The following is a 72,089-nucleotide window of genomic DNA, read 5'->3' as shown; positions in this document are numbered from 1 at the left end:
CTTCTTCTTCTTCTTCTTCTTTATCTAATTATAATTGGGGTACCATAGTCTTCAATCCTACATTTATTGGTGAATATCAATTTTTTGATATTTCATTCATGAAAATGACTGAACAATATAAAGTTGGAATAGTTACTTTGACTCCTCTTTCAAGAGAATGAATAATAACTTTTTTATTTTATTTGTCTAACTAAACTATTAAAACTATCAAAGACAATTGTTATGGAATAGTGACCTATCAAGCTCCTTTAACTCTCTTTAATTTGGATGACTTTTATGGTCCTGGATATTTTTGGCTTACTAAGCATGAATTCAATGGTCAAGGATGTCAAAAATTTGAATAGAACACCAGTGCCCATAAAAAATGATGGTTGCAAACATACTTAGGTTTTTCGATTCAATCCTTACAAAAGAATTCTTTTTCTTTTCTAATTTGAATCATATTTGAAGTGGTTCTTTATATTTATTGAACCCACATCTTATCACATTTCTCTAATCATAACCTATAGTTTTTCCACCTTATCCTAAGTATTCTATTTAATTTAAAGAACTTGTCCCTTTTTAATTAAATGAAGTCCCCAAAATCTCACTTATCCTAAGTGTGCACATAAAAATAATTTATTCCTATTTTAAAAGTACAAGAAAAGGAATTTTTGTCTCACATGAGGTGTACACTTTTGAAAGTAGGTAGGATCTTTATTCTCTACCACACATATTTTTCCTCTTAAACACCACCATTGATCTTTCTTAGGTGAGATTTTTTTGCACATGGATCACTCAAAGCTCATTCTCCACTCTTGATTTTTCTTATTAATCTCTATTGTTCATTTCTCTTTAAAAGGAGCCTATCTCATCACTCTCTCATTTCTTGTTCACTATGCTAATTTTATGTTGAATTTTTTCTTAGTAACTTGGGAGTATTTGGAGCACTCATCTTGCATTTAGTTTCCAACCACTTTGAATTCACTTGGTTTACTTGCATTGTAGCTTCATGGAATTCTCATCTTAGTATTTCTTTTATGCTCTAGCTTAGATCACATAACCTAACTAGGAAGCATTTTAATACTTTCATTCTTGTTAATTTTAGCTTCTATTTACATCTCTTAGCTTAGTTGTTGCATCTCTCATTTAATGTACATTTTCATTGCACTCATTGATTCTTGGATATTATCACTTTTCCTCTACTCTTTTAATCATCCATTCTATGGTGCACCTTGCAAGGGCTCCTTTAGCTAGGTTCATTTGAGAGACACCATCACATCACTTTTGTATGTCATACATAGGAAGTTATAGGATGCCTCTTTAGATGCTCTTCATAATGGCTATTCTCAACATATATTTTTGGTTCTCACTGTGGGGCTTGTCATCATTATTAAGCTATATTTTTCTCCTTTTTGTCATATTTTGCATTTGTAGCTTCAGATTTTTATTTTGTGGCTAGAAATTTTGTGTGATACTTTCTCTATAATCATATGATACATTCTATGAATGGATATGATAAAGGTCATGTTTCATTATCGTATTGGTATGCTATATTGTGTCGTGTTGATGTTGAGGAAAGCATCACACTTTTTCATATAGAGTATTGTAATGGGCTTAACTGGCCAAACATTCTAGGAACTATCATATGATACAAGATCAACCAGTAGTATTGTTCTTCTTGTTTTAGTTTCTCAATTCAAGTTTCAAATTATATTTTTCATTTCCAAGCTTTCATATTTTTGTTTTTTGATTTTCTAATGGATCTTATTAGTGGGTTTGCAAGGTTATTTTAGATTTTATTTACTATTTGATTCCTTAACCCTTGTTTTTTTTGTAGAGGCCTATATTTCTTGCTTGCATTACTAAAGGAAAAAAAATTTTAAAATGGGCCACTAACATTATTGTAGGGCTTTCCAAGTATAAGAGAAAATATTTGTGTGTCTTCATTTCTTTTCAAGTGTAGAATATAACATTTTTTTGATTTTTATAAGCATGTAAAACCCTTTAGTAATAATTTATTTTTGATATGAGAGTATGCTCTTCACTTTCTTGGTGAATCATAAATCTTGACTCATCTTTGGTTCAAGAGAGTAGGTTCTATATTGCACTCTTTAGTGGTATTTATAATTAACTAGCTTAGTGTGTTTGGGGGATGCATTGGGGAATAGGAGATTATGCTCTTTACAATTGTTATGGAATAGTGACCTGTGGAGCTCCTTTAACTCTCTTTGATTTGGATGACTGTTATGGTCCTGGATATTTTTGGCTTGCTAAGCATGGAATCAATGCTCAAGGATGTCAAAAATTTGAATAGAACACCAATGCCCATAAAAAATGACAGTTGTGAACATACTTAGATTTTTGGATTCAATCCTTACAAAAAAAATCTCTTTCTTTTTTAATGTGAATCATATTTGTAGTGTTTCTTTAAATTTATTGAACCCACATCTTATCACATTTTATTAGAAACCATTTTTAGATATCTTCTCCTCTAGTGATGGTTTAGCTAATTTCCTAGTGGCATGTGAGGATTTGGCTTCTTTTCATCATAATAAGAGAAAACCCTATTGTTTGGATAAAAATGGATATTATAGAGAGGAAAATAGATATTAGCCATATCTCAATCCTCTCCCTCCTAAACAAGAACTATGGAAGAGTAATCTCTTCATCACTAAAATAATAGATGTTGAAGTTCGTCCTAATGATCAAGAAAGGGTTACTAAGATTGAGAAATTTTTAGATGAGGATGAGAAAAATCAACTCACTAAACATATTATAAAATTCTCAAAATTCTTTTCCTAGATGTAGTTAGACATTTTTGGCATTTATCCCAAGATTATTACTCACAACATAATTTGTGCACCAAATAATAAACTAGTGAAGCTAAAGATTTGTAAAATAAATCTTATAGTGGTAAATTTGGACCTATTTTTTGATGAGGGTTGGTCAATTTTTGCATAGACAATGGTTGAAACATTTTATCACATTATAATTTTGTCAAAACTTTGATGAAAGCTAGGATTATCTATTTATCGATAGACAACCCAATTGAAAATGAGCCCAATTTCTATCAGGAGGTGGTGTCAAACCATAACCAGAAGAAAATGATTAGGAGTGGTTATCGATGAACTTTCCATGTCATTAGTGTTAGGCCTTGTCAAAACTTTGTCAAAATCCTATAAGATTTCAATGACATTGTCATGTCATCGATAAAAACTATCATCAATGGATCGACAAATAGTTGTTGAAACTTTGATGATATCATTATTTTGTTAAAAAAATAAAAAATCATAAGAACCCTCCACATCATGAGATCATGTTCTCATCCCCAACTATAAAGGTATGATCCCAAGTCAACCTTCCTCATATGCTCATCTTACACATTGAACTGGTTGGCAATTGCAGAACACTACCAAGAAACACATTAAATATTATTATTATTTCTTACTTGATGGCCAATTTTTTAAAAAAAATTCACCGATGCTAAGACCAAACTGAGAATGTAAAAAATTTGGTCCTTATTGTGACAAAACATAAAATATTTTTTACAGCTTAATTGCATCATAAGAATCATGTTGGAGTTCATAAAAAATCCTCAAAATTTGTAAAATAAACCATACTCCTAACTATTATCTCCAACTTCCTACATTTGATAGAAGATTGACTAGTTTTATAAGATTGTGGATTTTTTTCGATTTTAGAAAGATAGGACAAATAATTGATAACAATGTCAATCAAAGACAAATGTAAGGTGTCTAATCCAAGGTGAGTGAATATAAATAATATTTGAGAAATCAAGATTATCAAGTGTGATCACTAAGGGTCCATTTGGTTCATGGAAGATGAATTGGCATCTCCATAATCCAGATTTGAATTTTTTTGCATTTGTTTCAAAATTGACAAAATGGAATTAGAATAGTTGACTTCTAGTTTTTCCTCAAAGCTAGGTTATCATACTCCCCTCTCTAGACCAAGAATTAAAATATAAAACCCGATTACACTTTTTAGTAAGTTGAAAAAATGAAAATGGACTTCTATCTACATCCGTGCACGTAATTACAGAGGATGTATGACTCTTTTTTGGCATCTGTGTATGTAATTGAAGTATTGAGGAATTGCAAGAATCAAAGAAAGATTAAAGTGTCCAAATGTTGCTACATCCTTGATCAAGAATTGATTCATGATGAAAATAATTCAATAGTTGTTGCATCATACTATAATCTCCTCAAAGAAATATTTATTGGTGTTGTTATAGATTATTGAAATCTAATAAGCTTTAGTCTAAATCAAATGAGGGTCTCACCATTAGTTTGTTAAGAAAATCTCTCTGCATTAGATTTTGTTGATACTAGATAGATGACAAAGGGAATTTTTGAAACAATAATGGAAGTGGAGCATAATGCTAGTTCTGCTAAGTATTGTTGCCTTCTAGATTTCATACAATAATGATAAGCTAAATATACTTCCTCCTACTTTGAAAATCCAATATATCTTAGTTTTTTCAAATTCCAATTCTAATTTGAAGAACCAAATGGATAAAAATATATCTACCTACTTATCTTCCTAGTGAAACAAATGGTTCAAGTAAAATCTTAAAATAGGAATCAAGATTTACAAAACCTTGATTTGGCTAAATCGAGAATTATATAAATCTCAATTTCTTTAATTCCACAAACCAAATGGACTCTAAAGAAATGACTTATGAAAAATCTTCTTGCTAATTCAAAAAATAACCCTCCCTAGGATATGCAATCTATATTTTTTTATTTTTCTAGGCTAAAATGATGACTATCATAAGAAAATAAAAATTACCTCTATATGCTAACCACTAGAGAGGTATAGGTTCTAAAAGAGAATGGTTGCAATATGTTTTAGAAATATAGAAATTATTTTAAAAAATACAATTTAATGAGCAAGAGAGGTATAGGTACATAAAATCCCTCATTGAGCACCAAACATGTAACAAAACAACATTATGCAGGAACCTTAAAACACATTCTTATCAATAATTTCCTTCTAGATTCAAACCATAAATAGATTTAGTCCTTACCTAGAATTACCCTCAAATGATGGACAGATGCTTTCTTTACCCTACAACATCAATTTCTTATTCAATTTTGCTACTCAGTACCCTACAACCAAATACAATGAAATCATGATCAATTAGAGTTATGAAAGATGTTGAAAAGTTTTAAGATATGTTCCAATTTTAGTGCATTGGTGAGTGTGCTATATGTATATTATGACCTATAGTGTTATAACAACTTTAGAAGACTAAGATCAACATGTTACCAATATGATTGCAATTAGCACAAATCAATTTTAGTGAATAAGGCATGACACATTTCAACAAAGGAAACAAAATATTAGTTTTAATAACATCAAAATATAGAACTTACCAATAGTTAAAATAAGGAATTCGGTGATAGAACTACAATGTAAATAGTGAAGAATAATTGTCTATAGCCACTAAACCATCCATGTATCTTTGGTTTCTCTCCCTCACATCCAAAATAAGATTTAATCACTCTGAATTGAGAATGCACATGATGTTGTGCTCCATGTACATGGATAGTAAGTGGAGCTAAAAGAATACACCATGTTTACATTATTTTAATAGGTCTATAAGATTTATCTAATTTATAGACCATCGTGAATGTTAGAAATCTAGCTACTATGCCCAAGAGAATGTCCTTAGTAAGGGATAAAATAAAAAGTCTTCATTTTCTTGCATGCTAAGGACATTACCCTCAACTGTAAGAGTCAAAATTACAATGTTCGCGATGGTTTATAACTTGAAATACCTAATTAATGACCTGTAACAAAAATGCAAACATGTTGCATTTTTCAGCTCCACCTAATGTCCTAGGCATATCAATTGAGAATGCATATTGAACTAGGGCATCCTTCTGCATTGCTTGAAACTAAGAGATTGACACCATTAACATCTAATACTATCTCCATTAATTTTTTCCACTCAAGTATAATATTTTAATTTTTCTTTGAAACATAAATAGTAAAGGATATCCAAAATATTAATTGCCAATTTCTCTTGAATATGTTCACTAACAGGATCAACTCATAGATAGAAAACAAAGTGTTTGATGTAGATGCAATGAAGAGCTTAAGTTTTTATTCAGTTACTTTAGATACCTATAAAATAGAAATACAAGACAAACAAATTATTAGTATACATAGAATATTTTGAGAGTATTACCAAGTGTGTAACATGTTCATATGTTCTCATTTCATTCCTAAAATATATACAATGGATATTCTCCTCCTAAATGTAGAGGAATATCACACTATGAAGTGGTTTATTTGTATTTAGTCTTTCACACTTCCATTAGACACACTATTAAGATTTTCAAAATTGATAACTCTGTTTACGAATAGATAATATTTATCATAGAAGAGATGACTACGATTCATTATGGAAATGTAACAACAAGAACTAATAGTATAGACATGCAATGAAATTGTAGTGGTAATTTAAATGGAGTCTATAGAAATGAACATCAACATTGAAAAAATGACAGTCATTGGTGACTATGGTGAAGTTCTCGAGCCACTCAATGATGGGACCATATATTCATATTTAGCTTTGATAGGTTTGGTTTGAGCTTCACTTCATTTCAAGAATCCTTTAATATTCTCTACTTAAGAAGGCCAACCATATGAAGGTGGAAGCTCATGTGGCCTCTCTCCCCTATAATCACTCTAAATTACCCATTAACATCTAAATAAATATTTCATTCATTTAAGAACTATAACATTGAATCATTATAATCTTAATATGTATAAACATTCACCAATAATTTGTAAACATATCAATCATTATAATCACATAACATTCATTAACATGACATACAATTCATTAATATGTATAAATATTCATCAATAATTCATGAACACATAAATCATTATAATCACATAACATTCATTAACATGACATACAATTAATTAATATGTATAAACATTCATCAATAATTCATGAACATATCAATCATTATAATAACAAAAAAACATTCAATAACATGACATAAAATTCATTAATAAGAAACATTCATAAAAAAAATATCAGCACATTCATCATCAAACAAGGTTTTTAACATTCATTTCTTCTTATTTTTTCTCTTTCATGTGTCTCAAGGGTAAATGCTAATAGGAACATCATGACTATCTTTAACATTCTCCTCTCAGTCTTGTGGTTCTTGTTGAGCTATCATTTTGCACAATACTTAACAACATGAATCCTTTCAAACTCCTATCTTGAAAAGCTAATATGGGATCAACTCCAAGGTTCTAGGTGATCTTGTGACCTATTGGAATCTTCTCAGTTGAAGATAAATGTATTTTTTCATAGGGATGCCTTTGTTGGTTCTGACTAATTTTAGATAAGATTTGAATCTAATTGCTATCTCAAAAGAAAAATCATAAAAAGAAATATATTTTTGTATTTTCTATTTTTTAGTGAATGTAGTCTAAAAATGCAACTATATGAATTCCTAATTTAACCAAGGGTTAGCAAAGAAAATAATGAAGATAGGGTAACAAGAACTTTAAGTAAATGACTTGAAAAGTAAATTCCTAATAGACATAAGCCATATAAACAACTTGTCTATGAATTAACCCTTTGAAAAGATTGGTAGGTAACCAATGAAAATAGGAGAAACACTTCCTTAATTCCACTAATGCAATCATTTATGAGAATTTAGTATCTGTGAGATGTTCCACTTTTCATCATATCAAAAGGCCATGGAAAGTGCACTCATGCAAAACAAAAAGCTATGTAGGAACTAGAATTAAAAGATCACACAATCAAAATAACACAACAAAATTGTTGGCTCCATTACATTCCATGAACATATATTCACAAAATATAACACACTCAGGAAAGAATAACTACACTCTGAATGAGAGCACCAATAGCATATATTATTGCATCAAAATAATGACTCAAAATACATATTACATTCCTAAATTTATAAGAGATCTTCCCCTCAATTTGTATTGAGAGTGAGAGATCTCTTTATGAAAACATATGCTTCTAAACTAATAAAAAAAATCTACTTATATACAAATTGACTCTCTAACTGGTGCTACGCAGGACTCCATTCATATTTATATTATTAAATGGATGCATGAGCCTTTGTACATGTCTTAAAACAAAGAAAGGATGAGAAAATAAGAAGAAGAAAGCCATTAAATGATGTGGGGGTCTTTGGAGGTTCCTAAAATAGAATCTCAACCTTCTTTGGATGTTTGCAGGAGATAAACTATCGTCAAAATGCATTTTTGATGCATGGAAAGCTCTAAATTTGGAACCAACAATTAATTGTCAGTGCACCTCTAAATTTCTCAAAAACTTTTAGTGTACCTTGGAAGAAGTGTAGCTTAGAAGTAGCACACCTAGTGCACTTGCACACCTCATAAGCTAGCACACCTAGGAAGTAGGTCCAAAAAATGCAAAATTTTACCAAGTGTCAAAACTGAAATTCTAGCTTCTAGGTTTTGTTCCCCTTTATGTCAAACCTATGTCTAGGTATTTCCCCTTGAATTTCTCTATAACATTAGTGACTTGGTTTGCATCCAAAAAATCTAAAGCTTCATATTTTTCCTTCACTTTTTTCCTATAGTTTCCCACCTTGATACGAGTCTTTTAAAAATCTCTCAATTTTACATCCAAATATAATAATGCATTTTCAATCCTAAATGCCTATCTAATATCATCATTAGTGGAAGCTTCTTCAAAATTCTTCCAAAAATATTCAACAACTACTTTTGTAGTCATCAATTTATCCCTTCAACCATTTTCAAAAGTGTCTAAACACACATCATTGTAATGTTTTTCTGCCTCCAAAATTCGCTCTTGAGTTTGATCCTTGAGCTTATGAATATCCGCATGTAATGTTTCCATTACTTTATTTCCATTCATAATCTTCTCTATCTAATCATCTATTTTGGATCTAACTTATCCACTATGTATATACATCCATTAACATCTGATACCTCTAACCCTTGATGGATTGTAATGCATGCATGTCCTTACCCTATGTACTTCATCCATTAACCCAAAATCCTAGTTCAAGATAGCAACCAGCTTATCTACATTATTCTGCATATGGTGTAGCAGTTTAAGATTTCCTTGTATGATCTACACACCTTTCTCTTCAAATTTTTCTCGTCATTGCTGACAAGCCTTCAAAAATTAGTCTAACTACATGTTCTCCTTATCCCTATTCTAAAGTGTTGCATTTAGAGTCTCTTGGTTATTTTCTAGATCCAACAAAGCAACTACTTCATTCAAATATCCCTTTAGGATCTCATTCTATTTCCAAAGAGTTATTAAATCAGTCTCATCCTACTCTAAGTGCCTAAATACTTCTTTGATTCCTATTGTAACCATCAATTTGGCACTATCCACAGTGGGGTTTCCAAGAACAACCTTCCTGATTTGATAATGTTTTAGAGTCAAATCCTCAATGTTTGAATGTGGAGGAGGGATAGCAACATGGGCAAACAAGTCTTGATTCTGATCACTCATGATAAAGGCCAATCTTCATGCATCATCTGTAGGTGACTTAGGTTTCTTGAGAGGTTCAATTAATTCTCTCACTCCTTCTTTCTTAGTAGAATATTGTTGCCTTTTATTTCTAATCATCACTTCTTTCCTTAACCATCTTGGAGTATATTCCATCAGTGATTTACCTTTTGAAGAAGAAGGATTTTTTTTTTCTAGGCCTTTTCCCTTATCGCTTCTCTCCGAAGTCTTCTCCTTTTGTGAGGGATCCACATAGGGAGTCTCTATATCAATCGAGTCCATAGTTCTCACCTCTATGTCTTGGGAAATTTGTTGAGGCTACTCACATATTTGTCCTTCCTTAGAAAATTCATCTGTGGGTATTTGTTGTGGTTGCTCTTCCTATTTAGGTTGCACCTATTCTTCATTACCTAGAGGGAGAGGAGTAGCTGAACTTTTATCCATGCAAGATAAATCTTGAGTTGATGATGGACGAACACCAGATAACCCTAGTGACTAAGGTGGCAATTGACTCCAATCTTCTTGTGGAGGTTGATTTTTTGGAGTTTCCCTTATTTTATCACCCACCAACTCAGTGCCTACTAATATGAAATCAAAATTTGACATCTAAAAGTCATCAGCCCCTTCATCCTCTTGTTCATCAACCCATTGTTGCAGCTCATCCTAGGAAGTTGTAGACTGAATAGGTTGTGTAGGAACGAATGGTGGTGTAATAGTGGAGGTTCTTCTTTGTTCTAACTCTATCACCCTAGCAAGACAAGTCCTCAAACTCAAGGGAAGATTATATCCTTTTTCTTCATCATCATCATCTTCTTCTTCTAGAATAACTTCTGAAACTTATGGAAAAGGGATAACCTTTCTAATGACCCTTTTTCTCCACTTGACTAGAGTTTTAATCTTTCTTCTCTTAGGAGCCGATGTCGATGCTTGTACCTCTTGTTTAAGGGGAGACACTTCAGGTACTTTTGTTTGAATTCCTTGCCCTATTTCTAGTGGTGGCATTTGAGGATTATCTTTAACTTTCATGACTTCTACATCCTCTAACCCTTTTATATTCTATGCCCCTTGTTATGGTGGTGCTTGAATTGTTCCTTCTTCTAGCTTGACTTGTTGAGGTGAAGTTATTTTCCTCTTGCCTTTACCCTTCTGAGCCCTATAGTATCCAACTTCTCTGTCAAGTTGGTGCATTGTTTATGGCCTTACTAGGGACTAAGCTATAAATGTGGGCACTATCACCTTTGCTCCTTTACCTTTTTTTTGGGTGGGCTATAGCTTGGAAAACTATAGTTTAAGAAAATGGATCTAGCTTGAAGGGTCTTTTGATCCAATCTTTGGTTAATTGGATGGTGTGCCTCAACCTATGATTAATATCTAAATTTTTCTCTTTATCAATCTCCACATTCATGATAGGTCAATCAGATATCTTATCTCTTTTGTACAAGGAATCTAGGACATCTTCAGTGTCTTGTTGCACTATCTCTAAAGGGACCTTTATCTTCAATGCATTGTCTGCTAGATAGAGAGTCATCCTAAAATAATCCCTTATTTGGATTTCATAGTCATCCATTACATTCATCCAATGGTCATTAATGGCATCTTCATGCTAGAATTATTTCTTTAGCAAGTGTTGTACTCTGCCAATGTTATTAAAAAAAGGACAAGGAGAGTTATATTCATCCAAGGGATACTAATCCCACTTAAACTCAAAAGTCAAAATATCCTATTTCTAGACCATACTAAATGCTCCTATAGTAATGGGCCATACCTAGGTTTTCTTGTGTTGCCCTTTTACTCTCTCATATACCGACAAGAGTTGTCATGCAATGTAATATCCCCATCGATAAAATCTATGATATCCCCATCAATAAGATCAATATAATTAAATAGATAATAATAGTATGATATTAATAATGGTATAGTTTATTACTATGGAAATTAAATATCATATAAGTGATAAAATATAATATTCAGATTAATAATGTAAATACATAAAGTAGATACATTATATATTAATGTATTAGTATTAATATTAATGTAAGAAATATAATTTATCTTATATTAATATAAGAAATATGATTTATTTTATTATTAATATAATATATATTATCTTATTAATATAATATGCATATTTAATATAATTTATTTATTAATATATTGATATTTACGGAAAGACATGACTCTTAGATTAAAAAATTAGAGAGAGAGAGAGAGAGAGAGAGAGAGAGAGAGAGAGAGAGAGTTTTAACATTGAGGGGATAGATGGAAATAGGAAGAAATAAAGATCTTCGGACCGTAAGGAAAAATCTACAATAAATTATTTAATGTCTAGCATGGGAAATTACAAATGGTATCAGAGCATGATCTTTCCATCCTGTTGGGAAAGTTTCAAGTCAAAAATAAATAAATTAGAAAAAAAAGAAGAAGAAGAAGAAGACTTCAAAGTAGATAATTGAATTTTAGTGGTTTGTAATGATTTTAATTAAACATCCAAATCAAAAGAAGAAGAAGAAGAAGAAGAAAATACAATCATCATAGTTTAAATATTAAACAAAGTGATATCATTATTAAAGTTTGGAAGCAATGCTATGAAGAAAATAAGGAATACATAAAAATATAAGCATCCAATTCAAACAGAGCACACATATAAATCAAATATATGCCAATAAATTTATGCAGAAAGAATATGGTAGAAGATATGATAAACCCTAAATGTGATACTATGGGGCAACAAATAAACAAACAATTTTTATGACAAAAACCATGGTTATCATTATCTTTGGAGTGCAATAGTGATCTAGTATATTATGGAAGGTGCAAGTACATAATATAAGTATATAAGAATAATTAAGAAAGAAGTGAATATGATCCTTGTAGAGACAGTAGAGATAGAGACTTAATCTTAGTTTCATAATCATCTTATATCTATTTTATCATTAACAACTAGATGCAACCAACAAGTCATAGTGACAACATCATTAATAGGGGAAATGCAAATGGCACATAATGGATTCAAGCATTAGGTGCTTAATTTAAATTCTATCACTAACCAATCGACACATGGAAAAATAAGGTCATCTTTGTTAGATGATATGATTGGAACTGCATAAAAATTAACTTTTAGAAATTTGAAGCCTATGAAGGCATGTTGCACAAGTATGATCGATATGACACATAGGCAAGGATATGCCAATAAATTGCCCCAATTCGATATGCAATCAAATTTTCAACTAAATCAAGTAGATTTATTTTGATGTGTCTTGATTTGTAAAATATGCACAGAAGGAATTTATTAAGGTCATTTAGAAGAAAAATTAACAATCAGAAAAGCTAGTAAGGAAAGCATAAAAAATTAAAAAGAGAGTGAAAACCCATCAATCCTATTAAAGGGATATATGCAATCACACCAAAGCACACTATATTGTATTTCTCAAGCTTTGTAAAGTGGCATTCAACCTACTTGGAATGATATCAGAGATTGGGCAACTGATTACATCTATTAGTGAATGAGATTGTGCTGAAGTTCATTTCTCTCATCCTACACACAATCCATGATAGTATAAATTAATAATAATAAAGTACATATATAATATTTGTTTTGGAAATGTGATCTGCATGTGGGTCTATTACCCACAAATCATAACTAGTCAAGTATTTGCCACCCAATAGAATAAGGGAACATGCGATTTATTCATACAACATAAGGGGTGGGGTGAATCAATTTATTTCCACTAAATGGAAGGGATCATCACAATTTTTTAATATCTAATCAGGAGAATCAACCATCCATCAAAAATAAAATAGTAGGGGACATAAGGAAAGGCAATCAATCAGATTGCAAATCAGAAAAATGATCAATGAGAATAATATAACATCATGTGGATTAGAGAACCAAAGACCATAATGAAGGAAATCAAACTATAAACTTATAAGTACGAAGTGAATTGGAAACCTTACATGTACCACCACCAAGGGAAGACACTAGTTATGCAGTGGTGGCCATTTGTACAAATTATGAGTAAAAAATAGAAAAAACCATCCAGCTCTAGAAAGATATCATGGATCATTCGCATTAACATGGAATAACCAAATTGAACATATTTAGATATTCTTAAGGAAATTTGGCTTTCATCATAAGGAAACTCAATAATATGTATGGATTTAGGCACTCAGACCACATACCCATGTGGATGTACAACCAAACTAGGGATAGATAATCACATCTAAGACGTTGACCGTGTGTAGTAGTAGGGACGGGAGGATAGTCGATCACATCATTAAACCCATGAGTAGAGGCAACATTGTACTAGGACACCATGTCAACCCCCACATACTTAGAGTAGTAACATCAAAAATCCGTGGTGGTACTTGAAGGTGGTCAACCCCAATCAAGTCACATGCATTAGAATGCTCATAGACCAAGATAAGGTAAGTATGAAATGATATTCTCATGAAAATATAGTAAGGTTATTCATTCTAAAATGATTATTTATTTATTATTCACCAAGTGGCATACTGGATTTAAAATAAGGTAAATAGAATGTAATGTTTAATGAATTAAGGAATTAAAATGATTATTAAGGAAAATGATAGGAATATAATAATTTCATTACTCAAGGTGGCCTAGTAAGAAAATAATAATAATTAAAGGGAAGACCCCAACTCTATGGAATAATTCTATTACAATGGAATAAATTGGAATGTCAGTATTAGAGATGGATACAATGATCCATTTAGTTGACATCATATGCAAGTATAAATGTTGGTATTAGAGATGGTATTATACCTATTTGGCCAACTATTAGGGAATGGTTTATGTATTGGTATTAGAGATAGGTATTATACCTATTTGACCAATTATTAAGGAAGGATTTATGCATTGGTATTAGAGATAGGTAGTATACCTATTTGGCCAACTATTAAGGAATGCTTTATGTATTGGTATCAGAGATAGGTATTATACCTATTTGATCAATTATTAAGGAAGGATTTATGCATTGGTATTAGAGATAGGTAGTATACCTATTTGGCCAACTATTGAGGAATGCTTTATGTATTGGTATCAAAGATAGGTATTATACCTATTTGACCAATTATTAAGGAAAGATTTATATGTTGGTATCAGAGATAGGTATCACACCTATTTGGCTAACTTTTAAGGAAAGATATGTGTATTGATTTCGAGAGAGGGGAAAGGAGCATGACATTCACGATCAAAGTGGTAAAACATTTCGTTACCTTTTCTTGTTTCAAATTGCAAGCAAGATTCTAACATTTATACTATGTGTCTACATTGTGTCTTCCTGCATTCGTCTGTCTACCTTGTCTTTGCATTAATGTGTCTACTTTGTGTCTTCATTCATAGACCATTATATATACTAACATGTGTACTTTGCAAGTATTTTAACACATCTGCAGGGAAAATAATGAATTTTAGTTATAAATTTCTTAAGGATAAGCAAATTTGAGAGTGGAGGATTGTGATATCCCCATTGATAAGGTCTACAATATCCTAATTAATAAGATCCATATAATTAAATAAATAATAATAAGATATTAATAATGGTATAGTATATTAATATGGTAATTAAATATAATAATAAGTGATAAAATATAATAGTAAGATTAATAATGTAAATACATAAAGTAGATAGATTATGAACTATGTGTATTTGTGTATTAGTATTAATATTAATGTAAGAAATATAATTTATCTTATTAATTTATTTATTAATATATTAATATTTATGAAAATACATGACTCTTATATATATATATATATATATATATATATATATATATACACACACACACACAAAGAGAGAGAGAGAGAGAGAGAGAGAGAGAGAGAGAGAGAGAGAGAGAGAGAGAGAGAGAGAGTTTCAACATTGAGGGGACATATGGAAATAGGAAGAAATAAAGATCTGATGCAGGAGCATCCAGAGGTATAAGGGCAATCCTATGTCACCCAAAAAAAAAATGTACTTAGACTTAGTTTCTATTTTATGTCTTTGCATTTTTGGATACCCATTTGGCTCAAATAAAGGTTCCAACTCTCATAGTTCAACTATCAATGCATTTAAAAATCCCGAAAAAATAGGAGCATGCAATTTGACCATCATTTTGGTGACCTAGAAGGTGTGACTTGGCCAGATGAATGTAATCGACATTTAGAGCATTCCAGAAAAAGAATCAGGTCAAAAGGCCCCACGGTTTGAAAGTTATTGCAGTTTTTCAGGTTTTGGAGACCCCTTAAGAATGCTTCAAAGTCAGGTTTGGGGCATTAAATGACCTCGAAAAGGGTCGAAAAATGGGGGAGGAGCAAAGCTGTCCATAGGGCTATAGAGCGCTTTGAGAGCTTTTCAAAAATGTAAACGGTTCGTCAATCGGAGTTACGGTTCAAAAGTTATGCCTCCCGAAAGTTCGACTACCGTTTCTGGATGCTTCTAGAATTGCACCGACTTTTAACGCAGCTTCCGGAACCTTCTATTTTGTCGGTGGATGCCTACTAGCACTTTCTAGAATGTACTCCTAGTCCTTAACCCTCCGGGGTCTATTTAAGGAGATTTCTGGCATTGTAAAAGGCAGTTCGGATTGGAGCTTGAGAGGAGGTGCTAAAAGGAGAAATATTCTCCAGATTTATGCTATTGTAAGCCCGCAGGGCATGTTTTGAGTTTATTTTCTCTGCACTATTTGTACCAGCTTATTTTCTTAGTAATATAATTTCCCCTTTCTACTGTGTCTATTCTGGTTGTTGGGTCGTGTCCCCATCAAGTGGTATCAGAGCGGGTTTTCCTGAGTGTGTAGACAGAGCGCCGACTGTGAGGCAGTTTGCACCAGGACTGTGTGGTTGTGGGTTCGAGTTAGAAGATGCCTCCACAAAGAGAGTGTGGTGGAAGGGCCAGAGCTGTTGATCCTGAGGAGGTTAGAGCCCTCCAGAGACAGGTACAAGCATTGCAAGAGGAGCTTCGTAGAGGAGAAAATATTGCCGCAGATGACAATAGTGAGGATGACAATGAAGAGGAAGTAATGGAAGTTGATGGGGAAGTTCTGAATCCTGTAGAGGAAAGGCTTTTTAGGGCCATTTCTAGGTTTGGGAAAAGACCTACAATTGAAGTGGGTATATTTTTGGGAAATTTGAAACCAGATGAGTTGATCGATTGGATCAATGAACTGGACGAATACTTTGAGTATGAGGATATAAGGGACCCAGATAGGGTTAAGTTTGCAAAGGCCAAACTAAAAGGCCATGCCAAAATCTGGTGGCAAGAGGTTCAACTGGAAAGACTTAGAAGAGGAAAGGAGAAGATCACAAGATGGGATCGCATGGTGGACAAATTGAAGAAGCAGTTCATTCCTGTGGACTACGAACTTGATCTGTTTAAGAAGATGCATGGATTAAAGCAAGCAGGAAGATCAGTCCAAGAATATACAGAGGAGTTTTACCGACTCCTGATTAGAGCGGGGCATGCAGAAGCAAATAAGGAGAAGGTTGCTCGTTATATCAGTGGGTTACGACCTAGCATCCAGGAGGAACTAAGTCTGGTAAGAATGACCAGTGTTGAAGAAGCATACCAGTTTGCCCTACGAGTTGAAGAGAAGCTGAGTAAAAGGTTTGAAGGAAGACAAAGAGGGCGCGGTCAAGGAGGACGGGGAAGCAGTAGATCATCTGGAGGCCGCAATGAAACTCAAAAGAAAAATGAAGATGAGGGTACTAGCAGGAACCAGAGGAATGAGGGTTTCAACCGCTCCCGTGATCAAGACTTTGGAAATCAAAGAGGAAGAGGTAGAGGACGTGGACAAGGAAGAGGAGGCTTCCGTGGTACCTATTTCCATTGCAATGAAGAAGGTCATCGTGCCTTTGAATGCCCTCAATGACAAGGAAGGATAGATAGGAGAGCTGAGGGCCAAGCTAGGGTTGCTCATGTGGATGAGGATGCACAATCATCACATTCAGAGGATGCAGAAAGAGGAGAGACCTTGGTAAATGAAAGAGTCCTACTAAGTGGTGAAAATGAACCAGGACAACGAAGGAGTTTGTTCCGTACCAGATGCAAGTGTGAGGATAAATGTTGTGATGTGATCATTGATGGTGGTAGCACTGATAACTTGGTATCCGAAGAGATGGTCTCTAAGCTGAAGCTCAAGAGGGAGAAACATCCCTAGCCCTATCGAATTTCTTGGGTAAAAGACGATCATAAGGTCCTAGTAAGTGAACAATGTTTAGTAAAATTCAAAATTGGGAGTTACCATGATGAAGTTCTCTGTGATGTTATTTCGATGGATGTTTGCCATCTATTGTTGGGTAGACCATGGCAGTTTGATAGACATGCAATACATGATGGACATGCAAACACATACTCTTTGACAAAGGATGGAGTTCGCCACAAATTGAAGCCCATGAAAAAGGAAGGTGAAAAGGTATGTAGCAGTGCTAGGATTTGTCTTGTTGATGGAAGGAAGTTTTTAGATGGCATGAAACATCAGCGTATGTGCTATGCTTTGATTCCTAGGAAAGATAAAGAAGGTAGTAGTGAAATACCATTTGAAGTTTCAGATTTACTAGGGGAATTTGGAGATATTATCTCTGATAATGTTCCAGATGGATTGCCACCAGTAAGGCAAATCAGTCATCAGATAGATCTGATTCCAGGAGCTAGTTTGCCTAACAAGGCTGCTCACAGGATGACTCCTACTGAAACAGAGGAGCTAAATAGACAGGTTCAGGAACTGTTGAGGAAGGGCTTGATTCGAGAGAGCCTGAGTCCATGTGCAGTACCTGCAGTACTCGCACCAAAGAAGGATGGAGAGTGGAGGATGTGTACAGATTCTCGAGCTATAAATAGGATAACCATCAAGTACCGGTTTCCTTTACCAAGGATGGATGATCTTATGGACTGCTTGAGTGGAGCGCAGTACTTCACAAAGATAGATCTGAAGAGTGGCTATCATCAAATACGGATTCGAGAAGGAGATGAGTGGAAAACAGCCTTCAAGACCAAGGAGGGTCTTTATGAGTGGTTAGTCATGCCCTTTGGATTGACAAACGCCCCAAGCACCTTCATGCGGCTCATGAATGAGGTACTTAAGAAGTTCTTGGGAAAATTTGTTATTGTCTATTTGGATGATATTTTAAGTTTCAGCAAGACTTTGGAAGAACATTTACTGCATATTCGTAGTGTCTTTGAAAGGCTAAGGGAAGAGAAATTGTTAATTAATCTAAAGAAGTGTGTCTTTGCAAAAAGGGAGTTAGTCTATTTGGGATTTGTTATATCACCTGAAGGTCTAAAAATGGATCCAAAGAAGGTTAAAGCTATCTTGGAATGGCCTACTCCAAGGTCTGCTACTGAGGTAAGATCATTTCATGGTCTGGTTAGTTTTTACAGGAAGTTTATTAAGAATTTCAGTGGCATATGTGCACCCCTAACTGATACAATAAGAGGGGATAGAAAAGAGTTCAAATGGACTACAACAGCTGCGAGAAGTTTTGAATTGCTGAAGAAGAAGGTGACTGAACAGCCTGTGTTGGCACTTCCAGATTTCAGAAAAGTATTCCAGGTGGACTGTGATGCTAGTGGTAGCGCTATTGGGGCTGTATTAAGCCAAGAAGGTAAGCCTATTGCATATTTTAGTGAAAAATTGAATGATGCAAAGAAGAAGTATTCTGTTTATGATCAAGAGTTCTATGCAATAGTTCAAGCCTTAAAGAAATGGAGGCATTATTTATTGCCAAAGGAATTTGTTTTGTATACTGATCATCAGGCATTACAGTACCTAAATAGCCAAGGTAAATTGAATCAGAGGCATATGAAGTGGGTAGAATTCTTGCAGAGTTATACATTTGTGTTGAAGCATAGAAGTGGAAAATCTAACAGGGTTGCAGATGCATTAAGTAGGAGACAGTTGTTGCTTACAACAATGCAGGTTGAAGTAGTTGGGTTTGATGAACTCAAGAATTTGTACCCCGAGGATCCTGATTTTGCTGAAGCATGGAAAGCTTGTAAAGAACCTGTTGCTGTAGATAGAACCAAGTGGTTAGACTATTTGATTCAGGATGGCATGTTGTTCAAAGGTAGTCAATTGTGCATTCCAAGGAGTTCCATGAGGGAAAATCTGATTAAGGAGAAACATAGTGGAGGGATGGCAGGACATTTTGGTCGGGATAAGACCATTGCCATTCTTAGAGAACATTATTTTTGGCCTCAAATTACACAGGATGTGAAGAAGTTTGTACGGAGTTGCCAGGTTTGTCAAGTTGCCAAGGGGTTTAGTCAAAATACTGGCCTATATCAGCCATTGCCTGTTCCATCAAGGCCATGGGAGGACATAAGTATGGATTTTGTTCTTGGATTGCCAAGGACACAAAGGGGTAATGACTCAGTATTCATAGTGGTTGATAGGTTCTCCAAAATGGCACATTTCATTCCATGCCACAAAACTCATGATGCTGTCCATATTGCAGACTTGTTTTTCAAAGAGGTGGTAAGACTACATGGTCTTCCAAGGAGTATAGTTTCTGACCGAGATACTAAATTTGTGGGGTATTTCTGGAGGACATTGTGGAAGAAGTTGAGAACAGACTTGAAATTTAGTTCCACGCATCACCCACAGACTGATGGCCAAACAGAGGTGGTAAATAGAAGTTTGGGCAATTTGCTGAGATGTTTAGTTGGGGATAAGCCCAAGGGATGGGATTTGATTCTACCACAGGCAGAGTTTGCTTATAATAACTCTGTAAATAGGAGTACTGGAAAATCACCATTTCAAATTGTATATGGGAATAGCCCAAGGACTGCACCAGAATTGAGGAAGATAGAACAAGGGGAGAGAACAAGTGCTGAAGCTGAGGAATTTGCTGAACACATCAAGCGTCTACATGAGGAGGTTCAAACACACATTATCAAGATGAATCAAGAGTATAAAGCTAGGGCTGATGCAAGGAGAAGACATAAGGAATTCCAAGAAGGGGATCTAGTCATGGTGCACTTACGAAAAGAAAGATTTCCAGTTGGTACTTACAACAAGCTGAAAATGAAGAAATTTGGTCCCTGCAAAATTTTGAAGAAACATAACTTAGGAAATGCATATGAGGTTGAGCTGCCAGACGGTATTCACATTTCTCCCATTTTCAACATTGTAGATTTGACAAAGTATCATGATGATGGTGCAGATGAGGAGCTGGTTTTAGAGCCATGCCCAATTCCTGCTTCTAAGAAGGAGGAGATAGAAGACATTCTAGATCATTGTGTGGGTAGGAGTACCAGAAACAGGCAGTATGAAGAGTATTTGGTCAAATGGAAAGGACGACCGATCGAAGACTCAACTTGGATTTCAGCAGCTGAGGTTTCCCATTTGGGATTTCCTCTACCATCCATAAAGTGATAGGGTCACTTTTCAATCTACCCTGGGTGTCTGATGCAGGAGCATCCAGAGGTATAAGGGCAATCCTGTGTCACCCAAAAAAAAAATGTACTTAGACTTAGTTTCTATTTTATGTCTTTGCATTTTTGGATACCCATTTGGCTCAAATAAAGGTTCCAACTCTCATAGTTCAACTATCAGTGCATTTAAAAATCCCGAAAAAATAGGAGCATGCAATTTGACCATCATTTTGGTGACCTAGAAGGTGTGACTTGGCCAGATGAATGTAATCGACATTTAGAGCATTCCAGAAAAAGATTCAGGTCAAAAGGCCCCACGGTTTGAAAGTTATTGCAGTTTTTCGGGTTTTGGAGACCCCTTAAGAATGCTTCAAAGTCAGGTTTGGGGCATTAAATGACCTCGAAAAGGGTCAAAAAATGGGGGATGAGCGAAGCTGTCCATAGGACTATAGAGCGCTTCGAGAGCTTTTCGAAAATGTAAACGGTTCGTCAATCGGAGTTACGGTTCAAAAGTTATGCCTCCCGGAAGTTCGGCTACCGTTTCTGGATGCTTCTAGAATTGCACCGACTTTTAACGCAGCTTCCGGAACCTTCTATTTTGTCGGTGGATGCCTACTAGCACTTTCTAGAATGTACTCCTAGTCCTTAACCCTCCGGGGTCTATTTAAGGAGATTTCTGGCATTGTAAAAGGCAGTTCGGATTGGAGCTTGAGAGGAGGTGCTAAAAGGAGAAATATTCTCCAGATTTATGCTATTGTAAGCCCGCAGGGCATGTTTTGAGTTTATTTTCTCTGCACTGTTTGTACCAGCTTATTTTCTTAGTAATATAATTTCCCCTTTCTACTGTGTCTATTCTGGTTGTTGGGTCGTGTCCCCATCAAGATCTTTGGACTGTAAGGAAAAATCTACAATAAATTATTTAATGTCTGGCATGGGACATTGCATGCAATCTTCAGCAATATGAGCTTGTGACATGGATACCTGGGGAGCTTCTTGGGATTGATTTTCGTACCTGCTACCCTCAAATAAGTGAATGTCTTATATTGGATATAGTAGGCACTAATTTATGTAATCTTTTTCATAGCCTCATCAAACATGCTTTTCACATAATCTCCTTTAATGAATCAGATAATTGCAAAAATAAAAGAATCATTCACTATTCTATATTCTTTTTTGTGCTCTAAAATCTTTTTCTTTACGAACTAGTGGTATACTATATAAGGCCATGCTTTTGCATCTTGCATGTTGCCCCTTTTGAACAATCCTAGATAGTTTACTGCTCTTGTAGCTAATAGGTTCACCAAATAGGATTTCATGTAGAACTTATGGTTGTTCTTGATTGCCACTAGTTGCTCATCTAAATTCTCACTAAGAATCAAAGCCCAATCAATTAGCATCTTCGTTGTTCTGATGGTCTTAATGAAATGCACCATCCATATGTTTAGGTATCCTGATGTTGGTAATCCCATGAATCTACTCAAAAGTACTATAGAATATTTGATATCATCTTTCATAAAGCCCCTTGTCCACTTTGCCTGCTTTGCATCCAAGAGGACTCTTCTTAATGAGATATGAGGATTGAATGATTTTGGATGCTTCCTTTCCATATTCTCTATACAACCTTTCCACCTGATGATATGTCAATCTGACATACTGATATACTCTCGGAAGATGAAATACCTTTTCTATGTTCTTAGGTCTCAAATCTAGCATGATCCCTCTAGTTATGCTCTTCAAGATCCAATCTTTTGAGACATAGTTCTCTACTAGTGCCATGATTAATTATAAATACTGGGTGTGATGCTATGTTGACTAGCCCTAATTTGATAAGAGCATATCTCATTGGGGACTTCTCAGTAGATTTGTTTCATATAACTAGGAATGTGTTATAGTTAATATGGCAAAGCTCAGTGTCTTGGATCTCTAAATATTCATCTTGAAAGCATGACTTTGTCAAAACACCTTGAAACTTGAAAACCACTAGTTTCAAGACCATCTTTGTAGCGAGGGAGGATGATGAAGAAGCCATTGAATCTGCACAAAATTAAGATTCATTAGTTTGAAGGTGGAAAAAAATAACTAAAGTAAACCCTAATGATAACAAAAACACAACAAAAAAACCCTAATCCTCAAACTAACTAAAAGCATCAAAAACCCTATTTTTAAACCCTGAAAAGCAAAGAAGAAAAGAGCACACCTTGTGGACCTCAAAGGTGTGCTAGATGCACTTTATTCTATGCAATACTTCAAAGAATAAAGGTGTGAACCTAGCACACTTTATGGGTTGCACTAGGTGCGCACCCTAATGAAATGCAAGGGGAAGACAGTGCTGGAAGGGGTGTGCACTTATCACACCTTGTGGGTGTGCTAAGTGTGCACCCCCCTTTTTTCACTGAGAGGAAAGCTTGGCCTTAATAAAGGTGTGCAGCTACACACCTTTCACTAGGTGAAGGGTGTTCCTTTGGGTTTTAAGTTTTTTGACATTTCATTAATGGAAAAAGGTGTGCATCTTATGCACCTCAGGAGGTGCACAAGGTGCACACCTTTACCTTAGGTGTTTGTTGATTAATGTTGTTTTTGTTATGTTTGTGTAGGTGAAAAAGTGGCACAATAGAAAACCTCGATAGGTGCAATGATGTGGGACACCAAAACCTGAAGTAGAAAGTAAAATGAAGGAGTAGGTTCCCAGACTTTATTGTCCTGGGATCTAGTGCACTTCTTGTAGGTGCATAGCTATGTAGATGTGCACTTTCAAGAGTGAAGTGCTTTCCCTTTATTATTTGGCACACTAGTGCACCTAAGGAGGTGTGCTAGGTGGACTAATGTGCATTTTAATATGGAAAAATGACTTTCTTCTTCAAAAACCTAATTTTCATGATCAAAGTTTTTAGCAAAGGCCCAAATTAACCAAAGACACTAGGAAAAACCCTAAAAAAGACTTGGACCCTGGACTAGGGATCTAGAAAGCTAAAAAATAAAGTAGGGGTTCTCATTTCTAGGTGAAATGGGGTGAAATAGCCCTGACAAAAAGGAAGAAATGACAAAGGCATTTCTTCATCAACAAACATTCCTCTAATATGTGTCAAACACCAATTGCATCTTGAATACTCCAAGTATATTTCGAGTCACTTTACAGTCAAAACCTTAGAATCTTGAATCTTCAAATTCAGTGTGTGTCCACTGTATCCATTTCCTTTGCATCTTAGAATGTAATCTATCAAAAGTTTCCAACAACTTGGAAATAATCTTCCACTCCTTTCAGTCTATTCATCAGGATGCTTCATGAAAGTTGTTTATCAATCCCTTGTCTAACCAGATGAGAGAATCAGTTCTGAGGGCTCTTAATGGGTTATCACTTTTCATTTGAAGTCCTAGGTAATCTTTTGAATATATTTTTCATGTAGCTTTCATGTCACCATTTTATTCTTTGATGAAGCAATTTTTTTGATATTGAATAGCTTATTTGGAATGCATATCCCTATAATCAAATTACCTTTCACAAACTTTGTAGAATCCTTCATTCTTAACACCTTTTTCCCTTTTTATTTTCTTTCTGTACCTTGACCGTGCTTAGACTATGTGGCCAAGATATTGGTTACATTTCTTAGATTCAATATTTAGTGAACATCCTTTGTTTTCCTCTTCTAAGAACCTTTTAGAAACTCTCATGCCAAATAATGATCTTAGCATTTCCTTCAAGAAGACCCTCCTATTTGAACCAGTAGGGTTGGACTATCCTTTTCTTCCTTCGACCTTGATTCGAGAACACCTAAAATAGTTGATCTTTAAATTTGCAAAGTATTGTAAACTTGTCAATCTGCAATTCTAAATTCAAGAATGAAATTCCTCTATTATTGCAAGTAACATCTATTCCTCGGTGTAAGAAACAAAATCATTCAAATGTTTTGACAAAGAAATACCTCTTCCCAAAAGTCAAAACCAAAAATTGTTTTAATAAAATAATTCAAGATAAAATCTTGAGTGCACATAACCCTTGGACTAACACAACTTTTAAAATAAACACAACCGAAAGAAAACACGTAACTAAAAACAAACACACGTGCAAAAATAAACACATTTGTAGAAATAAACACACTTGTAGAAAAGGTACTTTTTTATTTATTTTTATTTTTTGGTATCTTTTAGGCCTCAAAGTAATGCTTTAGGAATTTCTCATTGATTGGAAAAAGAACCAATTCCCCCTATAAGGAACTCAACCTAAAAGTATCTTCTCCCAAAATTTCCATAATTTGATAAGGACCAATCCACAAGCATTGAATCTTAGTGTGGCTACCCAGATTTTATTTTTCCTTGTTCCAGAGTAGAACAACATCAAATATTCTAAAATATTTTATCATGGCCCTCTGATCAAACCAACTCATGATGACAACCTGATGTTGTGCCATATGCTCCAAAGTAGGTTTTTTTTTTTCATCCATCTCCAAAATATTCATTAACCTAATCTATACCCTGTTAGCATCTTTAGCATACCAACTCATGAATTTCAAAATACAAACCCCTAAGGTTAAGTGGGAATATTGGTTCTTGTCCATAGACAAGTAGATATGGAGATGTCCCCAAAGCATTCTTGACTCTAACTTGATCTGTCCATAACTCATATTTGAGTTGAGTATACCAATCTTTGGGATTTTCCTTCAACAAACATCTTATTACCATGATCAGGTTCTTATTTGTAGATTTGGCCATGCCATTTCCTTGTAGATAATAATTTGAAGTGAACTTGATAATAACCTAATTTTTTAGTGCCCATTGAGTAAGGAATATCGATGCAAAAGCCAACCCATTATCACATACTAAAAGGAAGGGAATTCTAAATTTGGTAACAATGTGTTTTCCAAATAATATATAACCACCTTAGCCATGCAATTTCTAAAATTTTTTGCTTCTATCTAGTGCATCCAATAATCAATAGCTATGAGAATAAAAGCATGTCTAGTTGATGATGGTGGGTTGATTGGACCAATGAAATCCAACCCCCAGTTTACAAAGGGGCATACCTCAAACACTGGTTGTAATGGCATTGTAGGATGTCTTTCTTTGTTGGCACTAGTCTGAAAAACATGGCAACCATGCATATGTTCAAAAGCATCTTTGAAGATCATAGGATAGAAATATCCTAATCTTAGAACCATATGGGTGTAGCCTCTATTGAATCATGTCCTATACCATATTTATCATGAAACTATTCCAAAACTTCTTTAACTTCTTCATGTCTTCATAGTTCCTTTTGTATAATTTTCTATCATGTAGCATATAGGATTCACACTTCATTTTGAGTCCCCCATGATGTGAACTATTCATCAAATTAGGATACTAATTTTTTAAAATATAGTAAACAATGTCATGGTACCAGACATCTATTATTGTACCTCACTCAATATCAACTTGAGATCCTACAATCTTCTTCTAGTCTTCCACATCTATTTCACCTTCAAATTGGAATTTCTTTTCATCCCTGATCTAGTTATTTGCTATCATTTTTAGTAATCCTTGGCCTCTTACCAACTTTGTGGGTTGAATCTCTAAATCAAATTCTTGAAGGAGTGTCATCCATTTTCCTTTCCTTTCACCTAGTTCATTTTGCATCAGTAATGTCTTAATTGCACAATCAAGCCCAATCAAATATATATTTTTCCTCAATATATAATGGAAGATCTTCTTTACTACTTTGATTAAAGAAAAATATTGCTTATCAAGGTTGGAATAATTGAATTCAAAATTTTTCAAAGGGAAACTCATAACAATGGGCCTTTCATCTTCTTTTTCCTTCTTCTGCATTAGGATCCTAGCACATGAATGTTCTGAAGCAAAAGATTATATTTTGAAAGGTAGTCCATAATCTGGACTCATTAGTATTGGGGCCATGGAAATGGCCACTTTTATATCCTCAAATGATTTCTTAATCTCTAGAATCCATTCTATTTTAGCTCCCTTTTTGAGTAAATCATTAAGGGGATGAACTATCTCTACAAATCTACTTATGAATTTTCGCACAAAAGTTATCTTTCAAAGAAAGACTTAAGTTCTTAACTGTGAGGAGGTGATAACTTCAGAATGGCTTCAATTCTATTGGGATCAATGGAGATTCTAGCTTCAAAGATGATATGACCTGGGATCTTTCCTTTAGTAACCCCAAATGAACATTTCTTGGGATTGAGTGATATGCCACATTTACGACATCTATTGAATACATGTCTTAAATCAGCAATGTGAGTGCTTTGATCCTTTGAAAAGATGGTTAATTCATCCATTTAGATGACTATACACTTATTTATTAACCCCTTAAAAGCTTTGTCCATGGCTTTTTGAAATGTAGCCCCTGCATTAATCAGTCCAAAAGGCATTCTTTTGTATGCAAAAGTTCCCCATTTAGTTGTAAAGGTCATCTTTAGCCTATCCTCTTCCTCAACCATTACCAAGTTATATCCCAAATATCCATCTAAGGAAGACATCATCTTGGAACCATTGACAATTTGCAAAACCTCATCTAGCGAAGGTAAAGGGTAGTTTTCCTTTTCAGATGCAAGGTTCAAATTATGAAAATCCACACAAAGATGAACCTCTCCATTCTTTTTTTGCACAAGAACCAAGTTAGCCACCCATGTAGAATGGAAAATGGGAAAGATGATCTTGGCATCAAGAAAAATTTTAACTTCATAATTAGTGGTTTAATAATAGGATTAATAGGTCTTTGCCTTTGATGGAAGGGTTTGACATTTTCTTTCAAAGGTATGTCATGGATAATGGTTTTTAGATCATATGTTTTGAGATCTTCATATTTCCAAGAAATTACATCCTTGGACATGGTAACCAATTTGAGCATATCTTCCCTTTCCTATGTATTGCATGCCTTTCTGAGCATTAACATTTTGGGATCTCCATCAGTACCCAAATTATATGAATCACATTCCTCGATATCCTTTTCCTTGATCATTCTTTTGTTAAGTGTTGATTCAAAATGATCAAAAATACATTCCAACTCAACTATTCCCTTAGGAATAGTGTTGGTTTTTAAGTTTAGAATCTCATCTTCATCTTCAAGTTCATCATCCTTAGGTTTACTGTTTAGAGTGTCATCAATCTCTTTCCCTTTAAAGTGGCCATTGCACATGATAAATTCAATTATATGTTGATCATCCTGAAAGAACTGGAAGTTCATAGTATTGTCAGGGATAGTTTGGGCAACCACCAATTATATTGAAAATCTCTTCAATTGTGTTCTTTAAACTAGTTACAATGCACTAGGTGAAATAGTGAGGGCATTTGATACCATGTTTTTCCTCCTTGGAATGGACTTTATGTTCAAAGCTTCAAAATCATCCATTAAATCCCATACTCTCTTCTTGTAAGCAAGCAACCTCCTATCATTGCAAGAATATATCAATTTCACTTATCTTATAGCCAACTGAGAATCTCCCTAGATTATGAGAGTTGTGACTCCTTTCTCCAATGAAAAAAGAAGTCCTCGAATCAATGCTTTGTACTCTACAACATATTAGTACTCCTAAACTGTAATCAATATGCTACATAGAAAGACTTACCTTTTGGGTTGATTAACTCAATACCTACACTAACTCCTAATTTACATTTGGAACCATCAAAGTGGAGTGTTTAGATTGGATCTTCTTTGTGCTTTCTAACCTTATGCTTATTCATCCTTATCTTTTTGTTTACTTGGTCCTAAAAGGATTGTTTCTTGGGAATCCATTGTAGTCTTTCATGAGGTGGACTTCATGATTTCCCATTATTACTCCTTGATACCAAAAGTGTATGTTTTTCTTTTTCTTTTTTTAAATTTCTCCAATTAATTCTATAATTTCATCCACTCTGGGTTTAGAATGGATGATTACTAAAGTTCATCCTTGACCTTTTATATAAAGTCTCCTTCTTTGGACTTTGATCATCCCTGTTGGAGGAGAAAATAAACCTCCACCATCTAAAGAGATATCATTGTATGATGTATTTAGATATTTAACATCCTCTTTAGCCTTTTTTGTAGATTCAAATATGTCTATAAAATCTTGAATTTCTATGGGATATTATTTTGGGACATTACCACCCTTTATTTCTATCATCTATGTTAATACCTTAGCAACTGCCTCTTGGTAGTGTGAACATTCAAATTCCCATTGACTAACTTGATGCAATCTGCAAAATCATAGGAAAAGTAGGATATTCGGGTCAGCTTCTTCTCCTAAACATTGTAAATTAGCCACCATGTTGTCTATGAACTATGTTATGATCTCCTAATTTGGGATTTGGACCACGAATCTTCCATCTTGATCATATGATATTTTGGTTGAAGTTGTGTTAAAGGAAACACTTTTTAAGAGCCTAAATTTGATTGTAAAAAAGTAAACTCATTTGGTGCATTGTATACTATAATCATTACTTTTAACTTTTGCTCTACATGTATCTTGATTTGATTATTCAACGCTTTTCATGGTAACCATAATTGGGTAAAATCCATAGGAAACCATCCTCTTAGGTATTTTGTCCATTCTCTTCTTAGTAGTAGTTTGTATGTTTCAAGAATATCAACCACATGTATATCAATGATGTCTTGAATTTGGGGATCAACTGTCAATTTATACAAACATTTTTCAACACACCAATGACTTTTACCTCTATTTTGTCCAAATATATCACTATTCGATTGGAGGGTTGAGGAGTGACTCCCAATCTTTGTGCTATCAACAATGGCATAACATTATAGGAGGCTCTTGAGTCAATTAGGAAATTATGAAGATTTTTCCCATATATTATGATGCTAAGAAAAAATTGTGGGACCTCAACTTTGTCTTTAAACATAGTTGGCATTGCCTTTGAAGCATTAACTTGTTGAGATATTGTCTTTTAAGGAATTTTATTCATATTATGGTGTGTCTTTGTATGATCAAGAGTTTGATCAGTGCTTCTCATTGATGAGGATAGTTCTACAACATGTCAAAGATGGACATTTTGGCCTTTGTTCATTTTAAATCTTCCACCACACTATACTATTCAGAAGACTAGGCAGGATTTTTCAAGATTGTTGGCACATTTCCTTGATTCTAATTTTTTTGTCCCCCATATAGGGTCCTGATTGGTAGCAAATTATTGCTCAATCTTGGTTCGAGAGGAGTTGGTTGTAATGCTGAAGGAATCCCATTTGTAATAGGTTCTTTTTGACTTTGCAAATTATAATTATTCTGATTGTTATTTTGAAAAGAAAGCATTTCTTTAGATTGAATGTCTGGTTCTTGATTGAATGGAAAGGATAATTCTTCATTGGCCAATTGTTCCATTTGTGTGTTCTATTTAGAATCATAGGATTTTAGTAACATGACATTAAACTACATAGGAGGCACATTATCATTTGTTTTTGAACTCTAATTCATTTCTTAATTTCCATTGTAATATGAACCATCATTGTTGGATGCACTTTGACCATTGCCATATTGATTTATGTCCACATAATGAACATTATTGTTATTGTTATCTATAGGAATGCTTCCATTGTTTGGATGAGTGTTCCATTGGTGATTTTATCTTTGGAAGCCATTGTTGCGATTGGGAGGGTTGAAATTATTTCCTCCATTAGTGTTCCCTAAATTGCTATTCCCAACATTGTTGTTCCCACTGAGATTCCTATTGTAGTTTTGATCGTAATTTTTGTTGTTTTAAGGACCAAAATTATTTCTCTAGAAGTTTTTATTATGTCCTTGTGACAACATCAAGCAATTTAGCTCATTATTCATTTTTGACATGGTCTTCTTCATTTAACCAAGCTCGGAGGCAAAACTATTATCTGCCTCAACAAAAGTTGCTAGCTTTTGCTCAAAGAAAGTATCCATTGGAGGTTCATATCCTCGATATGTTATAGTTAGGGCTTGTGGAGTGGGTGCCTGCTATAATGGAATTGGATTCATTGGTATGAATTGGCTAGGCATCATAGGTGCTCTAACAATATATGTTGGCATTGCTTAAATAGCTTGATTGCTTCTAAGAAGACTTTGTCTAATGTATCAATATTTTCTATAGGAAGTCTTCTTAGAAAAATAGTAGTAAGATGGTCCATAGCATTCAGATAAGTTTAAATTGTAGCTTCAACTAGTATAGTGTATGGTGTTTCCAGCTTGTAGTATGCCATATTAAATTAATGGTTGAAGTGTAAAACCATCTCGGCTAGATCCCTTTTGATTGATATGAATTGTTGATGTATCATAGCTAGGTTAATGAATGTTTTGAATTGTTGCAAGAATAATTTTTTGAAAGTATCCCAGTCTCCAATACATCCAGGTGGTAACTTAACATACCAATTAAATGCAACTTCTCCCAAAGTGTAGGGGAATAAATTAAGAACCACATTCTCATTAGCAATCTACTTTTAGTTGTAGATTTATTTAAATACATTGGTGTGATCTTCAATAGTTCTCATTTCTCCATAGATGAACCTTGGGAAAAACTTCTCAAGATTCTTAGGAATATCATTGAGTACACCTGTCAAGTTGATTGGTGAAGCTATAGCATTTACAAAAAAGGCCATCGATGGGTTTGGTGGAATAATATGTGGTTGTTGTGGAGGACGAACTAAGGAAGATGATGTAATGTTGAATGGAAGTGGTATAATTTGAGGCTTAAAAAAATGGCTAACTATGAGGAATTGATGTGCACTAGATGAAGATCTTAAAGCTCATTGAAGTGGAGATGATGGATCAAGATCTTCCAGTTTGCATCAATTCTAGAAAAAGTGCACCTCAGAAGAAGCACACTTTCTCAAAAATATGGCATACCTTGAAACCTTGTGCACCTTGGAAGCTAGCACACCTTGGAAGATAGTGCACCTTGGAAAATTGGAAGCTCAGAAAATTTTCTGAACTTGTAAAAAAATGCAAAATTTTGAAATTACAAGTTGTTTTATTCTATTCAGAATGGTTTGGGCCCTCCATCTAGTGTCACTTTTGTTGAGCTATCATTTTGCATGATTCTTAATAGTAGGAATCCTTTTGAACTCCTCTCTTGAAAAGATAATTCAAGATCAACTCCAAGGTTTTGGGTGATCTTGTGACCTACTAGAATCCATTCAGTTGAAGATAAATGTATTTTTTCACAAGGAGGCCTCAGTTGGTTCTAACTAATTTTAGATAAGATTTTAATTTTCTTGCTATCTCAAAAGAAAAATCACAAAAAGAAATATATTCTTGTATTTTTTGTTTTTTAATGAATGCAATCTAACAATGCAACTATATGAATTCCTAATTTAACAAAGGGTTAGCAAAGAAAATAATGAAGATAGGGTAACAAGATGTTTAAGAAAATGACTTGAAAAGTAAATTCCTTATGAACATAATCATAGAAGCAACACATCTACAAATTAGGCCTTTGAAAAGATCGATAGGTAACCAATAAAAATAGGAGCAGCACTTCCTCAATTCCACTGATGCAATTGTCGATGGGAATTCAGTAACCATAATATGTTTCACTTTTTATCAAATCACAAGGCCACATAAAGTGCACTTATGCAAGATAAAAGGCTATGCAAAAATAATAGGGCGATCTCTTCTCACCCTTATTATGTCAACAAAATTTGTAAACATGTGGAAAATACCAGAATTAAAAGATTGCACAATCAAAATAACATAATAAAACTATTGGCTCCATTACATTCCATGAACATACATTCACAAAATATAACACACTCAGGCAAGGATAACTACACTTTGAATGAGAGCAGCCATAGAATATATTATTGCATCAAATTAATGGCCTTGAATACATATTACATTCCTAAATTGATAAGAAATATTCTCCTCAATTTTTGTTGAGAGTGAGAGATCTCTTTATGCAGACATATGCTTCTAAACTAATAAAATAAATCTATTTATATACAAACTGGCTCTCTAACTGGTGCGAAGTAGGACTCCATCCATATTTATATTATTAAATGGATGAAATAGCCTTTACATGTATTAACACAAAGAAAGCATGAGAAAATAAGAAGAAGAAATCCATTAGATGATGTGGGAGTCTCTAGAGGTGCCTAAAATAGAAGCTCAACCTTCACTGGATGTTTGTAGGAGTTAAACTTCAATTAGAGTTTGTTTTTGATGCATGGAAATATCTAAATTTGGAACTAATAGTTAACTATAGGTGCACCTCTAAATTTCTCAAAAACTCCTAGCATGCCTCGGAAGAAACACACCTTGAAAGCTAGTGCACCTAGGAAGTAGGTCAAAAAATGCAAGATTTTACCAAGTGTCAAAACTAAAATTTTTGCTTCTGGGTTTTTTTCCCTTTATGCTAGAGCTATGTCTGGGTATTTGCTCTTGAATTATCTATAATTTCAATGACTTGGTTTGCATCCAAAAAATCTAAAGCTTCATATTTTTGCTTCACTTTTTTCCTATAGTTGCCCACCTCGATGCGAGTCTCTACAAAATATCCCAATTTTACATCCAAATCTAATAATGCCTCTTCAATCATAAATTCCTATCTAATATCATCATTAGTAGAATCTTCTGCAAAAGCATTCTTAAACCATTCAATAACTACTCCTATAGTCATCAATTTATCCTTGGAATCATCTTCAAAAATGTCTAAACATGCATCACTGTAATGTTTTTTTGCCTCCAAATTTTGCTCCCAGGTTTGATCCTTGAGCTTATGAATATCCACATGTAATGTTTCCATTACTTTATTTCCATCTATGATCTTCTCTATCCAGTAATCTATTTTATCTAACTCATCCACTATATATACATCCATTAACATTTGATACATCTGACTCTTGATGGATTGTAATGCATGTAGGTCCTTACCCCAAGTATGTACTTCATCCATTAACCCAAAATCTTGGTTCAAGATAGCAACTAGCTTATCTACATTATTTTGCATGTGGTGTAGTAGCTTAAGATTTTCTTGTATGATCTACACACCTTTCTCTTCAAAAATTTCTTGCCATTGCTAACAAGCCTTCAAAAATGGATCTAACTACACATTCTCCTTATCCCTCTTCTCAAGTGTTGCATTTAGAATCTCTTCAAGATTTTTTGGATCCAATGAACCAACTATTTCATTTAGACATCCCTTTAGGATCTCATTCTATTTTTGAAGAGTTATTAGTTTAGTCTTATCCTACTCTAATTGCCTAAATACTTCTTTGATTCCCATTGTAACCATCAATTTTGCAGTATCCATAGTGGGCTTTCCAAGCACAACCTTCCTTATTTGATAATATTTTGGTGTCAAATCCTCAATGTCTACATGCAAAGGAGGTATAACAACATGGGAAAATAAGTCTTGATTCTGATCACTCATGATAAAGACCAATATTCATGTAACATCTGCAAGTAACTGAGGCTTCTTGAGAGCTTCAATTAATTCTCTCATTCCTTCTTCCTTAGTAGAATATTGCTACCTTTTGTTTCTAATCATCACCTCTTTCCTTAATCATCTCAGAGTATGTTCCATTGGATATTTACCTTTTGAAGAAGGAGTTTGTTCTACTAGGCCTTTTCCCTTATCGCTCCTCTCTAGAGTCTTCTCCTTTTGTGAGAGATCCACATCAGGAGTCTTTGTATCTATCGAATCCATGGTTGTCACCTCTATGTCTTGGGAAGTCTATTGAGGCTACTCACATATTTGTCCTTCCTAAGACACTTTATCGATGAACTCGTATTTGTTTTGGCTCTTCTATTTGTTCTGGTTGCAACAATTTTTCATTACCTAAAGGGAGAGGCGTAGGGTAAAAACACAAACCTATGTCACCCTTTTGTAAAGGAAAGGGTTAACATAAGTATAACTATTCACCTTCAATGACATAAACTAGTATTATTATTTTGAATTTGAAAATGAAGTAAACCAATGAAATGTGTAGAAATGGATGAAGTTTAGCCCTATAATTTTTAATAATTATTTGGAATAGGAATTGATATATTTTTCTAATTTTTATAGATAATTTTTCAGCTACTAAAAAAAACTAAGAATGAGGGGTCTAGTTCCCACTACAAAACTATATAGAAATAAACTTATTTCCCTTTGATCTCAGACTATGTTACAGATAACATATATAGCTAGAACAATCAAAAATAAAAATTAGGTTTAGACCTATTCTTTTTCTCTTTTATAATGATTCAAATTTTAACTTACCTAAAATTGATAGTTTTCATCTCCCACCACATTTTTCAAACAAATCTATTCTAACAAGAAGAAAAATTATACATCCTTTAAGAGGACTCTCTCTTCTAGAATACCATATAATTTTTAAATTTATATATATATATATATATATATTTTTTTTTTTTTTCTTTCTCATAATTGACATCTTTTTTAGTGTTAAAATATGTGCTTGTAGAGTTTATTAATTTCAATATACTATATCTAACTAAAACACTATAAAATCTATATGAGAATATTCTTGACTTTGAGCTATATAAAATGGTGTTTATATGTTATTAAAAAAATATCATACAAAATAGAAAGAGTTATTGAAATGCCACTTTTCTGAAATAATTTTATTTCTTTAGTAATTGGATACAAACTAGTATAAAATATGCATTTAATAGACATATTATATTGGAAAAGTGTGAGACAATATATAAATAAATTTATCTAGATCATATGTTTGAACAAAATTGTATTTTAGATAGAAATACTCAAATTCAATCATTCTGATAAGTCAACCTGAAAGGTGACACAACTTTGTACTTTCACCCAATAGCTAAACCTTTATCCAAGCAAGATAAATCTTGAGTTAATGATGGAGGAACACTGGATTATCCTTATGACTTTTGTGGCAACTAACTCCAATCCTCTTGTGGAGGTTTATTTGTTGGAGTATCCCTTATTTTATCGCCCACCATCTTAGTGCCTACTGGCATGAAATCAAAATCTGACATCTAAAAGACATCAACCCCTTCATCCTCCTATTCATCAATCCATTGTTGCAGCTCACCCTCGAAAGTTGTAGATTGAATAGGCTTTGTAGGAATGGATGGTGGCGTAATAGTGGAGCCTCTTCTCCATTCTAACTTTGTCACCCTAGCAAGACAAGTCCTCTGACTCAAGGGAAGGTTATCTTCTTCATCTTCATCAGCCCCTTCTTCTTCTTCTAGAATAAATTTTGAAACTGATGAAAAAGGGATAACATTTCTAATCACCTTTTGTCTCCTCTTGACTAATTTTTTAATCTTTCTTCTCTTGGGAGCCAATGGGGATGCTTGTACCTCTTGTTCAAGGGGAGACATTTCTTGTACTTTTGTTTGAATTTCTTTCCTTGGTTTTGATGGTAGAATTTGTGGATTATCCTAATCTTGTGTGACTTCTACATTCTATGACCCTTGTAGATTATCTACCCCTTGTTGTGGTGGTGCTTGAGTTCTTCCTTCTTCCAGCTCGTCTTGTTGAGGAAAAGTTATTTTCCTCTTTCTTTTACCCTTCTAAGCCCTATAGTATCCAACTTCTCTATCAAGTTGATGCACTATTTCTAGCCTTACTGGGGAGTAAGCCATGAATGTGGGTACTATCACCTTTGTTCCTCTATCTTTTATTAGGTGGGATGTATCATGGAAAATTGTACTTTAAGGAATTAGATCCATCTTGAAGGGTCTTTTGATCCAATCCTTGGTCAATTGGATGATGTGCCTCACCCTATGATTAATATCTAAATTTTCCTCTTTATTGATCTTTGCATTCATGATAGGTCAATCGAGTATCTTATCTCTATTGTAGAGAGATCTAGGACATCTTTAGTGTCTTGTTACACTATCTTTAAAGGGACCTTTATCTTCAATGCACTACCTACTAGATAGAGATTCATCCTACAATAATCCCTTATTCTAATTTCATAGTCATCCAATGGTCCTCAATGGCATCTTCATGTTGGAATTGTTTTCCCACCAAGTACTACAATCTACCAATGTTATCAAAGAAGAGATGAGCAGATTTATGTTCATCCAAGGGATACCGATCCCACTCAAACTCAAATGTTAGAATATCCTATTTTCAAACCACACAAAATGATCCTATAGTAATGGGTCATACCTAGGTTTTCTTGTGTTGCTTTCTTCCTCTCTCATATTCCGACAAGAGTTGTTATGTAATCTCTAGCAATATGAGCCTATCACATGGAAACCTTGGGAGCTTCCTCAGATTGACAGTCATACCCACTACCCTCAAATAAGTGAATGTCTTATATTGCATGTAGTAGGCATCAATTTCAATAATCTTTTTCCTTGCCTCATAAGACATCATTTTCACACAATCTCCTTCAATTAATTAGATAATTACAAAAATAAAGGCATCATTCACTATTTTGTATTCTTTTCTATGCTCTGAAAGCTTTTTCTTTACCAACTGGGGGTATACTATATAAGGCCATGTATTTTCATCTTGCATGCTACCCCTTTTGAACAATCCTAGATAGTTTGTTGCTGTCGTAGCTAATTGGTACATCAAATAGGATGTCATGTAGAGCTTATGGTTGTTCTTGATTGCCACTAGCTGCTCATCCAAATTTGCACTAAGAATTAAAGCCCAATCAATTGGCATCTTCAATTTTCTGATCATCTCAATGAAATGTACCATCCATATGTTTAGGTGTCCTTATGCCGATAATCTCATAACTCTACTCAAAAGTACTATAGAATATCTTATATTGTCTTTCATATAGCCCCTTTTCATGTCCACTTTTCCTGCTTTGCACCCAAGAGGAGTGTTCTCAATGAGATACAAGGATTGAATGATTTAAAATAATTCATCTCCATGTTTTGTATACCACCTTTCTACCTGATGATATGTAAATCTAATATATTGATCTACTCTTAGAAGATGGAATACCTTTTTTATCTAGTATGATCTTTCTAGTTATGCTCTTCATGACCTATTCTTCTGAGACATAGTTCTCTGCTAGTGCCATGATCAATTTTGAAGACTGCATTGATACCAACTGTGATGTTGCATTGGCTAGCCCTGACCTAATAAGAGTAGATATCATTGGGGACCTCTTGGTAGATTTGTTGCGTAGAAGTAGGAAACACATTCCAGTCGATATGGCCGAGCTCAATGTCTTGGATATCTAAATATTCATCCTAAAAGTGTGACTTTGTTGAAACACCTTGAAATTTGAAAACTACTAGTTTTAGGACCATCTTTTTAGTGAGGAAGGATGATGAAGAAGCCATTGAATCTACACAAAATTAAGATCAATTAGTCTAGAGGTGGAAAAAACTAACTAAATTAAACTTGATAAAAAAAACACAACCCAAAAACCCTAATCCTCAAAACTAACTAAAAACATCAAAAGCCCTATTTTTTAACCCTAAAAGGCAAAGAAAAAAAGGAGTGCACATTGTGCACCTTAAAGGTGCGCTAGGTGCACTTTCTACTATGCAATACTTCAAAGAATAAGGGTACCCACCTAGCACACCCTTATGAAATGCAAAGGGAAGAAAGTGTTGGAAGTGGTGCACACTTAGTGCACCTTGTGGGTACACTAAATGCGAACCCCCCTTTTTTCACTTAGAGGAAAGCTCAACCTTAGTAAAGGTGTGCAACTGTGCAACTTTTATGAGGTGAAAGCTGTTTGTTTGGGTTTTAAGTTTTTTGATGTTTATTTAATGCAAAGTGGTGCACAACTTACGCACCCTAGGAGGTGTGCAAGGTGCACAACTTTATCTTAGGTGTTTGTTTAGTAATGTTTTTTGTGTTATGTTTGTGTAGGTGATAGAGTGGTACAGTTGTGTACCTCAAGAGGTGTGGTGATGATAGATACCAAAACTTGAAGTAGAAAGTGAAATGAAGAAGGGGCAAGGTTCTGAGCTTTATAGGCCCAAGATTTGGCACACGTCTTATAGGTGCACAGCTATGCAAATGTGCTCTTCCAAGAGTGAAGTGCTTTTCCTCTGTAATTTAGTGCACAAGCACACCTGGGAGCTATGCTAGTGCACATCTTTATATGCAAAAATGACTTTCACCTTCGAAAACTTGGTTTTTGTGATTTGTGTTTTTAGGCAGAGACCCATATTAGCTAAAGACACTAGGAAAAACCCTAAAAAAGACTCAAACCCTAGACTAGGGATCTAGAAAGATAAAAAATAAAGTAGGGGGTCCCAATTTCTAGGTGAAATGGGGTGTGCGTTGTGAAACCACAATAGTTATGATCTATGACATGATGCTTCTTCTTTTCTTTTTGAGCACAAGGCTAATGTGCCCCTACAATAAGAAATAAATGGGTTTAATTCTAAATATATTTTTTAATGCTACAAGGATTTCATTGGTCTAAAGAACATAACATAGATTTATCTTTACTTGATAGTGCAACATCATCTACTATCACATTTTGTTTAGCCCTAACCTCAACATGCTCAACACTAACATCACACTCGACTCTATCGTTGTGACATTCTGCATTCTAAAAACTTATCACATAAAGGTTACACCAATTACAATTTAAGAAGTTAAATTTTATTAATAATTATATAATTAATTTTCAATATAATTGAATATGTACCTCTATCACTATGATGCACATCAGGGCCTTTATTATGTGTAGGATCTATACCTTCATCAAGAGTAGGATTTTTTCCAAGAGTAGAAGGTTATAGTGAAATGTCATGTGCATTGTTATCATTATTTGAAATTAGCATCAAATAGATTATTTCTCATGAATTTCTCAACTTTAGTTCTTTTTCATTAGGCCTATTTACCTATGTTTGAACTGATGCACCAAAATCTTCTACATCTTTTTGGTCACTAGAATTTGTGCTATGGCCAATAGCCACTACTTTATAGCCTTTCTTGAACCCAATATTTTGTCCTCTTTTGTGAGTACTAGAATATTATATTTAATGCCATGCATTTTTTGTATAATATCATCAATATTGAATGTATTTTTTATTTGTATTTTTATATAAAAAATTGGTACGAAATTTTATTTAGTGCCACTTACAAGTCATGAATGAATTTTCATATATCCACTAGAGCCAAGATGTTGTTGACCAACCTTATATTTTCTAGGTTGTGTAGCCTTTGATGTATACTACAACCTATATATGTAAACTTTGAAATATGTTAGAAATATGTTATATTATATAAATAGAAAGATCACTAATTTCTACATAACTACATTAATACCACCGCATACCTATAGGTATGTATAGGATCATGGTCAACCAAACTATACCCTTAAGTCGCAATAAAATTTCAGCAAACTAGGGTTATGTCAACTTGATGTGCAATTTTAAAAATTTTATGAACTTTCTATCAAAAATATGAGATAAAAGAATTTCTAGGAAACTGAATTTTATTTCTAAACTACAAGGTTTTATTTGAAATGAACAAAAATTGATTGCTAAATTTTTTTAATTTTAATGCAATGGTATGAAAATTCTAGGATAAAAATAAGAAGTAGATGTCTGTCTGATCACTTTAATCAAAATTAAATAACAATATTTTTTAATGATATTATAGATATAAGAAGTAGATTCGTGCTTGTATGTGGTGGATTTTTTTGGTATTTTTATTCTAAATAAATAATTAATTATGAATTTAATACTATAGTATTGGGTCAGTGCAAGAAGTTGGGTCTCACTTTTGGCCAAAAAGTGGAAGTGTTTTTCCTGTTTTTGAAATTTTTTGTCAATTGATGTCAAAATTTGAGGTATTTGGAGATTGAATATAAAAAAACTCTAGAAATAAAAATTTTAGTGTTCGAAATATAGTTTTTGAATATGTAATTTATTTGTATACCCATATGATAGATTATTTTTTTGGTATGGATCTTTAAAAACCACTTTTTCAAAATGCTTGTTTTAGGACCATACAACGCTCGTGTACGAACACCATAATTTGACACAAATAAATGAATTTTTGAAAATATTTTTAAAGGGAGTTACCTAATACACCTAAGATTGATGAAAATATTTTTTCTTAATTTTTTATTGAATAATTTCTTTTATTATTAATTATTAATTGGCTATAAAGGTAAATTTTAAAACCTCTCATGTACGGACCACATAATTTGATCAAAATCTCACTTTTTTCAAAAAAAAATAAATTTAACACCAAAATAATTGTATGTAGATTGATGATATATAAATTAATTTAAGAAAAATTATAAAATAAAAAAGTTATTAAAGTTTTAGTGAATGTCACTTTTCAACATTTAGGAGATAGTTTTGATTAATAAATAATGGAAAAATAGAAAATAAACTAATAACACTATAAAATTTACATTTTTGAAATCAAAATAGTAAGACCTATAATGGGTTTTTGTCTCATCAAAAAATTCAATGGGAATGACTATAAAAAAATTACGACAATACTAGAAATTGTCAATTAAATGCCTTAGAAAAAAAAGGATCATAAAGGCATGGATTGGTGGGACCAAGCCTATGCCATGCCTTTCCCCAAGGCAAAACCCCATGCAAAATTCGAGAGCCATACCAAATTCCTGCTCATGTCTCAAGAATCGGGCACCCGATTTGTAATTCAAAAATCGGGTGCCTGATTGCTATGAACCGTTCTACCCGACTATTTAAAAATTGGGTACCCAATTTTTAAAGAATCGAGTGCCCGATTTTTAAGCAATTAGGTACCCATTTCTAATGTACCCGTTGGGCCCCAAAAGTTGTCCCACCAAACAAATTTCAATGATTGAAATGATTGAATAACTATTTCAATCTGCAATAGTGAATTCTGTCATGTTTATTCTATTTTCTTGTCCTCTTATACAATTTGCAAAATACTAATTCAAATTTAAAATTGATGCAAAAATGTGATCAAAAAAATGAAGAAAGAAGAAAGCAAAAGTTATGACAGATGAGGAGATTGCAGCAAATAAAGAGAATGAAGCACAACATCATTGAGAGAGAAGACAGAGAATTAGATACTTGAACAATCTTTCAAAGGAGAAAGACATTGAGGATACCATGATGGATGAAGAGGTCAAAGAAGAGAAACCAATACAAGAAAATTTAGTTGCACATTCTAATCATGCACTCAATATAGGTGTGTCTCCAAACCCTTGAATTTTCTCTCATGATGAAATTAGTATTTTTTAGAAGTAGGTTATGATATAAAGGATTTAGATTTTCTTCATGAGAAGCAATTGTCAAACGATCATGCACAAAACACTCCAATTGAAATTCCTACCCTGAAAGAAATACCAAAAAAAATTGAAAATGATATTCAAATCCCAAATAATAGTGAAAATAGTAAAGTGTCTGAAAATAAAAATTGCCTAAATGTAGACATAGAAACACGAACTACTGAAAAAACATGTTAGGATGATAGTAAAGTGTCTAAACATAATTTTCATATTCTTAATGATGTGTTAGATAATCTTGAGGGATTGGTTTCATGGAGACAAATTAGGACACATGCTAATAGATTGTATAGGCATTCTTTTTATAATAAGAAATTTGGGTTTCGATGTCAACTAATGTTGCAACTAATTAAAATGTCTAAAATGTGAAAAGTAATGAGAAGGTTGGGAATGTATGCAAAACCCAAGAATAAAAATGAGTCTTTAAAACAAGTTGTATCCACTGTTACTAGTGCCTTTGATGTTATCAGAAAGAGAAGTTGGTTAAAAGATAAAAATGCAGAACGACGAGCAATAACAACAGATTTAGTTAACAAATCAACATCTAACAAAAGATTTATTAGCAACATAAGTGGATATCTTAATGTGAATCATAAGACTTTAGAAAGAGCTGTAAAGAGAAGGGTTAACTTTGAATGTGATCCAGCAAATATTTTATGGACTTCTAGTGGTAGAATCCTGCGATGTGATATGAAACTTACTAGTGAAGTCAAAAGTTTGATTGAAAATTTTTGGCATGATAGTACAAGAGTATCACCTAATTCAAGAGATGTTCTTAAATTGAGGATTGGGTCAAAAATACGTGATCCACATCCTAAACACCTTTTGGACATGACTCAAACTGAATTGTTTAAAAAATGTGTGGATGGTAAGGTATTAAATATTACCATTAGTCAAAGATCTTTTGAAAAGTGTAAAACATGGTATGTAAGGATTAACAAGGAAAGAATCACATGTTGTTGTAAAACTCATATTCAATTTCATTACCATTATGATGTATTTCGATCTATACGTGGTACAATGCATAGTAAAGAAATGTTGCAAGAATGTGGTATAAAAATACTACCTCAAACTATAAAAGATTTCATATTAGGTTTTTTTTGTAAGCCACCTAATGATCAATACTTTCTTTTCAATGCATGTCTTTCTAGTACATGTGATATGTGCAGCAATCTTTCTTTGTTAGATGAATGTTTGCATGAAAATGCTTTGACTACTTTTGGACAACAATTAGTTGAGGTAAAAAGATTCAAAACTATTGAATATCCATTGAAGGATGGGAAGATTGGAAGAAGTTGTGATCTAGTTATAGATAAAGTTAGTTGTCATGCATTTATGGATGAGTTTAAGAGTGTGATCATACCAAAATATGTTAAACACTCACAATATTCTAGATGGCTTGATGGACAATTTCACATATGTAAGAATACATTTCCAATTGGTACTATACTTTTAGTTGTTGACTTTGCATAGAACTACACGCTTGGACCACAAGAAGAGGTACAACCACAATATTATAATTCAATACAAGTAACAATTTATGTTCATATAGTTTATAGGCATGCACCTGATAGTACAGAGGAGGATCAAAAAATATTGAGAGAGTACCATTTTTATTTAAGTGATAATAAAATCCATTCATCTGAGTTTGTCTAATATTGTTTCAAGGTCTTTTATGATAATTTAAAAGAGAGACAAATTCAAATGACACAACATTGGATATGGTCAGATAATTGTATAGGACAATTCAAGAATGCTAGAATGTTCTATTGGTTGAGTAGGACACATAGGCGAACTAACATCCAACATGTGTGAAGTTTTTTTAAGGTTGGACATGGTCAAGGAGAACATGATGGTGTTGGTGCATGCGTGAAGAGAGCCCTTAGTAGAGAGCAATTAAAATTTGAGGAAAAAGCTAAATTCCAAAATGCACATGAGATTTTTGAATGGTGTAACAAATATTTATACATGGGATCAAGTCAGAAATCTACAATCAAACGTTTCTTCTACCTAGTTGAAGAAAATAATATCCTTCAAGATATGATTGTGATACAATTAGAGGGTCAACTAAATGGCATTCATTTAGGAGTTCAGATTCTAACACTTGGACTATATGGACTAGGGAGCTTGCTTGTTTTTATCAATTTTGTCTTGTAGGTGAATGGGAAGAATGTGAGAATACAAAATGGGTTGAATATTGGCAACAAAGATCATTAGCACCTACTGACACGCATTTTGAAGATGATATAGTAAATGAAGGCCAAAATGTTACTTTTGCATGAGAAGACTATGATCGTATTTCAGACCTCATAGAACCTGGTATGCACAATTTAATTATATTTTTTTTGTGATCTCATGCTTCAGTTTATATAATTTGCATATGTACACTCATGTGATTAAAGTGTTTCTATACTTTATCTTATCTTGTAGGACATGTTTATGCTATTATTGCATCTAGTGATAATGATGAACAGACTAAGTATTGGCTAGCTAGATGTGTGGAACCTAAGAAAAAATTGACATGTCATCAAGTAGATGATGATGGTTTTGAGTATCCAATCGGGTCTGTCATTGTAGCTGGCACCTGGCTACATAGATACCTAACAAGAAGAAATGGTTTGCCAGCATTTGAAGACTACCAAACCAAAAAGAAGATTTTACACTATTCTCATTTGGTTGTGGTAACAAATATCAAATTAGAAAGATACAAAGGGAGACCCACCAATAAGGTATTATGGACAATTTCAATGGATGAGCACGAGACAATCATAGATACATTGCAAAATGGAGAGGATGCAGATGGTATAGTGGGATGACTACATTTAAATCAAACACATGTAAGTTTTTTCATGATTGTATTATTTTTATATATGTACTTATATAATGTAATTACATATTTTTTTTGTTGTCAATACCAATTTAGAGAACTTATATACCTCTTATTTAGGTCTCAATTACAATTTATGTAAATTTAAATGTTAAAGTGGATTGAACATCAACATCTTGTGCAATTTCACATAGTAAGTACATACAAATTACACATATATTTACATAGTTCATATACCTTGAATATTAATTTATGTGTTTATTAACATGTGTGTTTTTGTTTTACATTTTTTATTTTATAGGACCTCATTTGAAGAGATGTGTTGAACCAATTTTATGTTTCAAATGAGTTCACTAAACTATAAATATATCATTGACATTATCTTACATACATTGTGAAAATATGTAACTATACAAACCAATTCAAAAATAAGAGTTTACTTCTATTTGAAATTTAAAGGTATGCACTTGATAAATTATAAATTAATTGTCAATTTAAGTAATAAACTCCTATTTTGTTCCATTACTTTTACTATCATCATCTTCTAACCAAAAAAATTGATAGTAAAATTAGGCACTTCGAACCCTAGATAAATAGAAATTAGTCCACCCTAACATAATTATCTAGTTAGGGATCGGGGTGTTAGAGTGCTTCAATACCCTCCTAATTAGATATTACATGATTCCTAAAATTAAGCCTTAATAGGGATTGTAATTTTTTAAACTTAAATAGTCACATGTCTAGATAATTTTCATACATGTGTTAGTACATCACATGGTTCTAGGATTATATAGTTAAGTAAATAATGAGCTTAGGAGTAAGGATTTAAATGGAATTAGGATTAAGATTTAAATGGGGTTGAGAGCTTTTAATATTCGAGTTTACTAGTTTGGATTGGAATTTAGCAATTAGGATAATAGGATTAGGACCTATAGTATGACCTATGGGATAACATGTTTAAATAATTTAAGCATTTACTTAGAAATTCAAGATTATGTCCTTGACTTAGACCTTATGATTTTGGATTTTGTATATTACATGAATTTTTAGGATCTTGGGGTTCACTAAGTTTAACTTTACTAGGTCTAATTAGGGCTTATCATTTAGGATTAGGCTTATAATTTAATTTAGCCATTTGATCATTCACCTTAGTAGGGTTAGGGCACACAAATTTACATCAAGTTCTAGATATCTACCTAAAATTAGAGTTAAAATTATTACATCTTAGGAGAACTCTAGAATTATATATAGGATTAGGATTTGGATTTAAGATCATAGGATTTAAATTTAGGGTTGATAGATTTTAATATTAAAGAGCTTGCAAGTTTGGATTGGGATTAGCCTATATCTCGTATTTAGGAATGTGGTTTAACATTAAGGACTAGGGCTTAATATCAAGAAATTAAAGTTATGGTTATGGTTATGATTAGGGAACTAGTTTAGATTATGGAACTAACTTAATATAGTTAGGAGTAGGGTTCAAGTATTGGGAAGTTAGTATTTAGGTTGATCTAGTTAGGATTCTAGTTTGAAATTTAGAGTTAGAGCTTATCAATGCTTAGGGTTTAGAATATTAGCAATTTAAGGTTATGTTTGTAGGATTAAAGTCTAGTTTAAATATCATGGATAGTTATCAAAATTATTAAAAACTATGTTTCAATTTTAACATACATATGTGTGTGTGTGTGTACATGTGTCGTTATTTAAAATTAATATATTTACTACAAACACATGTTTACATAAAATCAATTATGGATAGTAATACACATTTACATACATTAACAATATTTAAATTTAAACATGTACATGTAGTATGTGAATACATTTAAAAAGAAACACACACACACACACACATGTCATACACATAAATATAAAATTAGTACTCAAGGTAAGATAGGAAAGTTATTTAATTATTTATATATTACCTGGTGTAGGTTTTAGCAAATTAATATTAAGGTTAAGATGATAGTAAGGTTTATGATTAGAGTTAAATTCAATATAAATTAACATTATAGTTAATCCTAAATGATGCTCAGCCAAGGGATCCAAAGAACTAATCAAAAGTTTTACTAAGCAAGCAATAACATACATACAATAATTTACATTTATAAAAAACATAAGAGATTACATTCCTTAATGAGCACATTTACATTTCATTTTTAAATAATTATAAGTACACTAAAAGTAAAATAAATAACACATCCACATGAAAGAATATTAACTACTTTAGTTCAATCGATTTAAATAATTTATATATACATTTGTTCTGAATGCCTCTTGGCAAATTAATTCGGAATGCACCACCTTAACTAATTTAAAACTTTGTACAATATATTTTTTTCTTTTTTTTTTTCCTTGTTGTAGAAGAAGCATCAAATGTGATGCATCTTATAGATTTCCAAAATGTTGTACAATTTGAAAGTTATAGTTGTTTTTCAATCAGTGTGTCAATCAACACTTTATACATAAGTCTATTGGAATCACAATAGGAAAGGTAAACTGGGGGGGGGGGGGGGGGGGGGGATGAATCAATAGTTCAAACTTTTAACCCATACAATATTCACAACACATCCATCTCACATATTCAATAACTAAATTGAAATACCATGTCAAGCATGTACATCTAAAGTATGTAAAAAAAAAAGCATTCACACATATATGACACGAGATATGATCACCCAAAAATTCACCAATGACAAGGTAAAGCTGGGGTGGGGATGACACTCACAAATCTTCACTACTACAATAATAAAGTGTATCTAAAGAAGGTTACAATGTTTGATCATGAAACATGATCTACCCTGTGAAAGGTCTACCATGTTAAAGGCTTACAAAGAGTGTTAGTTCTTACCCCATTAAAAGTGTGCCTTGTTAAAGTACTTCAACTCACAATACAGTAAGCACCTTGTTAGAGGATTTCAATATAGCCTATTAGAGGTACTCTGTTAAGATATTTAATTGTTTCATTTGTTAGAATTTCTTAGCATTGATCTTGTAGTAAGTACTTTGTTGTTTGATGACAAATCAGCTCTAAACTGATGTATTCTTGATCCTTCTTGATTAGATGTCTCTCTATTATTCACTATCCCCTTCCTCTGTTCTTCTTTAACTAATTTTGGAATGCAATTTTAGATCATAATACCTTGGTCACCATGAATGTCTTAGTTTGTGCATGCAAAACTCTCCTTGATCTTTCATTCATTCCCCTTTCACACTTATGAATTTCAGGGTTTATCCTCCTTAAAAAGACCTAGGTGACTTAGGGTTAGGTATGAATCAACAACTGTGATTCATCCATTTTTACACTTAAACATTCAATTTACCTGATTGGATGCATGTAATTCATAGGGATTCCAACTTAAGATTCATCGTTATCACCAAAATATTATAATTCATTCTATAAGTCAGCTCAAAATGGTTTACATAGTAGTTTGTGCCAATACAAACAACTATGACAAAACTGCATTACTTGACATCTACAGTCGCTAATGCTTGACATATACTAATTTCAATACTATGACTTGGCATCCGAATGACTCGGCATGCACTACTTGCTTGGCTCCTAAATCACGCATCATACACTATCTACTCGGCACTTGAGTGACTTGGCACTCACTATTGGCTCAGCATACTCTAACTTATACATGTGCTCAGCATATAGTATGTGTTTGACATGAGCTAAGTAAATGACTTAAGTGTATAAACACTCACTTGTCAAAACCAATCTAAGATCAACAATCTCCCCCTTTGACATGAGTGTCAAAAATTCTTGGTCATGCATTAATACTTTTATTTTTATGAGCATAACATAACTCTTATTCAACTTTTATACAAAATTACAAAATATCAAATTTTACACAAACTTATGAATCTTATTTCTTCCCCCTAAGTTGTTTGATTTGTTCTATTCTGTACTCAAAATTTTACTTCTACTGAGTAGATGTGCCTCAACTAATACTCTTTCACTTGCTTGTTGTTCTTTGCTTTCTCTCCCATTCTTTTACTTTCCTTTAGCTTAGCTCTTTCTCCCCCTAAGCTTATCTTACTCCCCCTTTTTGACACTAATGTCAATGGGTTATACACTAATACTATTTTTTTCTAAGAAATATTTATGGACCTCAAGAATAATCTTAAGAGCAGCATCCCAATTGTCACAAGCTACCTCCAAAGATTTAATTTGGATGGCCACCTTGGTACCAAGGTGAACTAAGCCATCTAATGTAATAAGATTGGGATCTTTCTTCATAAGAATATTTTCATAGCCTAACTCCTTGAGAAAAATCTCCATGCGAGGAGTCAATGTAGTGTGGATGCATATCAGTTTGGCCCTTATGTTGGCTTCATCTATAGATAGTACTACTAATTGACTCTGGGTTTGTGATAGGGTCCTGAAGTGTTTCTCACTTTGAGCTGGAGTCATGGGAAATTTAGCTCTAGATGATTGCATTTGACTCTCCAAGCTCAGGATGTGATTCCTTATTTGTGTGAAGAGTGTGGGATTACACAATTTGATGTACAGAGAGAAAGTATTCTCAAGTACCTTCTTCACACTACCTATCTTAGTTGCTAATACAATTTGTGTAAGTGCTATCTCACTAGATATCTTCTCATTCCCTTTATGTTGAAACTTTTTTCCTAACCATTCTAATATTTTTTCATTAGTATCAAGGTTTGCATCACTTACCTTTTCCACTTTTGGTCAATTGTTCAAGAATTGGCTTAGTTTCATCTAGAGTAGGTAGATTGAATGCATCTAAGAAAATGTCTTTGGTATTAAGAAAAGATTGCTTCTACATATGCTCCCTTATGACCAGTTCTTGATGATTATTTCTAGCGAAGGCTTCTTGAAGTCTACCCATCTGCTCAATTATTATTGTGGAATAATTATATTTTGGAAAAACAATTTCTTCATCAAGGCTTACATCTCCATTTGTTATTACCTCTTCTACCTTTGATGAACTTTGACTCAGCACTAAGAATTGCAAAGGTGTTGCATCTATGCTTGGCCTTTGAAGAGTGTGACTAGAAGGAGTTCTTGATACTAGTAGTGTTACCAATGATTGAATTTTTGCTTGCTCCTTCATCTTGGGTGTTAACTCAGTCTCTTTAGGCTTATCCATTATTTCCTCATTGCTTTGAATTATACCTTGAACTTGTGCTGGAGGTGTAGATGAATCTATCTAACCTATTTGACTCTGTGTCTCTACCTTATCTTCTCCAATTTTCTCAACTGCAACTTCTAGTACATTTGTGACTTGAGGGGTGATTGTAGGTTGTTCTTTTGTTTGCACCTCCTCCCTTGTAATTTTGATCACTAATTTCTGAAGTTCATCTACACTCACCAATATAGGGTTGTTACACAATTTAGCCTAGAGTGTATATTGATCAAGTATCTTTTTTTAAGTCATCCTTTGTTAGGCGATTGATGTTCTGAATAGTGAGATCAAAAATATCCTTTACTGTGACAGTTTTAATACTTACACTTGTTATTTGTGTAGGGCTAACATTCAGCATTTGTGTATCTTGTACACTATGTTCCTTTTGTTTCTCTATCTTAGCTAATGCCTGGTCAATTACATTCATTTCATATCCTTCCTCAAATGTGCCTTCATTATTATCATCATCTTTAACCTAAATAGGCTCTTTCTCTCCTTCTTTTACTATAGCTAGCCCATATATAATTTTCCACATTTGTGTGGTCTTCTTTACAACATCTTTAATGTTATTCTATAGTATGCTAAATGGTCTTTATTTAGGAACAAATCTAACAACATATTTCTTTATGGATTTAGTTATTTGTGCCCTACTAAGTTTAGGCATAACTTGATTGATGGACATCTCCCTAATTTTCCTTTGTAAGTTCAAACAATGATGCCATTTTTGCTCAACTCTTGATTTCAAATGATGTTAAATGAGTAGAAATTGATCAAATACTCTTTTAAAATGCTACAATTAATGCTAAGTGCTTACACAACTATAAGCTTGGCATCAACTAATTTCGAGCTCACTCAACATCCACTAGTCTTTTCATTCATTTGAAAACCATTACAAGCTCGATAACAACTAGCCAGTATGTTAGCTCAATATCCTCTAGAATTTTACTTGGAAATCATAGGAAACTTTTCATGCTCGCCAATAACATGAGAAACTTAAAGATTTTTCTTTGATTCCTGATAACAGCTTGCATCTTTATTCATGCTTATGTAATTTTTTTAGAACTAAATTCTTTGGATCTAGTATATGATATAACCTTTGAATATCAGTCCCATATACCTCTTGATTGCTTAGTTTGATGAGGTTTGATCACCTCTCCCATTGGGTGAGGTGATTCCTCCCATGTCTTCTTCATTTCATTTCTAAAATTTTCAATATCCACCTTTCCTTTGCCTTTATTGAACTCACAACTTGGTGTCTTTGACCTTGTTGGACAATATCGATAGATGTGACCAGTTTTCAAATAGCTAAAACATGTGGTCTAACTCAACCACCTTTTGTAGTCACTCCTAAAGTGTGTTCTTATACAATTCTTAGGAATATGTCCATACTCTTGACAATAGTGACAACTATACTTTGTATTATAATCTCAATTATAAAAGGTGACATTGTTCTTTACCTTTGTTTGCTTGTTTGACGGTGACATGGGTTTGGATCTACACTTAAAAACTCTATGTCCATACTTCTAATAGCTATAACAATATCCTACAAATCTTTGAGTGTGCATGATCTTAGTTTTGAATTCATGTGCTTGATGACCTTATTTGTTGCACTTATGACTGTGACCCATGCCTTTTTTATTAGTCTTGCTCCTGCATAGATTCGTAGCATGCCCTCTCTCACTATAATTATGACAAGTAGGTTTATAATTCTTACCTTTGTTACTCATTTCTTCAGCACTTTTGGATGACTCTCTTTCTTCAATACCTATGTATCCCAGTCCAAATGTATCATTATTAGATCTAGGGGATCTCATTAATTCTTCAAAGTACTTGATGGCTTCAGTAGGTTTATTGAAACTTTTAGCAAACTCTTTTTCTCTTTTTAGGTCATTATTCAAATGTTCATTCTATAAATTTAGTGTTGTTGTCTCAATTTCCTTGACATTTTATTCATAGTTGGCATTCATCATTTGACCCAAAGTATCCAATTGCATGTTAGCAATCCTAGTTACCATTGATTATTTCTCTTCCATTCTTTTGTCATCTTCAATCAAGGCTTTGTCTTCCATAGCTTTATTTTTCTATTCGGTCACTTCACATAGTAGTATGGCTTGTGATTCTTTCCCTAACTTGAGATTTCTAATTTCCTCAGCTTGGGCTCTGTTCTTTTCCATTAGATCTAGAATTTCTGCATCAACTTCATCTGAGTCTCCATTTGCAAATAGCTTAGTGGTGTCCATTTCTCTGTATTGTGTTTCATTCTCCTCAATGGTGACTTCCTTCCTTCTCTTTAGTGATTTCTTTAGATCATCTCTTTCTTCATTCAACTGATGTAGAATGAGTTGTATTTCAATTCCCTAATTCTTAATGATCTTTCCCAACTTGTAGACTTTCATTTCCAAGATCTTTCCTCAAAATTGGAAAACTTCTCTTTTAGAGAACTAAGGCTCTAATACCAATTGTTGGAATTACAATAGGAAAGGTAAACTTTTGAGGGTGGGTTGGATCAGTATCTCAAAATTTTAACCCATAAAATATTCCCCACACATCCACCTCACATATTCAATAAGTAAATTGAAATGCCATGTAAAGCATGTACATCTAAAGTATGTAAACAAATAAATATTCACACATATATGACACCAGATATGATTACCCAAAAAGTCTCCACTAAGAAGGTAAAACTGGGGTGGGGTGACACCCAAAAATCTTCACCACTATAGTAATAAAGTGTACCTAATGAAGGTTGCAACGTTTGATCATGAAACCTGATCTACCCTATGAAAGGTCTACCCTTTTAAAGGCTTACAAAGACTATTAGGTCTTACCCTATTAAAGGATTTCTCAACACCTTGTTAAAAGAGTTCAACTCACAATAAAATAAGCACTTTGTTAGAGGATTTCAATATAGTCTGTTAGGACTACTTTGTTAAGAGATTTAATTGATTCACCTATTAGAATGTCTCAACATTGATCCTGTGGTTAGTACTTTGTTGCTTGATGAAAGATCACTCTAAACTGATGTATTCTTGATCCTTCTTGATTAGATGTCTCTCTATTGTTCACTATTTCCTTCCTCTATTCTCCTTTAACTGATTCTGCAATGCAATTTTAGATCATAAAACCTTGGTCACCACGAATGTCTTAGCTTGTGCATGCAAAAATCTCCTTGATATTTCATTCATTCCCCTTTCACACTCATGAATTTTAGGGTTTTTCCTCCTTAAAAAGACCTAGGTGACTTAAGGTTAGGTATGATTCAACGACTGTGATTCATCCATTTTGCCACTTAAACCCGCCCTTTACCTAATTGGATGCATGTAATGCATAGGGATTCCAACTTAAGATTCATTCTTATCACCAAAATATTTTAATTCAATCTGTAAGTTGGGTCAAAAATAGTTTACATAGTAGTTTGTGCCAATACAAATAACTATGACAAAATTGTGTTAATCAACATTTGTAGTCCTTGATGCTCAGCATATACTGATTTGAATATTTTGACTTAGCATCTGAATGTCTTGGCATGAACGGCTTGCTAGGCTCTTGAATCACTCAACATACACTATCTACTTGGCACTTGAGTGACTTGGCTCTTACTGTTGACTCAACAAGCTCTAACTTATACATGTTGTGCTCAGAATATACTACTTGTTTGGTATGAGCTAAGTAAATGACTTAAGTGTATAGACACTCACTTATCAAAACCAATCTAAGATCAACAAACTCCATTGGGAAATAAGTAATAATTACTTACTAAACTTGTAATTTGATATAGACATTAAATTTTTGGAAAGCTAAGAAAATTCTTAAGAAACCCTTCTCATTTCATCAAATCTAGGTGAAACAATGTCATCAAATACATGTTTGAAGTAAAAGTCACACAAGAATAGGCCAAAAACATGTTTTCATGACATTTTTAAAGTTGACCATGTAGGGTTGGTATCCAAAGATATACTAGACCTTATAAAGTTATTAATTTTTTGGGTTGGTATTATGATGGGTGGGAAAAAAGTTGGAATAGATTTTGAAATGCTTTGAGACATTTTAGAATTACATATTTTTCATATCACCACTTTTTGGCACACCATGATCCTTCACATACCCCTATTTTTTTCAGGTGGCAATTTAGTTCCTTTTATCGTTTAGCCTTGTCTCTTTTACATCTTCAATGATTTTATTCCACTCCATCTCTGAAACCATAGGGGGATGCTCGTACCCTGGGTTGACCTTTAGAGCCCTTCTATATTGGTTTCTTATAGTCTTTAGATGTTTGTAAGATTTTTTAAGAATTTAGACTCTGTTAAAAAAGTTTTGACCAAAGAGATCCTCTAAATATTTTATGAGATGATCTTTTAATTTAGGGCCTTGGTCATTCCACCTTTTAACAAAAAACAAAATTGTTAGATAAAATAGTTAGTTCAAGCTATGTTCCTTGAATACATTATAACAAATGGATGAATGGAAAAATATTCTCCCAATTATATGAAGCTACATACCTTTTTGTTGGTGTAAATAATTATTCACTATTTACACTTTACTTAAGTTTACTTAGGTCAATGCATTATTTAATTATTTATTAGGTTTACACTTAGGAGTTTGCGGACTTTTATGAGTAGTCATGTTCACAACACAGAAGTAAGCAAATCTAATTTAGCACATGGTGTCTACAACACTAGAGTTTGCATGATTAACTAAGTTGTCATGTAGACAACATAGTTATTTGCACTCCTAATTAAGCACATGGTGTCTACAACATTATTTTCCATGCTACACCTTTATAGGCTTATCCTCTCATCATCACACTTGCTCTTGTGCTTAATGGAGGATAACCCACACTTGGTGGACATGTGTCTGGTTGTAAGACTTATCATGTTGCTAACTCTAGGCATTCTAGATGCATCTTAGAGGCCTTTATATATAGGCACTCCTAGTGTACTTGTACATGTAATTGAGTACTATATTGTTATTCTGATCATACACTGGTATATTATGTGCTTGTGCTTGAGTTCCTTGATATTGGGTGAATTTTTCCCTAAGGAAAATTCTTAAATGGTACTAGAGTTGAGGGAGATTCTCTTCACATAGCCATTGGAGACCTCATTACTTCATCTCTCAAAAGGACTTGATTCAAATCTGGAGCATCCATAGAAATTGGGAGTGTCTAGAGCTAAAGGAGACCTCGCCATTATGTCTAGAGCATCAATTTGGTGAAAATTGATTATAAATTTGCTTATATTGGGCCATAGTCAATTTTGAGGAAATTTTTTTTTGCAAACCGACATCCAAAGGCTTGATTTACAAATTTGGTATGGTCATTTTTAAGATCTGTTTAATTGATTTCTGAATCTATAATTTTTTTTGCCATTTGCATCTACATTTTTTTGAAATTGTTTTAGGCCAGTTTCGCCTACAGAAAAAAAAATTTCATATACCGAGTAGTCAAATCCTGGCCTTGCATAGAATATTCTATTATTTGCGGCATATTCTTGGAAGTTGAATATTCCATCAGCCAAATATTTTGCAAATTTTGACATCAGCCTCAACTATAGATCTAGTGAATACATACAATTTTTGGCAAGCAAGTACTGGCGGCCACACACAATAGCTAGGCACATTACAATATAACACCGACGGTCTCAAGTTTGCTTATAATTTGTGGGCCTCTTCTTTTAAAACACACCGAGAGCATACTCCCACTAAATGTGGGATTAATTTTTAAAAAAAGGCTAACAAAACTCCAGTAGTTAGTACATTCTTCGTCCATCATGAAGTTTTGCAGCCACCACTACTACATAAACCCAACGAAGAGAAAAACTCTAGCTAGTCTTCGACCACTAGCGATCCTCGGCTTCCTGACTGCTACCTTCTATCTTTTTGGCTGGTGCTTCAATTTTTTGCATCCACATGACATAATCATAACCTATCCATGTGGTCTACTCTACGACATGAGCTTGAGCGGCATGGAATAAACTAAAAATACCACCAAATCATGTGCCACCTTCAGAACCCACCACGTATAGTGACATCAACCCTACCACAATAGCTTCCACCACATCAAAAAAGATGCCACATAAAAGTACACATCAATAGACTGAGTCAACTTTCTATACAACATGTCAACCTACAACATCATACCTATCTATATGGTCTGTATCACTAACATCAGTAGTAATGTCATCCAGACGCAGAGTTTTTGCTGAAGTCATCATTTTACGTGCCTAAAATTGACAACCATTTGACCATCATCTAGAGGCAAATTTCAACACCTATGACAACCAATTTTCCATCAAATTTAACCTCATGTTTTCCTCTCTAGACCCCTCTGCAAATTTAGTTTTGATTTGACAGTCCAACTTTGAGAGGCCATATCTCAGTCATCTAGACTCCAAATCAAGTGCAATTTTTTTTGTTTTTTTTGGGTAGAATTTCCTAAACTTTTTAGTGGTCAGTTCTTTTCTAGTTTTGGTGCATAGATTTGTTAGAAATAGCATTTTTTGGTGACTGTACCTATCCAATCCTGCATTTTGCAAATTCGAACACTCTGTATGGGCTCATCTGTACTCCAAAATAGGTTCTTTTTTTTTTGAAGTGCATTTTTTTTGTCTACATTCTAGATCTGGAATCAAATTATAGGCTTGAGTGGACAAAAATATCAATTTCAGAAATAGGTCCTATTTTGCATTGTATTACTTCAAAATTGTGGGGAGGGGGGGTGGGGATTTTTTGATTGAGTAAAGGTGAGGGGGCAGGGTGGGGGGTGTATTGTTTTTTGTCTCCTTGATATTGTGCTCTTGCATTATGCATTCTTTTTCAAAGTTAACTCCACATAATTATGCTACTTGGAAAGAAAATATAAAGGAACCATTGTTTGAAAAAGGTCTGCCGCATTATGTAACTGGTGTAGCAAAGAAACCTCCTACTAATGTTGATGAAGCTCGAAAAGAAGGCTGGGAATCCAAACAAGAAATGGCCCTAGGTACCTTGCTAAAGAATATCTCAGATCCTATCAAATATTATGTTAGGAAACTTACCAATCCAATAGAAGTCTGGCCTAAACTTGAAGCATTGTATGGGATTTTCGATGAAGACATGGCCTACACCATTGAGGACAAATTTCTCAAATTGGGTCCTAGGAATTTTGACAACATCAAAGATTATCTTACCCAAGTAGACATGCATAGGGCACAATTTAAGGATTGTGGTGAACCCATCAAGGATGGAAAGATGATCAAACATATTATGACTCATCTTCCACCTGAATATGCTCCTTTTATTTCCAATTATAATACTCACAAATTAACAATGGGTAGTACCTGCACTAAGCCTTCATTTGAGAAATTTTTAGAAATGTTGATCTTAGAACATGACAATTTAGTGAGTATGAGGATTCTCAAGTCTTTCAAGACCAAAGCCTTAGCAGCTAATGAAGGGAATTCAAGTGGTAAAAAATCCAACAAGAAGTAGAAGTAGTGGAAGGCTAAGCCACAAGATGACACTCAATAATCCTCCTCTAAACAACAATCTTCCTCACAACAATCTTCTTCCACTCAACAATCTTCCTTACAACAAGGCAAGTCTTTTTCCAAATATAATCAGAAGGGGAACAACTCCAACAAAAGGGATAAGAAAACTTGTGCCTATTGTAAGAAGAATTGTCATGATGAACATGAGTGTAAGGATAAGCAAATTGATGAATTGGTAAACTTTATAGGAAACACAAAATTAATGTACCGAATGCCTATAAGGATAAGGGATCTTCAACCACTTCAAAAGGTAAGGGACAAGCTTTGGTAGCAAGTATAAACAATGCTGAGGAATGGGTTCTTGATTCAAGATCTACACATCTTATGGGTGTTTCAAGGGAGTATATTTCCTCTTTGAAAGCATCAAATGTACCTTACATCTATGTGGGCAATGACACTCAAGTGGAAGTTGAAGGGAAAGGGAATGTTGAGTTGGATAATAGTATCTTCAAGGATGTTCTTCATGTTCCTAACCTTAGCACCAACCTTCTCTCCATCTACCAAATAACTCACTATGGATGTGGCAACAAAGTAGAGTTCCTTCCTGATACAATTGTGGTAAAAAATCTCAGGGATGATTCTATGGTGGCAGTTGGAAAGGCTAATCATGAGATAAGACTTTACACTTTTTCTCATTTTGTGCCTAAGTCCACTTCCCTTGCCTTGTTGACTCGTTCAAATTCAAAAATTAAACCATGGCATGAGAGATTTGGACATCTCAATTATCACTACCTTCAACAACTTAGCAGCAAGGATATGGTCTTTGGTCTACTTCAAGTCAAGTATTCAAAGGGTGTATGTCTAGGTTGTGAAGTAGGAAAGCATCCCAAAGAGAAATATGACAAGGGGAAGTCTTGGAAGGCTACTACTATTCTTGAATTAGTTCATAGTGATGTAGCTGGCCCATTTTTAGTACCATCTTTTGGTAAGGCTATCTATGTTCTCACCTTTATTGATGATTTTTCACAATAAACTTGGGTCTTCTTTCTTTCTTGTAAGAGTGAAGTATTTGATAAGTTTATCCCTTCAAAGCTCAAGCTAAGAAGTAATCAGGGAAAGCCATCAAGATTCTATGAACAAACAATGTCAGGGAATATGTCAACTACAGGATTTTAGACATTTCCACTCATGAGGTTATTGATCTTTAACATTTAGTTACATATACACCATAATAGAACGGTGTTGCTGAAAGGAAGAATAAAACCCTTAAGGGAATGAACACTTGTATGCTTCAACATAAGTCTCTAGATCAAATGTTTTGGGCAAAAGCCATGTGTTGTGCCAATTACATCTAAAATAGAAGTCCCCATAAGGCCTTAGATGGAATTACATCTTTTGAGGCTTGGTGTGGCAAAAACCAAGTGTAAAGAACTTTAAAGTTTTTGGTTGACCATCATGGGCAAGGATACCTCCACAAAAGTGAAAGGCATTAGAACCTCAAAGAAAACCTTGTATATTTGTTGGATATCCCAACCATCTAAGGCATATAAACTCATCGATCCGGAGACACATGAAATCTATTTTGAAAGGAGTGTTCACTTTGAAGAAACTTGTCCAAGTTTGGCTTCTTCAACTCCTCCTTCTTCCTCCTTCATGGAAAGTGATAATCGTGATGATAGTGACTTGGAAGATGAGATTTCTTCAACTTTGAATCGTAAGACACCACCTTCGTAGGGTCCACAAATAGTTGAGGACATTCCTTCTTCTTCCACTAAACCTCGTTGGGTACAACAAACCCTTGATTCAGTAGGTTCATTGGTGAGGAATCCTTCAGACACTCGAAAGACAAGGTCACAACATAGATCATTTTCACATGCTTATATTGCCATTGCTTCCAATTCAAAGTCATTTAAGGAAGCATCAGGGATTCTAGAATGGGACAAGGCCATGGAGAAAGAATATAACTCTTTGATGAAAAACAACACTTGGGACTTAGTTCCCCTTTCTAAGGTAAGAAAATTGGTTCGATATAAGTGGACCTATCAAACCAAATTTGTAGCAAATGGAAGTGTGGATAAGCATAAGGCTAGACTAGTTGCCAAAGGTTTCTCACAAGTTCTAGATATTGACTATATAGGGACTTTTGCACTAGTCACTAAGATGAATTCCATTCGCTTGACACTAGCTATTGTTGCATTTCATGGTTTGGTTGTACATCAGATGGATGCAAAGAGTGTCTTTTTGAATGGTGATCTTCATGAGGAGATTTATATGGAACAGCCATAGGGGTTCATAAAGGATTCTACTATGGCCTTTAGATTGAATAAGTCTATCTATGGTCTTAAATAGGCTCCTCAAGCTTGGTATGCAAAGATGGATTCCTTCTTACTCTCAGCAAGATTCTCCAAGTGTCATTCGAATTCAAATGTCTACATTCTTTAGAGGGATGACTCACATTTTATACTCATGATTTATGTAGATGACTTGATCATTATAAGAAGTACTTTATCCATCGTTGCCAATGTCAAAACCTCTTTGAAAGATAAATTTTCTATGAAAAACTTGGGTTTACTACATTATTTCTTCAGTATTGAGATCACACAGTCTTTAGTAGGGATCACACTTTCTCAACCCAAGTATGATCTTGACTTTCTTTCTCGATTTCACATGAGTGACTACAAGCCTGCTCCTACTCCCTTTCTTTTAGGTCTCAAATTAGAGGCCAATTATACCACTCCACTTGTTGATGCTACATTGTATAGACAATTAGTTGGGAGTCTCATCTACTTGACACATACATGCCTTGATATAGCTTTTGCAGTTGGCATGGTTTCTTGCTTCATGTAAGAGCCACATGAGCTTCATTGGAAGGCTACCAAGCACATCTTGCACTACAAACAAGGTACATATACACATTAGATACACCAATAATAGGTAAAAGACTCCAACTAGTTGGATATATAAAATCAAACTATGCAAGGGATCTTCATTCTCACAAGTATACTTTAGGTTACATGTTTCACCTTGGCTTTGGCCCTATTTATTGGAAAAGTAAGAAACAAAATAATATTTCTCTTTCTTCAACTTAGGCTGAGTATCGAGGAGTTGTCGATGCAGATATAGAGGCTCTGTAGTTATAGCAAATCCTAAAGGAGTTTGGATTTGATCTACCTAAACCTAAAGTCATATATTGTGACAGTCAGAGTGCTATTGAGATCTCTAAACATCTAGTTCAGCATCAGTGGACTAAACATATTGAGGTTCATATGCACTACATATGAGAGATGATAAATGAGCATATCATTGCATTGTAGTATTGTCCTATGATAGAGTAGGTCACATATATCTTCACCAAACCCTTCACTGAGGTCAAGTATATATATTTGTGAGATCTCTTGGGGGTGTGGGATGTTGTAGAAAGAGGAGTCCCTTGACTTCTCTCTTCTTTCTTCTAGGAGGGATATTTTCCTCATCTGAGGTCTTGTTCTCTCTCATCTTCTTTATTGTACTTATCTCTCTTCTTGGAGGAGGGTTTTTCCCATGAGGTTTTCCCTCTTTCTCCACTTTATGAGAGATTGCATTGCATCACATTGTATGTAGAGCATTACTTTTGTACATGGGTACCTAACATGGCCTCGTAGCTAGGATCCATCATGCATTTGTGAGCTTGAGTGCATTCCCCTAAATTGCACTTAAGGGGGGGTGTTGGTGTAAATAAGTATTCACCATTTAAACTTTATTTAAGTTTACATAAGCCAATACATTATTTAATTATTTATTAGGTTGATACTTAGGAGTTCACGTACTTTTATGAGTTGTCATGTTGACAACATAGAAGTAAGAAACTCTAATTCAGCACATGGTGTCCACAATGTTGGAGTTTGCATAATTAACTGAGTCATCATGTTAGACAACATAGTGATTTGTACTCCTAATTAAGCACATGGTGTCTACAACATTATTTTTTTGTGCTACACATTTGTAGGCTTATTCTATCATCATCGTACTTACTCCTATGCTTAATGGAGGATAACCCACACTTGGTGGACATGTGCCTGGTTGTAAGACTTACCATGTTGCTAATTCCTAGGCATTCTAGATGCATCTTAGAGGCCTTTATATATAGGCACTCCTACTATACTTGTACATGGAATTGAATACTATATTGTTATTTTGATCATCCTCCAGTCTATTATGTCCTTGTACTTGAGTTCCTTGATCTTGGGTGAATTTTGTCCTCAACAAAAATTATTACACTTTCACGTAATGTGGGCCCAAATATCTTCAATGTTAAATCAAAAAAAGTTTCATAGAAAGTTCTCTTTGTGCAAAATCATCATAGGATCATTAGTCAAAAATGAGTTATAAATAGTAAACTACAATTACACTCTAAATAGTTACAATTTTAAAGTTGTCAGAAGCTTAGGCAATTTTAAGAGAATCTTATCTTTGTCAGCCATCAATAATGATGCTTCCAATGATCCAATAGAAGTAACATGGGCTGCTCCAAGAAAGGATGGTAAATTATCACTAGTAATCATATCCATTCTATCATCATGAGAAAGTGTACCTATCAGTGATCAAAGCTAATCAATGACATAATACAATCAAATGAGAAAGAAAGTACATTTCAAATCATATTTAAAACATAACAAAATGTAGCAAAACAAGGATTTACCATCTCTAGTTGCAATAGGCATGGATGTTTGCATGCTCCTTTTTGTTGATCCTATAGTAAAAAATCTCAGAGTATTGGTTGGCCTCATTGAAGGAGGCATATGCACGTCATCATGACCTAAAAAATAATCATATATACAATGTAATGTCTTTTTAAAATATAGATTGCAAAAACATGACAACAGTAACATAAAACTATCAAGAATAATCATGAATAAAATAATTGTGTAGTTTTGACTAGTAATGGAACTTACAATAGAGAAACATTGTTGATTTTGATGTTTTCCATAGTTGAAAATTGAAATCACATATCTATAGGAGCTGCACTAGTACCCTTGTCATGTGGAAAAACTTGGTGAGGTCTCAAAAAATGTTATAACAGCACATACATATTTTGGTTCACGATCCATAAATTAGTATAAAACATAAAGCTTTATTGAACTATTGTCCTAGCTAAAGATTCATTTTTTCTTACTTCTAGATGACGTGTTGTCTAACAAAATTCATTTGTCATTGCCTCTTTCTCTTTGGTTGGATTTGGATCCATCACAAGTGCAATAATTTGTAGATTGATGCTTTTTAGGCTCTTTTTACACATGCTTATAGGGTCATTGGTATATGCAATTTCATCATCACATAATACTATGGCTTCCATATTACCAACTAATTTCTCTTGTGTAATTAGTTCTTTTCCCTTTCCATAAGCATAAAACTATGATAAAATCATCAGTAAAACAATCAAAACAAATCCAAACCTTAAGAAAAATAACATAATAATATGACATTTTGTAAAATTACAATTACATCAATTTTTATACAAAAGGTTTACCTACTTTGAAGAAGGGGTGGGAAAAACATCCCTGCCTCTATCATCTGATGGATTAGCCATGTTTCCCTATGACAAAAAATAATAATAAAAACATTAGCATAATGAAAGAAATAGTCAACTTAGCAAAATAGTTTATCAATAAAATGGTGTATTGTATATTTGAGTTATTAATTGGAAGTAATTAGTTTAAATATTACATATATAGTACTTACAAGTCTCATGATAGTAACTTTCTTTATTTCTATGTGATTCAAATTCTAATCTATTAGTAGCTCTTCCCCTACACTTATTGATTTTATCACACATACAAAAACATGATTTCCCTGACATGGCTCAAAAATGTGATTGGGTCGCTTATTAGTTTACCAGGATGTGCACTATTTATAAAACCTATAATGTTCCATGAATATACATAGCAAGTCTTTTACTTTGATCATTTTCTTTCCATTATAGATAATTTGTTAAGAGTGCATATCTATGCAAAATTTTTTGAATTGAACTATATACATCCAATTATTGTAATTATAACAAGGTCCTACATACACAATCAATTCAACAACTTTTTTATAATTGACCTTTATTCCATCCATGGAAAATAGGCCCAAACAATGTAATGATGATTGAACTATGTGATATATCCTCTCGCTAACACAAAAATTAGAGTTAATTGGAGCTAATTCCTTGGGTACCCATTCTTTATGAAGATGTGTGTACCTTAAGGGAACATTGATGTCACCTTTTGTCTCATCATCATTAGAATATGACCCCCCTTGAGAACGAAAAAATTGAATGTGTTTATTGAATTTTCTTCTAATCTCTTGACCTCTAGATTGTCTCTCTTTGGTAGAACTACTAAATGTCTCAATATCCTCTTCTATTCTTGCATTTCCCTCACTTGAGGAAGACAAATATGATAGGTACCTATTTGGTGGTACCTATAGCCAATCAAATGAGAGATATAGTTAAAGGAATGCAATATTTTTCTATAAAATGAGGCTAATATTAATGAAGTTGGCCTAAAGTTAATGTTGAAGGTAAAAAGAAAGAAAGCATATAATAAACTTATACCTATCGAACCATGTCACTATTTACAATCCTCATCAAAAGGGTATAGTTTCCTACATTTGTAAATCTTTTGTCTTATGTTAGTTACAAATTACATGATACTTATGGTACAAATTACATAGAACATAACATGAACAATATGCATACATCATAATTATTGTATAATTTTTCATTTATTACCTCTGCAAAAAAAAAATTATAAGTAATTATCAAGGTATGTATAGGATCATGGTCAACTAGACTATGCTCTTAAGTGGCAATACAAAATAAACAAATTAGGGTTATGTCAACTTGTCATGCAATTTTCTACTTGATATAAAATTTATATCAAAAAGTTGAGAGAAAATAATCTCTAGGAAATTGAATTTGGTTTCTAAACTACTAGGCCTTATCTAAAAAAACTGAAAATTTATTGGTCAATTTTTTTAATTTTAATGCAATAGTACAAAAATAAGAAGTAGACGTATGTCTAACCACCTTAATCAAAATCAAATGATAATATTTTTAAATAATATTCTAGATAGGAGAAGTGACCTCATGCCTAGATGTGACACATATTTTTTTGTATTTGTATTCCAAATAAATTATTAATTATTAATTTTCTACTTTAGTATTTTTAGAATTAAAAAATTCTCATGTATGACCACCTTAACTAATTCAAAACTCTGCAAAATTTAATTTAATTTTTTTTTCCTTATAGTAGAAGAAGCATAGAATGTGATGCATCTTTTGGATTTCAAAAATGTTGTACCATTTGAATGTTACAGTTATTGTTCAAGGAGTTTGTCAATCAACACTTTATAAGTAACTCCATTAAAAAATAAATAATAATTACTTACTAAAATCATAATTTGACAAACCTTGCATTTACAGAAAGATAAGAACATTCTTAAGAAACCCTTTTTATTTCATCAATTTTTGGTGAAAAAATTCATCAATCACATGTTTGACATAAAAAAATACACAAGAATAGACAAAAAATGCATTTTTGGGAAGTCTTTAAAGTTGACCGTATAGGGTTGGTATCAAAAGATATAGTAGGCCTTATAAAGGTATTATTTGTTTTTGTTTAGTATCAAGGTGGGTGGGAAGAAAAGTTGGAATAGAGTTTGAAATGCTTTGAGGCATATTAGGATTACACATTTTTCAGATCGCTACTTTTTGGCACACCAAGATCCTACACATACCCATCACCAAGAATTGAGCATCGTGACAAATATTTGCACCTAATCAACACATAATACATTTCCATTGATCATGTAATTTATCATCTTCTTCATCCATTTCATCATTATGAACATTATCATTATTGTCATCTTCATCATCATTGTTACAATGACCATCATCATCATCATCATCATCATCATCACTATGACCATCATCATCGTCATCTCGGTCATCATTATCATCACCATCACCTTCACCATCACCACCACCACCACCACCACCACCACCACCACTACCATCACCACTACCATCATCTGTTCAAAATATTCTTAACAAAGCTAAGTTATTGAGAGGGGAGGGGTGAATTAGTAACTTCTAAAAATTCTACAATTTTAACTCTTAATCCAACAATCCAATTAGTATTTAATTGTTCACATATAATTTGATCTAATTATATACATAAGAAATTGGAAACATGAAAGCATTCATAACACTTTGACACAAAGATTTGGTGACCCAGAAACCTTCTAAATAGAAAGTAAAATTGGGGTGGGGATGATACCCACAAGCTTTAGTACTATAGTATAAAGTTGGCCTATTAAGGCTTACATTGATCAATTCTAATGATCTACCCTGTTAAGAGCAATAAGGACTACTAGGTCCACCTTCTGAAAGGATTTATAAACATACAATGAAGTATGCACTCGGTAAAGAGATTTACAAAAGATTGTTAGGTCTACCTTGTTAAAGGATTTGACTGATCCACCTGTTAGGATGAAACAATAGCTAATCTTTGATCTACAACTTGGTTTTCTAAATGAGATTCCTTTAAGTGTACAAATCACCTTGTTGTGATAGATGAATCTTTTTTGCTCCTTATACTGTTGTAGCCTTTGTAATTTGCACTCTCTATTCTTTTCTAATTACGGAATTCATACACACACATATTGGATGTGATATAATATATTACATATATATCAATCCAATTATAAAAATTACAAAGTCGGCCACTATACAAGTTTACATGAATATTATAAAGTCAGCTCAAGTGTAGACACTCAGGCTATGAAGACTGACTCAGTGAAGTTATGATACTTGGCATCCACTGTCAATGTTTGGCATCATCATGCACTTGGTAGACATAGAAGCTTAGTCCATGCTGATCACTTTCAAGTAGTCTTGAACTCAGTATGCACTGGTGACTCAACAAATACTATGAAACTCATCACATAAACTAAATCACTTGTTTACCTCTCCATAGCTCAGTAAACATTATCACCTTGAGCTTGGTATAAACTGAGTCACTTGGTTAACACTAAGTAACTCAATTAACATTGGACTTGCATCACATTAACTGCAAACTCTGCAATGACTACAGAGCTTGGCGTGCACTGGTAAACTCAGCATACACTAGGATGCTCAGTTTACACTACAGATTTTGACACTAGCTGTGACTACTTGATAAACACTAGAAATTTTCTAAAGGACTCGGTAGCAACTATAGAACTCGAAAACAAGTGACATGCTTGGAAAACACTATTAAGTGTACAATAAACTTGATAGATACTTACAATCTAAATACGTGTACGTCACTAATAACAAACTTGACTGATATGTCAACAATCTCCCCCTTTGGCATTAGTGACAAAAACATTTATCAGCCAAAACTGAATTCAAAATGTTTCCTAAATACCTTTATCCACCATCTAGTGATTCTTAGCTTGGTACAGTATCCTTTTTTTGAGATTTTTCAAATTTGGTTTTGTAAGATATATATCTATACATGGTAAGACTCCTATACAGTATACTGTAAATCTAAATACATTTCCTTGCTAAAGAAAATGTATATTTATGTACACATCTATCTCCCCCATTTCCTTTATAGCTTATGTACTAATTTTACATTTTCTCCCCCATAACTCATTATTTTCATTTCTTCGTTATTTCTATGACTTCTCCCCCATAACTCATTATTTCTATGACTTCTCCCCCTTTCTATTATATCTTCTCCCATAACTTATTTCATATCTTCTCCCCCTTTTTAACAATAATGCCAAAGATTTATTCTATATATTTACATATTAATGTCAAAATGAGACAAAATTTTTGAATGTACCTTGAGTAATATGGCCAAGGTTTTGTCCCAATTATCTTGCAAGACCTTACATGTGTGTAGTGCAATCTGCACTTCTACTAACAACTCAATCATGTGGTATGCTATGGAGAAGTTGTTATCATGGATGAGGGCTTTGGAATGTGTAATATGTTTTTGAAGTGCATCCATTTTGGGAAGAATCATGTTCTAAATATCTACTAAGGTAGATCTGATTCTAGCCTCATCCTTAAGCAATTCTACCTGCAACTCAATCAAAAATTTAATCTTATTGAAATGCACAGGGCTTGAACTAGGGTCAATTTGTAGTTCTTGAGCACTTGCCTTCAAGTCTTCATCTATATTGGACAATTTTTCCTTTATTTCCTTGGTAAAATTTGAAACATCACATAGCTTACCAAAAAGTATTGATACATTTTTACAAGATGTTTCTAGAGAAGCCAAAATGGTAGAGAGTTCTACTTGATAAATAGAAATTTTTTGAGCAATGTTCTTCAACACTTTATTCTCAGACTTCTTTTCTTCCTTCTATAGTAACTTATCTTTTCCATATATATCTTCATTGAACTTTTGAACTACCTCTACTATTTGATACAAATTTGGCTATGAAGAATCAACCTCTATACCTGTCGCCTCTACCAAAATATTCTTGGCATCATCAATGATTTTAAATTCCTTATCTCTTTCTTCTCTAAGCCTCTATTTCTTGGCTTTCTTTCGGAGGGGTTCACCAAATGTCTACATTTGGTCTGGAGTGAGCTTGGAAATGTTCCAATTTGGGATTACAATTTCCTCATCTAGGTCTATTTCTTCCTCCATCTTCTTTCCTTTGCCCAAAAAATTTGTGCTGAATTGAACCTTGGTCTCAACTATCCTTGCACTTATTTCTTGAGTAACCATAATAGAAACAATAGTAGACCTACTAGGACTAGCTATAAAACTTGATACTATAATTATTGTAGAAATACCTAAATTAATATCTACAGTAGCCAAAATTGATGAATTCAAAATAGATGTTTCCAAAATTGATGTTTCCAACACGGTAGAAGAGTGAAGAGTCTACAACTTAGTAGATGAAGTGGAGGTCACTTCAGTCAATGATGTACTTAGCTAAGTTAGTGCAAAGATTGATTGGCTAGGTGTGCTTTGAGTACTGGTCACAATCAATCTAACAGAGGCCATCTCCATGCTTGATGTGGTCAATACCTTTCTTGGAAAAATGAGGAAGTGAGGCTATAACCACTGTAGCAATCTTGACTAGGTTGGTTTCCTCATCATCTTTCTTTTCTTCCTCAGTAGCCTCTTTCTCTTGTTCCTCTTCATCATCAATGTTGTCAAAATGAGTTGCTTCTTCAATATTTTCCTCTTCATCTTTCTCCTCTTTATCATCATCATCATTATCTTTTACTTTGATAGAAAAATCACTTAGTTTATGAACAAGATATATATTCTTCTAGGTATTTGTTGCATTTCTTACAACATGCTCAATATGTTTTATCAAAACCAGACAAGTGTTAAATTTCAAAGTTTATTTTTCTTCATTTTTATTTAGAGATTCCTTAATCTCCTTGTCTATTAGGATTGGAATAAGTTTCCTTAGGGTTTACCCATAGATGTCATTTATAGTTTTCATGGAAAATTCTCATCTTGGCTTAATCTTATCCAACAAAATATTAGGGAGTTGAGAAGTAAATTGGTTTAGTGAGTATTTCCACTTACCCATTTTGTCCATCGCCAGGTCTTCAATCTACTTCTTTCCTTCCTCAGCCCTAGTTTCATATTTTAATGCCTTAACATTTTTTGTACCTACTTCTTCCTGCAGTTCTTTCGATCCATCTTGGAAGGTGGGTGGAGGTTTCTTGAATATTATATCTCCTCTTTCCTTATCAGCATTCTTTCTTGAAGATCTCCTTGTGAATATAATAGTAGATGTCTTGGTAGGCTTGGTGATAATTACCTTGTCCTTTTTCTTTAATGTTTCTTCTTCCTTAGATTCTTCCTCATCCTCTACTTCTTCATCTTCACCTTTTCCCTCGGTTAACAAAAGTGTGGAACTAATTTTCAACTTGGCAATTCTTTTCTTGCCTTTGTTTACCACTTGAGGGATCTTGATCTCCAATTCTACTATGGCTTTGGCTTCATCATAAGTACCAAAATGTGCAACCTTGGGATCAACTAGTTTATTTATGAGTGCCTCAATTATTTCCTTAGTTTCATCTATATTAACCTCATATCCAAGAGGTTTCACCCATGATATTCTAGGCCTGACTGCCTGGGTGTATATACCTTATCACTATCTACCATGAAACATACATCATCCTTGTAGTCTTCCACTAGTTTTCTTGGAATTCTAAATCTATTATTCATTTTCTCTTTAAATTCTTCAAATAGTTATCCATGATACTATTATAGTTCTCTCCCATTTCAACAATATACTCATTAATTTGGTAGAGAACTAATACATATTTTCTCTACACAACTGATCCTTTTGAAGGGAAAATTTTTTGAACATAAAAGAATAAACAATTCAATAGAGAACCAAACTTACATAGGTTGTTCTTTGACATCCAGATACTTTCCATGTTCTTGTTGAACTATTTCAACAGAAGCTTGGCAAGGTCAAGTGAAAGATTATTCTTGACCATCTTGTAAGCAAGTTGAACTGCTTCACAAGGAACACTGTTCAACTAGCTAGAGCTATAGATCTTAAGTGCTATGATATGAATGCTGAATTTTAGTTCAATATAAGTAACACTACTTATCTTCATGCCTCTACCATCCCATTCTGCTAGGATTTTCTTCTCAAGTTCAGCCTAACCTAGGGTTTTGGTCATTTTAGCCTTAGCCAACATTGGGAGACCAATGATTCTATGAATCATCTTCTTCATGGTTAAAATTGGCTGCTCCAACCATAATTGACCATTGTGCACCTGACTGAGAATATACCTAATCAATTTTACTTAAAATTCATGGGGCATATGAGGAATGTGTGTCAACCTTTTTGTCTCCAGGTGTTGATACTTGGGTTTCAAGACACCATTAACATACAACTATCCTACGGATTCATCCACTTCCAAAGTGTAAATATCCTAAATTGTGCATTTAAAGTGAGAACGAATGTCATTTATCAACAGTACATTTGGAGAGATTTGAGACTGTGCTCCACTTGGATCTAGGGTTTCAGTGATTGCAAGGGTGAGTTTGAAATCTGGAGCTTTCCATTCACCATGAACTAGCATATCAAAACCTCACTTTGCCTTGTTGTTGCTAGATGCCATCTTTGCTTGATAGGGTTTGAGAGAACTAAAATTTTTTAGTAACAATTTTCTCAAAGTGCTTGGAAGCTTTGAAGATAGCACTGTGTAATAGCTCTCAAAAATTTACAATGAAAATGACTTTGATTCCATTCCTTTTATCAAAATTTTCCATAAATGCTTGACACAAATGGTAGATCAAGTTGACAAATTGTCATCCACTTCTTTGCATTGATTACTCCACAAAGTCTTTCATCATTTGGTAGCCATATGAAACTTTAGTTACTCCTGACCTCCCTTAGTAGTTTGTGACCCAACCTGACTCAGTAAAGAAGGTAACTTGGTAGTGACTGGTACCTTTTTCACTTTGTGATCCCTTTGTATCTTGAATACAGATATGGATCTTCTATCTTTTCAATCTAGGACTAATTTGAATGTCTTCTTTGTTAACCTAGTTCCAGTTTCTCCTTTGAGAAAACAAGTAGAGTTTGTGGAGTCACCCAATTCTTGAGTGACTTGTTTATCATTTCTTGGACTTTCATTCTTGGTAGACTTTGGAACCCATTGTTGTCTCATCTATTTTCAGCTGATATTAGCTTTTGCATTCTTCTCATCTTCAATTCTACCAGTATTCATGCAATTTTTGGCAAGATGACCAAGTTCTATACAAATGAAACATCTTTTAGTGGTATCTCTTTTCCTCAAATGATGCTTTACACAATTCATTCCAATGTGCCCAAATTCTCCACAATAATGACATCTACACTAGGTTATTGTAGCCCTAACCAAATATAGATTTCACAATTTGTTCTACTAGATTTAATATCTTGGTTTTGCATTCTGATGATTTGTGTCCATGCTTCTTGCATTTCTGACATTTGCCTTCAAATCTTGGTTGTTCGTTACATTCATTAGCCTTATGACCATTTTGATTGCAATTGTAGCTACTATGAAAATCATCATACAAACTAAATCACTTGTTTACCTCCACATAGTTTAGTAAAAATTATCACCTTGAGCTCAGTATAAATTGAGTCACTTGGTTAACACTGGACTCACATCACATTAATTGCAAACTCGGTAATTACTACACAGCTTGGCTTGCACTGGTAAACTTGGCATACACTAGGATGCTCGGTTTACATTGTAAATTTTCACACTAACTGTGACTACTCGATAAACACTAGAATTTTTTGAAAGGACTCGATGGCAACTGTAGAACTTAGTAATAGCTAAAATTCTTAGCAAACATTGTTAAGTTTACAATAAGCTTGGTAGATACTTATAATCTAAATAAGTGTATGTCACTAATAAAAAATTTGACTGATATGTCAACATCATCATCATCATCGTCATCATTATTGTCATCATCGCCGTCATCATTTTCATCATCATCATCATCATCATCATCACCTTCATCACCACCACCACCATCATCAATGCCATCACCATCATCATGAACATCTTTGACATCATCATCATTGGTGTAGGGCACCTAGGTGAATTTATAGGTCATATGATCAAC

This window comes from Cupressus sempervirens, chromosome 5, assembly GCF_028749045.1.
Source record: "Cupressus sempervirens isolate cs-2001-9-10 chromosome 5, ASM2874904v1, whole genome shotgun sequence".
Taxonomy (NCBI): Eukaryota; Viridiplantae; Streptophyta; class Pinopsida; order Cupressales; family Cupressaceae; genus Cupressus; species Cupressus sempervirens.
Note: the sequence above shows the minus strand (reverse complement) of the source record.